Source organism: Mauremys mutica, chromosome 8, assembly GCF_020497125.1.
Source record: "Mauremys mutica isolate MM-2020 ecotype Southern chromosome 8, ASM2049712v1, whole genome shotgun sequence".
In the NCBI taxonomy this organism is placed as follows: domain Eukaryota; kingdom Metazoa; phylum Chordata; order Testudines; family Geoemydidae; genus Mauremys; species Mauremys mutica.
In genome coordinates this window covers 38,251,859-38,322,915 of record NC_059079.1, presented here as the reverse complement: position 1 = coordinate 38,322,915, position 71,057 = coordinate 38,251,859, and the positions used below count along the sequence as shown (strand labels likewise).

Sequence of the window (71,057 nt, the reverse complement as noted above, 5' to 3'; positions counted from 1 at the left end):
CTCTGACCTGGACACTGCTTTGCTGTTTGTTTGCTCACAAGCAGCCTCTAGCATATAAGTCACACCTAGCTATGTCTCTCTGTACTTGCAAACTACCAGTCAGATTTAGGGTTTCACTAGCCTGAATTATACTTCAGGGTGACTCCAGCACACACACAGTCCCAGATTTTCCCCCCAGAAATGTATGTCTTGTATTGCCCAGCCCTCTCCTGGACAATACAAGCTTATATAAAGTCTGTAATTTTATTAAAAGAAAATATTCACAAATCCTATTATCCCAACTGGAGTTAGTTTCCCAAACACTTCAAACACACTGGTTTAGATAAAACAATAAAACAAGTTTATTAACTACAAGGATGGAGATTTAAGTGAATATAAGTAATGGAATATAAAAATCAGAAATGGTTACAAGAGCAATAAAGATAAAATGCAACTGATGCCTAACTTAACAAACTATGTTAAAGTCAAACCAAAGTTTCTCATACCACATGCTCTTAGTTCCTTCTGGTGTAGTCAATCGATGGACAGAGTGAGAACAGAAGAGGAGGGGTCCCTGGCAGTGTTTGTCCCTCATTTTTATAGTATCAGTTCCCCTCTTAGAAAACATTTCCAGCCGAGTTTCAGGAGACAGAAAGTCTATTGGAGAGGATATACCCTGCTGGTTTTCCCACCTGTTGGATCTCCCTTTGTGCTTCATGACTGTTTACTGCTTAAATGCAAATTAAGCAGAGCACGCCTTCTTTTGTTTGTGACAGACTTGTTTGACAACTTCTGTTTGAGCCGAGCTGTGGTTTGGAACAGGTGTTAACACCATACAGCGGAATCTTATAACTTTATATACAATGTTCCACACACATTTTATCAGGACAATATTGACCAACAAATTATGAGTTTTAAAATGATACCTCACAAGGCATACTTTATACAGAGATTATTACAGTAGTGTGTAAGGAGTGAATACAGGGGTACAGATTGTTACAGAGGGACCCCAATCTTAAAATGGCTTTAAACTCAGCCCTAGTTTATTTCTTCAAATTATAAAGGGGAGAAAAGCTAAACATTTAACCTAATGCATCGTTGAGTGTTTTAGGGAATGTGGGGGAGGAGAATTGATATACACTGAAGCTTCTAAAGAAAAGCTTTTCCTTGGGTATCATTCTGAAGTAAACTTTTTGCTAAAGATGAGAAAAACTCTAACCAGGAGTGGTTTGGATCTGAGTCCATCCTATTTGAGTTGAACAAGCAAATTTCAGGGTATGCTGGGATGAGTTTCAGGCACATGGCTCTCCTTTGGGTCCCTCTACACTTACTCCAGGTTGTTTCGTTGTCCCAACAGCAATAATATCAGCCTTATCTCCATTCAAGACAGTATGTGAAGTCTCGCTCTACTACTAGCCTCACAGAATGACTTTTATGATTATTCTTGGCCAGTAGTTTCATTATCTCGCTACACTAGGCAGACCAGTGACTCAGAGCTGCAGCTCACGAAAGCTCATGCTAAAATAAATTTGTTAGTCTTTAAGGTGCCACAAATACTCCTGTTCTTTTTGCGGATACAGACTAACACGGCTGCTACTCTGAAACCTGTTAGCAACACAGTGATCTGGGGCTATGATCAGCATTTTGCACTTGCCCTGGTTGATCTTGTGCAGAACCTTGTGGAGGGCAGGAATTAGAGGGAATGCAGACAGAAACAGCTTGACATTGTGGCAAACAGGGCTACATGAAGAGTTCCCTACCTCAGGAACAATGTTGGCTGATGACTTTTTGAGAAACCATCACACTGGGTGCTGTGCTTCCTGCTAAACCTGTTACTAGGCTGTTCTTTTGCCATGTAAGTGTTGTGTGCTGGACACATCAGCTCCAAAATGTCACAGCCTCGTTGCACAGAAGCCTGGAGTGTAATTTTGCCAGTTAATATCTGGCATTGGCAGTTAAAATCTGAAGAGGTCTGCTTTGTAGGCCAGTAGGAATGACTTGTAGGCAGCTGAACTGCTCTCACTGCTGAGGTATTTAAGTATAGATGAGTCTATTCACACATGCAGAGGTCTTGGATTGTGAGCTGAGCTATGGGAACTACCTTTTCTAGTCCTGAAACCTCTGTCCCTGCTGTTCAGACTGTAAACAGGGCTATAAAGTCAAGGAACAAGCCTGGTTTAAGAGAATTTCCCAGGTGAGATAGAACTGCTGCAATGGTTCTACAGTGCTCCACTTTGTAGCTCCTGGCAAAGATGGTATAATGAGGGAAGGAGGAGGTGTAGCTGGAACATTCTGTGCTCTGTTCTTGGCTGTGAAATGTCCCTTAACAAGCCATACCAGCCAGGCCCTAAGGTTATTCTAATTTACACCAGCTGAAAGCTGGAGTAGCTCCATTGAAGTCAATGCAATTACTCTGCTTTACCATGGTATAAGCAAGAATAGAATCTGGCCCTATGAATTTAAATTACTGTGTACTGGGGTGTATCCTTCCATGTTGTGTGGCCTTCATATACAAAATCCTATGCTGAAATAGATGCTGTAAAAAGGAAATATGCTTCATTCTCCACATTTTCTTCATAAACTATAAAGACAATGTAAGAAAGAACACAACAATCAGAATGAGCCTCCCCCTGCCCAAAGTTATGATAAATACTAAGGGCTAGGAAGGCATAACTATACTCAGCTTGCTCACTTCCAGATTACTGGAAGTCACCTGGAGTTGTATAAACAATACAATGCAGAATGTGTATTAATCTTCCTCTGTAAAGAGTCTTTCACCCAGAAGAACCACAAAGTGCTTTACTGATTGTATAGGTATCATTCATAAGAACATAAGAACGGCTGTACCGGGTCAGACCAAAGGTCCATCTAGCCCAGTATCTGTCTACCGACAGTGGCCAATGCCAGGTGCCCCAGAGGGAGTGAACCTAACAGGCAATGATCAAGTGATCTCTGTCCTGCCATCCATCTCCATCCTCTGACAAACAGAGGCTAGGTACACCATTCCTTACCCATCCTGGCTAATAGCCATTTATGGACTTCACCACCATGAATTTATCCAGTTCGCTTTTAAACGCTGTTATAGTCCTAGCCTTCACAACCTCCTCAGGTAAGGAGTTCCACAAGTTGACAGTGCGCTGTGTGAAGAAGAACTTCCTTTTATTTGTTTTAAACCTGCTGCCTATTAATTTCATTTGGTGAACCCTAGTTCTTGTATTATGGGAATAAATAAATAACTTTTCCTTATCCACTTTCTCCACATCACTCATGATTTTATATACCTCTATCATATCCCCCTTAGTCTCCTCTTTTGCCGGCTAAAGAGTCCTAGCCTCTTTAATCTTTCCTCATATGGGACCCTCTCCAAAACCCTAATCATTTTAGTTGCCCTTCTCTGAACCTTTTCTAGTGCCAGTATATCTTTTTTGAGGTGAGGAGACCACATCTGTACACAATATTCGAGATGTGGGCGTACCATGGATTTATATAAGGGCAATAATATATTCTCAGTCTTATTCTCTATCCCCTTTTTAATGATTCCTAACATCCTGTTTGCTTTTTTGACCGCCTCAGCACACTGTGTGGATGTCTTCAGAGAACTATCTACGATGACTCCAAGATCTTTTTCCTGACTCATTGTAGCTAAATTAGCCCCCATCATATTGTATGTATAGTTGGGGTTATTTTTCCCAATGTGCATTACTTTACATTTATCCACATTAAATTTCATTTGCCATTTTGTTGCCCCATCACTTAGTTTTGTGAGATCTTTTTGAAGTTCTTCACAGTCTGCTTTGGTCTTAACTATCTTGAGCAGATTAGTATCATCTGCAAACTTTGCCACCTCACTGTTTATCCCTTTCTCCAGATCATTTATGAATAAATTGAATAGGATTGGTCCTAGGACTGACCCTTGGGGAACACCACTAGTTACCCCTCTCCATTCTGAGAATTTACCATTAATTCCTATCCTTTGTTCCCTGTCTTTTAACTAGTTCTCAATCCATGAAAGGACCTTCCCTTTTATCCCATGACAGCTTAATTTATGTAACAGCCTTTGGTGAGGGACCTTGTCAAAGGCTTTCTGGAAATCTAAGTACACTATGTCCACTGGATCCCCCTTGTCCACATGTTTGTTGACCCCTTCAAAGAACTCTAATAGATTAGTAAGACACGATTTCCCTTTACAGAAACCATGTTGACTATTGCTCAACAGTTTATGTTTTCCTATGTGTCTGACAATTTTATTCTTAACTATTGTTTCGACTAATTTGCCCAGTACTGACATTAGACTTATCGGTCTGTAATTGCCGGGATCACCTCTAGAGCCCTTTTTAAATATTGGCGTTACATTAGCTAACTTCCAGTCATTGGGTACTGAAGCTGATTTAAAGGATAGGTTACAAATCTTAGTTAATAGTTCTGCAACTTCACATTTGAGTTCTTTCAGAACTCTTGGGTGAATGCCATCTGGTCCCGGTGACTTGTTAATGTTGAGTTTATCATTAATTCCAAAACTTCCTCTAGTGACACTTCAATCTGTGACAGTTCCTCAGATTTATCACCTACAAAAGCCAGCTCAGGTTTGGGAATCTCCCTAACATCCTCAGCCGTGAAGACTGAAGCAAAGAATCCATTTAGTTTCTGTGCAATCACTTTATCGTCTTTAAGCGCTCCTTTTCATCTGGCACTGAAATGCATTAAGCTGCTCAATAAATTTATTTGGAAGGAGAGGAAGGGAAATATTCCTGGTTGTTTTCTGAGACAACAAAGTTTGCATTAATGGAATCTCCCTCTCTCTCTCTCTCTCTCTCTCTCTCTCTCTCTTTTTTTTTTTGATAAATTGAGCAGTTGTGAGAGGTGACAGACTGAATTTGTCTGAGATCGCCATCTGTTACATGTCTCAAGTACACATAGAGAGACATCAGGCAATTATTTAAAAGTGGTATTTTTAAAATCAGAGTTCCTTGTTCCAGTAAAATTCCTCTATCTTCTCTGGGCTCTGGTTTTGTGTCTGGAATGCACTGTGGACTCCTGGGCGGCTTACACAGCTTTTAGCTAGGATCACAACACAAAGGATGCACTAGCACTACAACTAAACTGGGTTACGTTCTTGAATATACACATAGCTCCTTAGCTTTTGAGTAGATTCACTGCTCTGCTTCCCAGGGACTGGTCTGGAGTCTGGAACATGTCCGGGTCTCCTGGCCTAAAGAAAGAGCTCTTACAGCTCTGTCTCCACTTGCACACAACTCAGCATTCAGCTGTGCCACTGCTGGTCTCAGCTGGAAACCACCTTATACGAAGGTTTTTTCAAACCTTTACAATGTGTTACAGAATGAAAAAGGGGAACAGGCCTTCTTTTTGACTGCTCTGAGCACCTTGCATGCTTTTCAAGTATTAGTTTTAGTTCTCAGTTTTCTAGACCGCATTCCTTTCAGTATCCAGTACATCAGTGGTTCTCAACTGCAGGTATGCAGCCCCCTCATGTTCTGCAAGCCCGTTCAGGGGGGCTGTGGATCCCCGCCACTGAAACCCAGTGCCTCAAGCTGAAGCTGGGAGTGGGGGCTGAAACCCCAATGTGAGCAGAAACCTTGAGCCCATGGGCAGAGTTGGGGGAGCACAAGGGTGTTGTTCCCACAAACTGCAGTGCCTTACCCAGAGTGGGACAGTCCTGGGGGCAACTCCACCCCCCTAGCTCCACATCCTGCTCTCCCCCAGCCCCCCTCAGGCCTCACCCTCTGGCCAGGTCTCGAGTGGGAAGCCGGAGCCAGGCAGTGTGTGACTCCGCTGGGTGGTGGTAGGGTTGCCAACCCTCCCAGATTGGCCTGGAGTCTCCAGGAATTAAAGGTTAATCTTTAATTAAAGATTAATGTCATGTGATGAAATATTCAGAAATACATCCAACACAAATTGGCTACCCTAGTTGGTGGTGCCATGGAGTGAGCATCCATGGCATCCCCCCATCTGCTGCTGGTGGCTGGCCAGAGTTGTGGCTGCTCCTCAGCTCCCAGTCCCCTTTGACTGCCCACACAGCTGGTCAGAGCTGCCTGGGCAGCTCCTGGCCCAGCGGAGCCCTGGGGAAGTAGCCTCTGGCACACAGCCCCAGACAGATGAGTGGCCTGCTGAAGTGAGTCGGGGGTGGAGGTGGCGTTCCCTCCCTGGAGCCCCGCCAGCCCTTCCCCTCCAAAAAACAGAAGTCAAACTACTCCTATGCCCAAGGGTTCCCAGCCCTAGCCCGGAGCCCTAAGTACCCCACCTCCACCCCCCGCTGGGCCCTGTAGTTTTTCTAGCAAGTTGAGGGGGCACCTCAGAACCCCTGCAGTAGATTATTCCTGTGCATTTACTTCCTAATTCATTTTTAGTCAGAGAGGTAGCTCTGATTCTAAAATGTAACTATGTTAGCTTTCCATGGTTAACCTTTCAAACCATTTGATTTTATCTGAGCATTTTTATAGACAGAGTGTTATCTCTCATAATGTTTTATTTAATATATAGGTCATGTTAATAACTAAAACAAGCAATAGTTTTCCAAAAAAGCATAACTTCTTTGCTGGAGCATTTCTTTGGAATTCTTTGGTGCTTAGGCATGACATTTATAAAGTGATCTTGTTAATTTAAACTATCCCTAATACATTGATAATCTCTAACATATACAATGATCAGTTCTGTTTTTGTAGAACCTGCATTCCAGTTTTATACTGCAATATGCAATAATAACATGAACATCTGTCTACTTGTTTTTCATAGTGTTGCCCCTCACGATGGTATCTGAGTGCCTAACGTGAACACTAGAATGAAATACCCAGAGTCAAGAGCGATACAAATTACAAATATACAGAAGGGGAAAATATTGTTTCATAAGGGCATTTTCCAATCTTAAAATCAAAGGGCCTGATTCATCCCTGCATTACCCCCATTTGGAGTTACACCATCATAAAACTGGAGTAACATAGCAGGGAATCATGCCCAGAAACAGGAGGGTGGGTTTTAGGCCTGGTCTACACACAAAGTTGAACTGGTTTAATTAAATGTCTGGTATTTAAATGGTGCAACTTTGTGGACATACTGATAACTATCCATACAAGGGTTTGCACTTGTTTAACTAAATCAGATTTTTAGGTGATTTACATTAAACCCAGACAATTCCTGTGTGTAGGTAATCTGCAAAATTTTAACCTCTGGCTCTGAGGCAGGGACTTGTAAGGTAACCTACTGAGGTTCAACAAGGACAACTGCAGAGTCCTGCACTTAGGACAAAAGAATCCCATGCACTGCTACAGGCTGGGGACTGACTGGTGTAAGCAGAGTCAGAATGAGCTCTCCTCTAACATCTGGTGGTGAGCTGTGGAAAGGACTTTAGGGGCTGATTTTGTTTGCACGGGCACACCCACCCTACCTAGTATGATGGACTGCTTGCCCAAATGGTTAGTGGCTGCTGGGGGATCCCCAGTTTCTTTGTTATTGGGGCAGGAGTAATAAATGGTTGTTATTCTGGTTATGTGAATAAAGGACAGAAGAACCATACTTGGCATTTTATGACGGAGGGACTCGCCCTCAACTAAGTAGCAGTCACTAGGCAAGGAACATGGGGCCCCTAAACACCACTTTTACCCCTTCTCTTTTCAGTGTGCAATAACAGAGCTAATTTTGACTCCATTAGGAGTCTTGTTACATGCTGCAGAGCTGAAATCACTGATACCTGGGTCTAGGCATTAAACCTACTTTGGGCTATTGGTGCACTAGCAAAGGCTCCCTACTACCAGCTAAAATTACTGAGAGCTGAAGTTACTAAAGAGCCGAGATCGCTGAGAGCTGTGTTAAGTGTGTGTGTGGGGTGGGGGGGGGGCGGCTGAAGACAAGTTGGTGAGCAGCTAGCAGGACGGCTAGCGGAGAGGAGCGGAGAGCAGAGAGGTGTGGCAAGTGGAGCGGATAGCAGGGCGACTGGCGGAGAGACACAGCTGGCGGTGAAGACTGCGGCAGAACTCCAGGGAGAGGCATGGCAATCGGCCATCAACCCAAGCAGCGGAGCATATGAGATCCCTCCCCTCACAGCTACCCCCACTTCCACCCAGGCTGGGAGGTAAACTCTGCAGAGGAACTTCTGAACTCTGGGGGCTGCACTGACCAACGTCAGAAACTGCGGGTGGGGTGGCTGTTGGGTTGCTGGACACAAAGATCCTGAGGGGAAAAGGACACTGCCAAACTTACTTGGGAATGGGTCTTTTTCTCATGTTTTATGTTATAAATCCCGTTTGTGGTGTTTCCACAAGATAATGCCGCACTGTTTCCCTCCTTTATTAAAAGGCTTTTGCTACACTCAGACTCCGTGCTTGTGAGAGGGGAAGTATTGCCTCTTAGAGGTGCCCAGAGGGGTGTTATGTAATTGTCTCACATCATTGGGTGGGGGCTCGAGCAGGTTTTGCATTGTGTTATTGAAACGGAACTCCTAAATACTGAACCTGGCCCTTGTTGCTGCCAACTCTGATAGGCAAGAGGGTTACACTGGCTAAGCAGCAGTTCTGCAGAAAAGGACCGGGGGATTACAGTGGATAAGAAGCTGGATATGAGTCAGCAGTGTGCCCTTGTTGCCAGGAAGGCTAACAGCATATTGGGCTGCATTAGTAGGAGCATTGCCAGTAGATCGAGGGAAGTGATTATTCCCCTCTATTTAGCACTGGTGAGGTCACATCTGGACTATTACATCCAGTTTTGGGCCCCTCACTACAGAAAGGATGTGGACAAATTAGAGAGAGTCCAGCAGAGGACAACAAAAATTATCAGGGGGCTGGGGCACATGACTTATGAGGAAAGACTGAGGGAACTGGGCTTGTTTAGTGTGCAGAAGAGAGAAGTGAGGGGGGATTTGATAGCAGCCTTCAACTACCTGAAGGGGGGTTCCAAAGAGGATGGTGCTTGGCTGTTCTCAGTGATGGCGGACGACAGAACAAGGAACAATGGTCTCAAATTGCAGTGCAGGAGGTTTAGGTTGGATATTAGGAAACGCAGTTTCACTAGGAGGGTGGTGAAGCATTGAAATGGGTTACCTAGGGAGTTGGTGGAATCTCCATCCTTAAAGGTTTTTAAGGCCCGGCTTGACAAAGCCCTGGCTGGGATGATTTAGTTGGTGTTGGTCCTGCTTTGAGCAGGGGGTTGGACTAGATGACCTTCTGAGGTCCCTTCCAACCCTGAGATTCTATGATTCTATGATTCTCTGATGACTCTATTCAGACAGCAAGATGAGAAAAGGTTTAAAGATTTACTTTTCTTCTTGGGAGGAATGAAATTTAATCAAAACTGAATTTCATTGTTTTCTAATCTGGGGAAATTTTTGTAAGAGAGAGGCTGTATGTAATGAATTTATTTGGCTGAGGACTTCAGTTTCCAGATCTTTTAATCTGATATCTTTTTCTGACCACGCATCTTCTTAGCATATGTACAATGTGACCAGGATTCATTACTGAATTTGGTCTGCTGGTTGGATCACTAGCTTCCCCGGCTTGGGCCAGGTACTGCTGGGGAATGCAATGTGAACGCTGATCTATGCCACCCCCCACCCTCCCGACCACTAAATTCACTTAAAAATTTAATTCTTATCCAGTGGAAACATACTAGATAGGGCACTTAAGACAATTTGAGATGACTAACCACATCTGATTCCATGGTACATATAGGAGCTTATTTGTGAATATAACCATCTTAGCCTTAACTAAACACTCACAGTAATGTTTTTATGTGAGACATTGATTTACCCTAAATAACATAGAAAACTCAGGGCATACTTATATAGCAGGTGCAAGTGATCTTTCATCTTGTACTAAACAAAATATTAATAAATTCCCTACAAATAATTTAGTCTAGCCTTATCACAATAAGTCAATTTACCTGATTTTCAGTTGGATATTCATGAAAGGTGAACACTCTAGCTAATGCACAATGGTTACAAGTTCTGATTCAGCTGCCAGAAAATTAGCTATATAACAACTAACTACTAACACCTAACTCACACCTGGAATTTTTTATGACTGTGCTGTGACATGTAAATCTAAATATGTACAGCATGTGCAATGTAGGAATGTTATTTACTAAGAGAATTGTAACCCATATTTTGACTTGTGAGTTTAAATTCATATACAAGCCCCATGGTCAGAGGATTTAGGGGATGGAGCCCTCTGTTGATGAGAAGGGAAAAACCAACTCTGGTCAGCTTAATTTGCATATTGTTATCACTAATTCTACCATGTTTGGTTTTGTTGTTTTGATTAAAGTTTGTTTTAAATGCATGTGATACGAAATTATCCTTATTGCCTAAAGAAAGGGTATAGGAGCTGTGCTAACTATGCCCTGGGTGAGGGGGTCACCATAAGGATACAAGATGTAAACTAAGGGTGGATAATGAAGCTAGGGTAGGGAAAAGGCTTTGCTCTAGAGGTGAAAACTTTAGTCTAAAGAGTAGGGGTTTTATCTAAGAATACAGTTTGCTGTAGATTTCTATCATCTGGAAAAACTTTTATACTGTGAGGAACAGTTTTCAGATAAGGTTTGATCAGACCAGCAATGGACTATGGAGTAGAGCTGATAGCTGATAAGTACTGCTTAGAACAGCAGCTGAGAGCGAGCTCACTTCTGGTGAGTACTGACTGGACCAGCAACAGGGGGAAGCAGATTCTGGACCAGTGGAGTAGATTCCACAGCAGTGCTGGCAGAGGGGAGCAGATTTTACTGCACCCTGACCCATTCAGTGCTGAAGCAAGTTGAATCAAGGGCTGGACCAGAGGGTTGTGTCTTGGGGTGGAACCAGGCTGAGCAGCTCTGATGGGACTAGAGCTGGGTCAGCAGAGGACTGGCCACACCATATGCCCTGACTCAAATTGTGAGTAGGGTTTCAGCTGTGTGGAACTGTGGGTAGTCAGGGTGTTGGACTTCCAGCCATGGACACTTATTGTGGCTGGTTGCAGTGGTGGTTATGGGCTTTGGATAAACTCCTAGCAGTTTTGGTGCTGTCTGAACTTTCTTTCCATGTTTTTTTCTAAAACAAAATTCCAGTGAAATTGACTTCATTTTGCAAACCATTTTTATTTTTTTGATGTCCTATATGATACCACCAAAGTTTCTTCACCCAGCTCTATTCTTTTGTCTGTGTTCCCTTTTCCCTTATTAAAATATTCCTGTTTTATATTCCAAATAAACTCAAGAGTCCTCCCAAGTCGGAAAGAACCACTGATCTGGAGAGTTTATTTTATTTTTCTCAGAACTGAAATCAAAGACTAAGTGGGCACGCAAGTTGTTGTGTTATTTTCCAAGAAGAACCCTTCTATGTTTTAGAACCCAGCCTTTGTAGCTACCATTGACACTGGCAGAAGGGGTACACATAAAATCAATGCCATGTTAATGTGAGTGTTTTGCATTGGAATGTCCTTATTTTGTTTTTATTAACAAAATGTCTGTACTTAACGTTAGTATTTAAATGTCCCATAATGACTCTAAACAAACCTCACAGCAATGAATGGAGTGAAGAAAAGGGGTGAGTTTCACATTTTGCTAAATTAATTTTTGTAAATGTTTTTGTGAAAACCATTAGAATTACCATACTACACAGAACATCTTGTACCCAAGGTCTCTTTGAATAGTAATACTTTTAAAGTTAACCATTTATTACTCTTCCATATGGGGCAGGTATATACCATTCCGTTTGTAGATGAAGAAACAGCGGCAGAGAGATGGAGTGATTTGCCAAAACTACAGAGGGGGCAAGTGAAAGGTCTAGGACTATCCAACTCTCAGTTCCAGGTTTAAACCAACAGACCATACCTTTCTCAGTAAAAATATTATTTTGTTCAATTTGCAAGTAGTACATATCGGGGCAGAAGGCAAAGAAGCTATAACAATTTACACATTCTGCACATCTGGCCAAAGGGTGTGGGTTGTTTTTTTTTTTAAATCATACCTGTGCTAATCCTAAATTTTACTACTACCTTTAAAGCAGTGTGTGTCATATACACACTCAAAATAATATAAAGGACTACATAAATCTAAAAGACGTAGATTAATGTACCAATGCTTTCATTCATGGACTTTTCTTAGTATTACAAGAGTTATTCATTTAATCTTCAAAATGTCTAAGAATTAACTTATCCTAAGTACAATTGTTGCTTAATGGATCCTTTGTGGTTGGAAAGTAAGACATTCCTCTTTGATTGTTAAAATGTAGCAGTGATTATAGGGTAAGAAAAACAGTATTTAAAAGAATTTCTATTGGTGGGTTTTTTAATCTGACGGGAAGGCATTAGTTGCCAAACTGCAGTATGTGGGGAGGTAGGCACTCCTGGTTCTTTTCAAGTAAATGTGGACATCTTGTAAAAAGAATGTTGATGTAAATATCCCTTGTGAAGTACATTACACAAAGGTTTAAAGTGCTTAGCACTGAACTCTAAATTGGATTATTTGCATACCAAGAGAGATCCAACTATGACTGATCAAGTCTTTGATAGGGTACTCTTATAAAACTATTAATCCATTTATAATCCAGAAATTATATTGCCCTAAAATCCTGCCTTTGAATACGTAGGTGACTGTGTTAGAGGAGGCTTTTCTGTTTTGTTTCAAGCTTTTGAAACCATAATATATGACAGGGTCTAGAATTAAAACATGTCATAATGATCATAATTCTTGTTCTGGATTTTAGAGCAACTTAAATCCTGGGCTCCAATATGGCTGCTTGGTGCCAGTCTTTCAGAGCAAAGCAGCCCCAAAAGCCAGCTACCTGAGGATTCTCCAGGCATAGACTTTCCTAGGTAATGTAGAAGTGGATAGCTGATTCTTTTCCACCTTCTCTTGGCTTCCCCAAGTTGAGCAGCTGTTAAAATGATGCCTTGGGGGTTACTATAGCTGAGCATAATTTATGGCAACTCAGACACTGCTCTGACTTGCCTTTGGGACCAAACTGGCCTTGATATCAGGAAAAACAGTCACTTTTGCCTCTTCTTATTTTCATGTCCTGCACTGGCACTGACTGGAACATGGCCACATTGGAGGAATTGACCCAACTTTGTTTTTTTAGTTTAAACTGAGGGCGAGTCTTCACAGCGCACCCTACTCCAAGATACACACCAGCTAGTATCTTCAGAGATGTCAAAATTAAAATTTCACAATCAGTTCCCTCTCTCTTTTCACTATCCTAGGTTTTTCTACAGCACCTACAACTCTGGAAAATAAGGAATGTATGCTAATCTCCTGTGTAATGCAAATAAAAAAAAAATCCCAGGGAAGACTTATTTAACATCTGTTTTAGAACAGTGTCTTTTGATGAAACTATATGTTAGCTGCATGTATGCTTCCCTTCAAGTTTCTCCACTTCTGGATAAGTATTTTCTGGGTCTTTCATCTCCCTGTACTAGCACTGAAAATCAAGAGCCTGGAATGGTGTTTGAGAAATGTGCTCCTGATATCAACTTTAAAACTAAATTTTAATTCATACAACACTGGTTTATTAGGTTGCCTGCTGCCACCACCAGGCCATTCCTAATATTAGAAATACAACCTTCTTAAGGGCTATTTCTATTGGTTACAAAATTAATTCTTCCCAATTTCTGTGCATGACAGATTTCTGAGAGGAAAGAAGTTGTAAGGAGAGGCTGATATTGTTAACCAGATACATATGGAGCAATTTCCTAGCTTCAGTGGGCATTCTTCAGTCCTAAATTCAATGATTTAATCCCAATTAAAATGCACAGTGAAGCAACTGCAGCCAATGATCTGAATGAACATAAAAGAAATGAGAGTACTGCACTTGAGCTGCAGCTCTGAAAATCAAATACCATGGACACAATCTAGAGTAGGAAGGAGGTCTTGTGGTTAAGGCTCTTATTTAAGATGCTGGAGATCTAGGTTCAGTTCCTGCTTCTGCTTAGGTTGACCAGACAGCAAGTGTGAAAAATTGGGACACGGGGGTGGGGGGGTTATAGGTGCCTATGTAAGAAAAAGCTCCAAAAATCAGGACTGTCCCTATAAAATCGGGACATCTGGTCACCCTACTTCTGCTGCAGTTAGTTTCTTGTGTGATCTTGTGTAAGTCACTTCAGGCTAGATCCACAAAGGGACTTAGGTGCTTAAGGGTCACTGTAGATGCCTAAATGCAACATTTAGGCCAGGGGTGGGCAAACTATGGGCGGCATCCAGCCCACCAGCTGTTTTAATCCAGTCCTCGAGTTCCTGCCGGGAAGCAGGGAGGGGGCCACTCCACGCAGCTCCTGGAAACAGCAGCATGGCCCTCCTGTGCGAGGGGCAGTCAGGGGGCTCTGCTCTGCACACTGCCCCTGCCCCAAGCGCAGCCCCCATTGGCCGGGAACTGCAGCCAATGGGAGCTGCAGGGGTGGCTCTTGCAGACGAGGCAGCATGTAGAGTCGCCTGGCCGCGCCTCTGCATAGGAGCCGGAAAGGGATATGCCACTGCTTCCGGGAGCCACTTGAGGTAAGCACCACCCAGAACCTGCACCCCTGAGCCTCTCCCCAGGCCCCAACCCCCTGCCCCAGCCCTGATCCCCCTCCTACCCTCCAAACTGCTCAGTCCCAGCCTAGAGCACCCTCCTACACCCAAAGCTCCTCATCTTCACTCCCACTCCAGCTGGAGCCCTCCCCGCTACCAGAGCCTTTCAATGCTGTGTGTAGCTACACCCCACAGAGAGTGTAGATGCAGCCTATCTTTCACTGTGGCATATAGTTACACACACCCTACACGTCGCTGCAAGTGTAGACAAAGTTATAAACAAAGACAGGTTACTGCACAGAAGACTTGTAGAGCTGACCCCTTAACGCAAGAAAGATGATGTACTTTAAAGCAGAGTGTCTACGGTCCTTCCTGGATAACTGAAAAGAAGTTCCAGATGGTGTTTGCAAAAAACTTAACTCACAGCTAATGAATCTACCTCACTTTAACAAACTGCTGGAGAGATCATAAGCAAAAAATATCCAATTAAAGTACACAGAAAATTGCTTTATTTTTTCCATATCATTTCAGCAAAATGACTACAGAAACGAATACTTTAGAGACAAAGGTTGATAGATGAATAGAAATGAACTATTTTGTAATATAAATATGTAAGGGATCCCACACGATAAACCTACATGCTTTAAGGGGAATGGTTGTGTCATTTAAGTAACTTTTAAAAGTTGTAATGATCGTTATCAACTCTGGTACACTCATATCCTTAAAGCTACTCAACTGTAGTTTCAGCTCTCCTGAACACTTGCATTTTATTCCATTTGCTATCTCATCAGTACTCATTTTGCTGTTAACAGCCAAAGGAAGGACAGGAAGTATTCTCAGCATACCACGAAATCACTACATCATCTCTGAATTTAAATCAAACCAATTATTTATGATAAAGTAACTCCTGTTCCCACTGTGTAGCATGTCAACTGAAATGTAGTGCAATACATCAGAGGTATGATTTTTCTTTAAAGAAAAACTACAAGTTTGAGTTTATCATCCCCATTCCTTGGCATTCAATAAAGTAAGCATCTTTAGTGGAATCTTCATCTTCTGATTTTGTCACAGTAAATTTAGCCTGCAACGATGAGGACAATGTATTAGAAAACTTATAATGTAGTTAAACCAGCCCCAGAATATTAGATGTCTAATAATATTATATTTAGTCAAACAGATGTACATGTATATATAATTAATTCCACTGAAAATATTTTTAATTAAAGGTTGTGAAAGCATCTAACCAATGCCAAGGAATTTAAAATTGAACTCTAAACACACAGTTCTTTATTTTCAGGAGTGTTTGCCAGTAATTAGTAAAAACTGCAGTGTTCTGACCACTTGTATCTCAACACCAAACTCATTTCACATACACCACAAAGATTCATGCTCTGGCTTGCTACACACTAAGCCTAAGCCACAAGATGAATGCCCATTGATAGTACTATTCTCCATGCTCTGGACTCACCTTTGTTAGCTGTTCTGCAAAATGTATAGCTGTTTGAGTATGAAGTGTAATTGGTCCACTTTTCACTCTAGATACCCCATTCGCTAATGCCATGAAAATGATCAGCTTAAGAAGAACAAAAATATAATTAGTTTTTAAATCATTACTACAGCTCCATAACACTGCTCCATGAAAGTGTCAAAGCAGCACACAAGTGAACTGAAAGTAAGTAGGTTTGCTTCTTCAATGTATATTATAGAGTGGTAACAGCCATTCTCAAGTTAAGTTTATAATGGTAACGCAGCTGCAATCTTGATTCTAGCCCCCTTGCTAAAATCCACACCAAAAAAAAAAAAAAAAAATCACATCTGACTTCAGATTGCTAGGTTGCACCTGGGGCTGAACAGGACATTGGGAATGAGGTTTCTGAATGATGACACACTCAAAGGAGGTATTCACACATATGTAGTAATTTGACTTGAGTTAGAAACACCAGTCTGGCATGTTGATTGTTGCACCCTGGCCTGGTGCTAAATGTAGTGTAGCTGGAGAAAGCTGAAGGGTTCTTCATTCCCCAGGTCTCCTGCATGGAGCCAGGTAACAAGATGGAGAAGAATGTTCCCTCAGTGTGTTCTCCCTTGCTCTCACCTAATCACCTCCTGAGGCACTTGGGAAGACAGCCCTGCTCTTGCAGACCTTAGATCTGTTGTGTAGGGGGGGATCTAGAGAGAGTGGATGTGGGGAGGTGGGGGAAGGGAATTCCCACAGTCTTCCTCTAGATTTATTGAGGTCTGCAGGAAGAGGAAACGTCAAGTGAGTCGTAGGAGACTAGTTGACACTCCTCCTTGAGCCTCAGGAGCCTTTCCAGGTGTCATAAGTGTTTCCCCATGGGCTTAAGTGGCTTGTTTAAACTTCCTAAAAAGTCCATTTTGGCTTATCGTGCTGGGTTGCTATTTCTACTCATGCTGCGAGGTCCCCTCCATGGAGCCTTCTAACACTTAAGGGGTGGGAACCGGAAAAGGGTATTTACTAGCCCCTCCCCTCTGACTTCAGGATGACTGGGATTTGGGAGACCCCTGAACACCTCCTAAAGTTATGGCTGTAGTGGCTATTTGAATGTAAATCTGTGGCTTGCTGTGGAAATGCAATTTTGACTCTGAAATTCACGACTTTTTTTTTTCCTCTCTTGATGTACATTCAATACACAGTCAAACCCGCTTGCTGTGTACTTGCTGCCTTAACTTCATCTTAAAGTCAGTGTATGGGATTCTTACCTGGTCTTGCAGATAGTCATCCACTGCTCCCCCATGCCTAAGATTTCCAAGCAGCATCTCTGCAGCTTCAATTCCAACCCTGTCAGAATTCTTACCTAGGGAGAGAGTTCAGGAGGATTAAGAAGCTCCAGAACATTTATAATATTCATTCACTGTAGAATGTGAAAACACAGGAAACAGAAGGCAGTTAAGTACACCTTTATTGCCACACTCTCGTCTCAAATGTTCACTTGTCACTTTTGAGTACTGTGATCTATCATCCCACTGGTGCAGCTGTATAAATATGGTACCTGCTTCCTCAGCATTGGGAAGAGTCTAGGCCTCCTTACACTTTGAGAAGCATTAGCCAAACAAGATACCAATTAAATCAAATTCATTCCTACACCTTTAACATATATATTCTGCTTTATATAGTACAGGACAAATCCTACATCAGATGAATTGGGGTGCAGTGTGTATGTTTTAATAATCCAGAAGTCTTCCCAAATCAGTGATCTCTAACAATCCATTAAAATAAGTGGATAAGTTCACAACTTTGTTGATTGATTCACCATGCTGCAGAAAAAACATGGATGTAAAGACATTGTATTTTTTTAAAATGAAAGTTTAAGATTCTATAAAGCAAAACTAAAATCCGTGAATGTCTGTTGCCCCTGGTTACTAACAATATGGATTTAATATCCAGTAGGAAACTAAATGCACAAAACATGATATACTTTACACAACTCTCACCTCTTTTGCCAAGTGATGATCCAGCAAACAGACAACCTGTTGAAGTTTCTGCAACAATACTAAACAGAACAATTAAGTAAATTACCAGATAGCAATTAGGCATTTATCTGCAACCACAGCACACTGGGTTATGATATCAAGATAAGAATAGTTGGTATGATCAGTACTTGAGTCCCAAATCAATTCCTGTTAAAGTCAATGGAAACATACACTTTGACTTCTAGGGCTGACCTCACGAACTGGATGGGAAATGTCCAAGAAAAAATACACAGGTGGGGAAGAGGTTCATTGCTCACTCAGCAGATGGTACTCCTCTGAGTAAGCACCAACTGACAACCCTGATGTAACGCTAGAGGATACCAGGCTGGAAGAGATGTCATGTCGGAAAAGCAGTCACGTGGATAGAAAATACAGAAATTCAGCATGGAAGGTTATATATATTTTATATATATTAAAAAGCTAGAGAAGCCAGATGTAATATCCTCATAGTAAAAAATTACCCACACTGCACATACTGTATATATTTAGGCATAGTTAGTGACCTAACTCGTAACTATATTATAAATGTGTTGTCTTTAAATATGTATGTTAAATGTGGCTTCAATATAGTTTTTCGTATTTCAATACCTTTAAAAAAAAAAGTGATCTGCAAAGGAGATAACATTTGTTCCCTTTTTTGCATCTCTGTGATAGGAAACACGCATGCATTTATGCCAAACACACAAAATGTCTCCTGCTTTTAAATGAGAAATACCAGGTCCTGAGTACTCTGTTTTTGCTAGAGAACTCCATGAATGGCTAGAGAACGACTGAGATTATAACATTAAAAAACTAAAAATCCCTCCCTCTCTCAACTGCTCAAGCTTCAGTCAGATGCTTAAAAACAAAGTTTTAGTTTGTTTTTGTTAACATGTATTTAATTCAAACTCCTGACAAATTCTTAGCAAAAGATTTACACACACCAACCTCTCCTGCCAAAGATGAAATAAAAACATAAATTTCTTGGCTTATTATAAAGTGCCCTAATTACTATTCTTAATACGAAGGAAAGGGGTATTGCTTTCTTTTGTTTACTACCTCTCTCAGTTACAGAAGGACATTACCATATTCTCAACTAATAACACAGTAAAATAAGTAAATAGGAGGTTTGTGTCTTGTCTCACATTATTCCACTTCCAGTTCCAAAGGCTTGATTATCAGGTTCTCGAACAGGCTGAATATTAACGTAAAGATCCCTGATTTCTTTTCTGATGCATCTCACTGCTGCTGATGCCATGTCTTTTGCTAGCTAGCATGGTAAAACAAAAAAGAACCGGGTACAGTAGTTAAAATAAATGTTTGATCTAACATTTTCCCTATATACTTAATCATATATTTGAATAATGTTATTCCAAGCTATAAGGAGACTAGCTTTTAAAATGAATGTATCTCATGTATTATTGTACACTACTACAAACTGTACGATGACATCTAACTTATCCTCCTTCCCCTCAGTGTGCAGTTTTCCTTCAAAGTTTAGATAATATTCAGTCCTGGACCAATGACAGATTTTAAAGCTGTACATAGGAGCTTAAATACCAATAGAAATACAGGATTTCCCCCCATTCTACAAGATAAGGATTTTATATCTAGCCCTGATAAAGCCTGAGATATCCGATCTTAAAAAAATCACAACATTTTATGTACCGGAGAGCTATTTTAGGTCACAGTCACAAGCTCTTTGGGATAGAGATTCTAAATACCTCAGTATTTGGAAAGTTCATAGCACATTTTCATAGGGTCTTAAGATTTCAAGGCCAGAAAGGCCATTAGGTTCATTTAGCCTGACCTCCTGTATAATACAGGACAGACAATTTCAACCAGAGATTTCTGCATCAAAGCCATCACTTCTGGTTGAGAGAAAGCCTATCTTGAATCTCTGCCAAGGGCTTCCGAATGGTTACAACAAGGACAATGTTCTCTCCTACCATTTTGGGTGCTACCATAATCTATATAATAATACTTCATTCTGGAATTCTCTAAATTTGTATTTGTTACAATTTTCCTCTCCTTGGAAGGTCTGTACAGTTGGATTCATTGTACTATGGTTGCCTGGGTTTACAGGTGGAGAACTACAGAAAAAAAATACCAATAAATTTATAGAACTACTTATAAAGATTGCTTAATAGACGAATAATTGTATAATATTTATTTACACTATATAAAATTACATCCCCTTACTTCTAGGAATATTACAGGCACTCACTTTAATGGGCAAGGCTCCAGCAACAAATGCTCTTCCATGTATCTTTGTCACAGTGCCACGTTCAGTTAAGTTTATTGGGCTTAACTGTTTGACTGGTGACATTCGGACTATCACTTCACCACCACCTTGGGGGTAGTAGCCCCTATTAAAAAAGGGTATCAGATATGGTTAAAATGGAAAGAAAAGGGGTGCATGACATTACAAATTAAGTTATTCCTATAAGCAAGAAAACTAAAAATGGATTTAGCATATTTGTTTGCTAGTATGTGTCTTATCCTTAACATGCTATTTTAGACAGATCAAGTGGCTTAGAAATTTGTGATGTGTACCATAGAAATGAACACAAAAAATAAAAACATAGTGTTACACTCAACATGCATAGAATGAACCTAATTAATTGCACAATCTTATTAACAGGGTAGACCAGGGGTCGGCAACCTCTGGCATGTGGCTCGCCAGGGTAAGCACCCTGGCGGGCCGGGCCAGTTTGTTTACCTGCTGCGTTGGCAGGTTCGGCCATCCCAGGACAATAGGGGTAGTGGGAAGCCGCGGCCAGCACATCCCTTGCCCGCGCCACTTCCTGCTGCCCCCATTGGCCTGGGATGGCGAACCGCGGCCAGTGGGAGCCACGATTCACCGAACCTGCCGATGCGGCAGGTAAACATACTGGCCTGGCCCGCCAGGGTGCTTACCCTGGCGAGCCACGTGCCAGAGGTTGCCGACCCCTGGGGTAGATTGATTAAAAACACTGATTTTCATAATTATTTAAATCAGCAAGCAGGAAACCTTGATTTAAATCATCAATTTTAATTTTCCTAAAGAAAGGATGATTCTTATTAGTTGGTATTCATTAAAACAAATTTGGTGCTTCTTTTTGCTAACCAGGAGGACATTTTATCTATTTAAGCATTATACAGCTTAACTTACATTTGTTCAGGTTCTTAATTTTTATATTTTTATTGTGTTAGAAAATGATGAATCATGCAATTCTTATTTACCAGATGAGGACTTATTTTTTTTTTTTACTTGTGATTATTTTGTGTCAAGCTCTATTTGGGTGGAAATTCAAATTCAATTAAAAATGCACAACACACCTTTATTTTTTATTCAATAAAACTACCTTAAACATGGTGAATACATAAACTTCTGATAAACTTTTTTTCTAATAAAACAGGCTTTGCTTTAAAAGTAACTGATTTTATTAAACAAATGAAGCATTATATATTGCTAGTGAGTTGAACTGATTGTTTCTTGTCACCATCTCCTGCAAGATTTTAGAACTAGCAGATCTCATCCTCTTACAGCTAGTTTTTTATTCATAGACTGGAAGAAGAAAATAATCTTTCCTGCTTTTTCAGCTCCCAATTGGTTTCTTAATTTTGAATGAAATAGTAATTGAACTAAACTAGCTGAATAAACTGAAGTGAAGAAAACATTCTCTCTGCACCTGCCGAAGAGGCGCCACAGTTGTCAAAGGCTAATTTAGCACTTTAATGGACTATGATTCCACGTACTTAGCCAGTGCCTTCCACTAGGTCAGTGGTTTGCCTTTAAAACTTGGTAGCGAGCAAATACTACTTAAAATTATGTTTTTGTAGTTAATGTAAATAATCTTAATAAGATTATAATAAATTTGGGCCTTATAGGTTGAATTATTTTTAATTTTAAATAGTTTTTAAAAATAAACCTGCATTTAATTTAAATAAAATCTAATTTAAATTAAAAATCCAATTTTTGATCATCAATTTTTATCCACCCTGCTTATTAGCGTAGTCCATGTTTTATTCCTCTTTTCTCACACCCTACTGTTTCTTGTTCTCATCTGTTGAGCCATGTCTAAGAACAGGCCGTAAGCTCTTTGGGGTAGAGACTATAAGCAGCTAGCACGGTAAGCACTATATAAGAAATTAAAATAATACTTTGCATTTAAAAAACATTGTCATTTAATGTTCTCAAAGCAATTTACAAACATTAATTAAGCCACTCAACAACCATGAGTAGATATATCTTATCCTCTTTTCGAAGGTGGGTAAACTGAAGGCCTTTAGCTAGTCTGATACAACTTCCACTGAAGTCAGAAGAAAAATTTCCTTTGTCTTCAGTGGACAAAATGGGGCTGGAAAGCACTCAAACATAAAGGACTCACATTCCACTTAGAGACCAGCTCTCAGCACAAAGTATTTCAAAAGCCATGACAGTATAACTTACCTCCTTTTTATGTCACAGTCAAAGGTGAAATTGAACTTTTCAATTATTGGTTTAAAGACCTGAGGAGTTTAAAACATACTTTAAAAATGCAGAACTATTTTGCATTTAACACATCCCACCCTACCATTCAATCCCCAGAAAGAAATATATATATACACTGGTCTACAGTGAAGATCTCAAAATACACTATAGAAAATATTCAGTGTCATGAAAAATGAATTAGATCGGGATCTCCACATTTTATTCTGCAGACCATTTTGTAAGAGAGATTCTCTTAAGGACCTGTTCCCCTCCTTCCCTATTAATGCTTAGCATTTCTAGAACAGAGACTTTTAATTCAAATTATCTTTAGCAACTAAAAATAAAAAGAGAAATAGACAAGACAGACTTATTTGTGTTTCAAGGAATTCTGTGAGGCATTTGATGCCCTTTAAACATACAGTATGGAAATATTGTACTATTAATATATCAAACACATTTTTCACTTGTATATTTTAGCATTTAAATAGAAAGGAGGTTATAATATTTTATTTCACATTTGAAACAGCAAAAAAAGAAAAAAATTGCTTTGATTACTCTACAGCAGGGGTCGGCAACCTTTGAGAAGCAGTGTGCCGAGTCTTCATTTGTTCACTCTAATTTAAGGTTTTGCATGCCAATAATACATTTTAACGTTTTTAGAAGATCTCTTTCTATAAGTCTATAATATATAACTAAACTATTGTTGTATCTAAAGTAAATAAGGTTTTTAAAATGTTTAAGAAGCTTCATTTAAAATTAAATTAAAATGCAGAGCCCCCAGGACCGGTGGCCAGGACTCGGGCAGTCTGAGTGGCACTGAAAATCAGCTTGCATGCCGCCTTCGGCACGCGTGCCATAGGTTGCCTACCCCCGCTCTACAATTACTACTGATGATATAAAGCAGCAATAGGAACATACAGAAGTACACAAGTTACTTTTGCACCTGAAAGATTTAATAAGTCAAAGAAGCTGATCCCTACCAACACTGTGTAGTCTATCTGTGGAGCCATCTCAGCATTAGTCCCACCTTTTAAACGAAGTTCTGAAGGGGAAGCAGCGAACAGCACACACGGCATTGCTACCTGCAACAGGAGGCACACGCTCCTAAAATGGAATTGGAAAACACTCACAGGTAATGCAGGCATAATACACTTAAACCAGTAAATATCAGTCAGCAAGTGAAGTTTCAAGAGTATTTTACATACGATATAAATTGGAATATTTCAATTTGAAGGTAATCATTAGTGAAATGACATTAGACATTCCTCTAACATATTTCCCTGCCAAAATCCTAACAAGTAACTTTTTGTCATTGATGTTTCTTTACAAGCCTGAAAATAAAGATTTTTCCCTAAGATTTTTGTTTTATCTTTGATCAATCAAGTTTTGCATACACTCTCATTTGAGGGGGAAGTTAACATGGGTTTCTTGTTTATTTCCCTTGTACATCTACATTACTAGTAGCATGGATTAAGGAGATAGTATCAGTCCTCAGCATGAATTTCCTTGTTTTTTCTAATGTTTGCCATCACCTAAAAACTACTGAAGAACAGTTAGAACTAGTTATTACATCAGTTAATAGTAGGTATTACAACACACATACCCTGCTGTTTTGGTATCCGCTATGTGGGTTCCACCTTTGATCTTCCCAGGAGTGAAGGTTATTTCTGTTGAACCAATTTCTCCACCATCCAGCTGCCCATCACATAAATCTCGAATCATCTCTAGTCCAGATAGATGTTGAGGCCTTCAAGTCATAATACTATATTAAGACATACATCAGACTGCCAACTCACCCACATTACATTACAGAACTATTACATATTTAGTAATAGTGCAACAATTCCAAGCTTCAGCCCAAACCAAAACAGTAGAAATTCAAACCGATTCCCACAGAGTTTCATGGCTACCTGTAAACCACAGGAACCAGAATAGCGTATTGGAATTAGTGGGGATCTTGTTTCTCTTCCATTGGAGCAGGACAGGGTAGAGAGATGGGACTAAGGTGGGGTGCAGCAGGAATCCCCTGCCTTCCCTACAAGAACTTGTTAAAGCTTGAGCCAAAATGCAGTGGGAAAGGTGATGACTCCCCATTCCAGTCCCTATATGGAGCCAGAGAGGAGGATTGGAACAGAATCAGGGGCAGTCACTTGACTCAAGCACATCTTAGAGTCAGGTGCACAGCAGGGTGATCAGAGCTCTCCTGCAATATTTGTCTTGATAGCTCCTGCTGTGCAGACATTCACTCTCCTATTTGTGTGGGTCTTCCACAAAACAAGAGGAGAGAAAAACATTGGGGAAATAAAATAGGAAAACATGGTCAAAACTTTTTTTTTTAAGTGCGCAAGGGTACTCAAAGGCAGGGCAAGTCAACTTCACCAAAATGATTTTGGTGAAGCTGACTAGTTTCAAATTGACACTGTCAACTTAAATATATAAACAATGTGCGGTGTATACAACTGCTAGGGGACCAGTTTCCGTTCACTGTGATTCAAATTAAAATAATGTAATAAGTATAATTAGCTCTGTTGGCTTTTATATGCCATAGCCTTGTAACTGTGACATTGTGATTAGAGTAGTACGTCACAAATCAAAGACAGACAGTAGTTTTTGAAGGGAGCAGAAGAGGCCTACAGACAAGAATGTCAATTACACCTCTACCCCGATATAACATGATCCGCTATAACACAAATTCGGATATAATGCAGTAAAGCAGTGCTCTGGGGGGGCTGGGGGGTGGGGCTGCACACTCCGGCGGATCAAAGCAAGTTTGATATAACATGGTTTCACCTATAATACGGTAAGATTTTTTGGCTCCCGAGGACAGCGTTATATCGGGGTAGAGGTGTACTAAATTGAGTTTCTACAGTGAAAAGAAAGCACATAGCCTCAGACAATCTTTTAAAACCAAATATGGCCTCTTTTTGTTGTTTCAGGTTCTGTTTCTAAAATTATTGCCAAGTGTCCTAAGCAAAACTACATGGTACTGACACCAGCCACATAAAAAGTAATTAACCATCAGCTCCTTAAACAGTCTAGGTAAAAACATTCTGATCTTTGTGCCTTGGTATGGGGAGACTCATTATTTGGGGACGTTGTTTATAGACATGTTTGCAGTCTCCCTTGCTAGGGATGGAATATTTTGCAGTGTTTCAGCAAGACATTTTACAATTTTGATCATATTTGAAATCTCATATTGTCATATTATGTTTTTATAACAAGGTGTAACTGATGGGATCTCTTATGGGAAGGGGAATCAGGCAGCCAGACCCAAGTGGAGGGTCATGGGGACAGAAGCCCTCCTAGGTGAAACAAATTCAAATATTCTTTTGCCATGACAAACTATATAGATGATGCCAAAAGTGTACACCAGAAGCTAATATATTTACATGAAGCACATGAACAGGTTAGGACTTCAGAGTTTCTGGAGTTCAATCTTGGATCCTTTCCTGACACAATAGCCTTTTGCTAAAAATCTCTTACTATTGCAGCAGCCTTAGTGTAGCTGCAGTGAAGAAGAATACTATTATCTGGTGGCATTTTTATTATTATTGTGCCCTCAAAAGCTTGATATAGGTAGGGTTAGGCAATGTGGTGGTAAAAAAATACCCATGCCCCAACTTACACTAGCACTGCCACCACTGCTACCTCTGCTGGAGTTGCATTAGTGTCACAACAACACAGAAGGACTTTGAGCAAAGGATCAGTGTAGTCACAGCCAATGCCAGGTGTGTTGAGTGGGATGCTCGCCTGAAACCCCTCACAACTTTAGGCATGTTTTTCCCTCAACACATTTTAATGGAAAGTCTCCCAGTTCTGGGTCACTGGGGGAAGCTTACCTGAGGCCAGGCTGGCTCCTCCCAGCTCGGATCCTCCGCACTCGCAGGGGAAGCCCCAGCAGGCAGCTCAAGGCTGTGGAGACTCGCAAAATCTGGCCACCCTGCAAGGGGGAGTCAGGTGGTCAGCTGCCCCACGGAGCACTGGGCAGGGATGGCTAGGCTAGGGCCCGGGGTCTACCTCCACCCCGCTCCTCCAAGCCCCTAAAACGGGCTAACCACACCCCTTTCCCATCAAGGCCCTAAAGCCAATCCCCTTCTCCACCTCCATCCCCAGCCAGGGACGGGAGCCGGGACGGGAGCCAAGCCAGGATCCACCCCCCCAGCACACACTGAATCCCCAAGGCGCAGCCCGGCTGTTTCGGGAGCCCGCTAGGACCACCCCCCACAGCCCGGGGCCCAGCCGGCCACCCATGCGCTCTCCCCTCCTTCCGCGGGAGCCCGGCCCGCCCCGGAGCCGCCGGCAGCCCAGCTCTGTGCTGTCCCACCAGGAAGGCCGGGCCGATCCATAGGGCCCGCTCCTTGTACTCACCCCCTCCATGACCCCGCCATCTATCTCCACCCTGTCCCCGTCCATGGGCAACAGGCAGCCGCGGCGCCTCCCCGGGGAAGAGCGGCCGAGACGATGGGGAGTCGGCTGGGCTCCGCAGACAGCGAGGCCCCGGCGGAACAGGCTCCCTAGGCCGGGCACAGTGCAGGGAGGGAGCTGGAGCCGGTAACACGTGGCTGGGGAGAGTCAGGGCGCAGCAGCCGGGCTCTGAGCTAGCGGCGGAGGCTGCAGCCAGCGCTGAAATGCCACTGGCTGCCTGGCAGCTGCAGAGTAAGCGGGGCCCCCTCCCGACTGCGCACCAGCAGTGTCTGGTACCTTACAAAGCCCGGCCACCAGGAGCTGCCCCACGGCTCTTTTCCTTGTTTTTCCTGCTTCCTTCCTACCAGCCCCCCACTGCTCCAGCCCCTTCCTGGCTCCTTCAAGCCCAACCCAGGCTGCAGCTGCCGCACTCACCGGGCCAGGGACTGTCTGAGGTGGGAACTAGCCCCATCTCTGCTCCTCCTCCTGCCCCTGTGTGTCCCAGAGCCGCTGCAGGGACTGACCCGCACCCAGGCTCTCGCTCCTATTAGCGCTCACAGGGGCCAATCCAGCTACGGGAGAGTGAGCGCCCCTGGGAGCAGGGAAGTGACCACATCTCCCTGCCAGAGGGTGGAGGAGGAGGAGGAAGAAAGGGAAAGAGGAGAGACTGAAAGGGGATAAGGAGAAATAAGTGGGGAAAGCAGCACGTCACTAAGGCTAAATGACTATAGACACCACTCAGCTAAGGGTTAAACAACACAGTGATAAAGTTCAGGTCAAATCAGGAAATCAATGAGTTAACAAGGATATTGCGCTGGAATCAAGTCGTCAATTTAGTCCAACCATCAGATTAATACAGTAGAAAAACCAACCCCTATAAATCCTAAAAGAGCAACCCAAGAAGGCAGGTGCACATTTAGTGATGCCAAAACCCCAATCAGAGATTTTGACCCAGGCAGTGCAACCCAGATTTACCCAGCTGAATATTTCAATGCTGAAACCAAATCATTGCTGACATTTAGCCCACAACCTCAAAGCTAATTACAGTTTTCTCCTTAGATTTCACTATTCTGTAGCTAATACTTCTCCTCGCCCTCTCGGCCCAGAACACATACAGACCTTAGAGAGACATTAGTAAAAAGTTCAAACAGCTCTCGCTGAACAATACGTATCTGACCGCTCAAGTCCTTCCACTGCTTGCGCAGGTGAGGAGCATTCGTTCAGTGATTCTATAGGGCAGGGTTTTAAGGCTATTAAGATTTGGGGAACTATTCTTCCTAACATCTTCCCGTTGTAGATTTCAGAGGTGTTCACACACTGACACCCACTGAGCGACATCGTTACACTCCAATCTAATAGAAAGGCTGGGAGGTCTCCAAGTTCATAAAAAGAAAGACAAAAAATAGAAAAGGGAACAAAGAGTTTCTAAGATAATAAGGGGTTGGATCTCTGCACCTCTCGGGCTTTGGATTCACCCAGAGTAGGAACTGTAGCTGCAGTTTAGGAACCAGGTAATGGCATAGATTTCCTCTCTCTCAGGAGCAGGGAGTGACCTATGTCTCATTCTCTCTGTCTCCCATCAGGTGATGGGACCGTGAGTGAGAATGAGGAGGGGAAACCCCAGCAGGAAGATGCTGAGGAATTAGAACCACCTGTGCTCTATTTTCACACTTTCTAACCTTTCAAAGAAGCAGGAGGCAGAGAGGTGAAGGAATCAGCTGTTTTTCTCTCTGTGCTTCATCTAACTTTGGATCCAAATGGTAAAAGACAGTTGTTCCCAATTTAATCATGGCGTCCTTCAGGAGGGTGACCAATGTCACTTAACTAGGGAGCCGGGTTCTAAAAATAGTTTACCTGGGCCACAGGTCACCATAGCTTCCATCTCAGGGGTGAAAATCAACCACTAGTACCTGCAATTTCTACCTGAGCTCTTGTCAAATCTTTGACCTTCCTTGGAGTAATTTGACACTTCTCTGGTGTAGAATTCTTCACCAACCACACAACAGATCAGTAGCGACAGTGAGGCACAACTCCCTCAACTATGCCCTTTTATTTCTTTAATCTGGTGGCACAGATTTAAATTAGGGACTAAATTCAGGTGCGGCTTAGAGTCCCTGTAAGACACCAAATGTCAGGTCTCTATTAAACATAGGTATCTTTTTGCAGCTATATCACATTCAACACGGATTTCATTTTCTACACATTTGCAGCATCTCCCATGGGTGAGCTGAACAGAAGTGTCACTTCCATTTTTCCCATCTCTACCTAGCTAGGGATTGCATTTCCCAAACAATAGGCAACATGCAGCTGATTAGGAAGGAGATATCTTCAGGAGCGACCACCTGCAGCGCCTGGGCCACAACGGCTTTGGGAGCCCAATGCATGGGTACTTTTCTTATGTACAATTCATTTACTAGGGTATAAATCTTCCTAGCCCCTTAGAAAAAATACTGACCTAACCAATTGAACAACAGGGGGGATTGGGATGGTGATGGGGAATAAGGGAATCCCTCTGACTTACACTGTCTTCTTCTGTTGTTACAGAGGGTGAAATGATGTTTTCCCCTATCCCTGCCCTGTTCCTGCTCTTTGTTATAGTTCAATATATTTTAAGTGAGGAAAATGGTAGGAAAAATATCTGCTCTTCAGCACAACGTGAAGCAACATCAGAGCAACTGAGAATGAAACAATTTGTTCCCCAAAGGAGAACTCGATGACTAACAATTGCTGTGTACTGGGGGAACAGTATAACCGTGATGCTCAGGGTTTGTTTAGACTAGGGAAAGTGATGGAGTTTAGGTCAGGTCAAGGGGGAAGCTAATGCCAACCCCTGCACCTGGGCTGCATCTGCTCTACAACTGTAATTGTCTTTTTACCCCAAGATCACTAACTCGAGCAGCCAACGCCATGTGCAGCCCTAGTGGATGTCAGGCACAGGTAGTTTTTGCCTCAGTGTAGCTTGTTGGGAATCAAACCTCTCTCCCACCTGGAGCTGATGGAGTTTGGCTGTTCTCAGTGGGAGCAGATGACAGAACAAGGAGCAATGGTCTCAAGTTGCAGTGGGAGCCATCTAGGTTGGATATTAGGAAACTAATTTTGCTAAGGTGGTGATAAAGCACTGGAATGGGTTACTTAGGGAGGTGGTGGAATCTCCATCCTGAGGGGAGGGCAATATATGCTAAAAAATTTATCCAAAACACAGGGCGCAGCCTGTAAAATAAATCCCAAAATCCAATTAACATCACATTTCTCAGCAGGAGTCCCAAATTTCTTCCTGCCAGTGTACAATTCTTTGTTTCTTCACCAGGGTCAGTTCTCAATGTCTTTTTAGTCAGGAATTTCTGGACTTTGGCAATATCAACAACATAAGTGTTTTTTCTTCTTTTCCACCACCGTCATGGTTCAACTTTTACGGGGGAAATTATCAAAACACACACAAAAAAAATTCCAATAACACAATGGAGCTAAAAAAAAAATTAAATAAGCCAATCATCAGTAGGAAAATTCTCCTGATGTGAAGGGGTCTTTTGCAGTAAGAATCATGGGTCCAGGCAAAGCAAAATTTTATCTCAATTAATAAATCATTCAGGGAGGATCAAACAGAAAAAATCCTAGCATAGCAAACAAGCAACTATCCTCCAGGGGCCCAGGTTGTGTACATCTTGTTGCTCTTTCAGTCATTCCATCCACCATTGCAGCAGACATCTCTGATACTGACACAATTGCAGGTTCTTCACTCCTACTATGTGCAGCCTCAAATCCCAAATGAGCAGTGGTAATATCTTGGACTAGTTCAGGAAATAATTTTTCAGGCACTGCTTCTAAAGGCTTCAAAGTGTCAGCTGAGGTTCCCATAGGCGTTACAGTTCCTGCAATAATTCAATCGCTGCAGCTGTGACAGGCACAAATGCTTTTTGAGCCTCAGAGCTTTCAATACTAAAAATGGGTGAGCCAGTATCTGCCAGCTGCACAGCTAAAATCTCTTGCTGATTGTCATTTGAACTTGTCGCAGTCAGTAGAAATGTTTGTTTTGCTTCCATAGGCTCCTCTTCGTCTCCCTTTCCACACACAGGCAGTTCTTGAGGACATATGTCGCTCTGTAGAGGGGCCCCATTTACAACTGCCCCTGGGCATTCTGATACTAGGTTAGATGGCTCATCTCCTACATCATTCTGCATGGGGGCCTCAGCTGCAACCACTTCAGTGTGCTCTGATTCCAAGGTAAACACAGTATCTTCTACCTCTGTCTTCACAGGTGTCTCAGTTACCCCACTCTGCATTGCATCCATAGGGAAGGGGTCTCCAACCGGCAACACAGAAGGCATTCCGGGCGTTGGGCGGCAGAGCTCAGAAAGGGCCGCCTGCACTTCTGCCTCGGCCGCGAGAGTTTCTACTATCTCCTTCGCCTTATGCCATACTGGACTCAGGGAGAAGGCCTCCTTATCGCCCTGAGCCACCGACTTCCAAAGCTCAGAGCCTAGTCGCTCCCAAACAGTTTTATCAAATATTGTACTTGATTGAACAGAAAGTCCCCTTCTCCATCCCCACCGCAGCAGACGGGATAACGTATCAGAGGGGAGCTTCTCTCCCTGCCGCTCCGCGATGCGTATCAGATATCCATGCACCGTCCTTTCTTCCGCTGATACAGCGGTTCCCATGGTAGCTGCTCACCTCTGGGCTGGGGTGTGCCTCCCTTTTCAGACGCCCTGCGGCTTGCCGCTCGACACTGAGCTCAGGTGCGCCCCTCTTTTCGGGCGTCCTGCGGCTCCTAGCCGCTCAACACTGAACTCAGGTGCGCCCTTCCTTTCGGACGCCCTGCGGCCGCCGCTCGACACTGAGCTCAGGTGCGCCCTTCTTTTCAGACGCCCTGCGGCCGCCGCTCGACACTGAGCTCAGGTGCGCCCTTCTTTTCGGACGCCCTGCGGCCGCCGCTCGACACTGAGCTCAGGTGCGCCCTTCCTTTCGGACGCCCTGCGGCCGCCGCTCGACACTGAGCTCAGGTGCGCCCTTCTTTTCGGACGCCCTGCGGCTCCTAGCCGCTCAACACTGAGACTCAGGTGCGCCTCCTTTTCTTCTTTTCAGTTCAGGCCACCAACACTATCCTCATTCAATCACGTCGGGGTCACCATTTGTTGCGTCGCAGGAGAGCATGGACAGAGTCTGACAACCCATGTGATCATAAGCAGAGAGTACTTTATTCATTTCCAGCATGCTCTTATATACAATTATATCAAGCAATCAAGCAGTTGCTAATTGGTTAATAAAATACACACAAGCACAGCTGAAACTTCCTTGGATAATTGCCATTCCATGCAACCTTTTGATTTATTATTCTGTTTACTGCCTACTGGCGGATGAGAGCTAATCAAGGTCAGCTTCTCATCACAGCTCACAGCAAACTAGCCCGTCCTTGAATCCCACAGAGATCCTCCCATGGACAGGTGATAATCATTCCCTTGTCTCTGTTGGGTATTCCATTGATGTAGGTTGGTCCCAGCCTGTCCTTAATGACCCATTCATATCACTCCATAACAGCTACGTGACAAAACACCTCATGTCTCCTGCTTTTTAGAATCATGGCAATACCAACCACAGAGGGAAACTATGATGTGTATTGGCATCATACAAGTATCACCAAAATTCCCACCTCTCTCTCACACACACTGCTCACAGCCCTTGGAGAGAAAGCAACGCACAGGAGCTGGACGTTAGTCCAGTGAACACAGTGGAGGACAAGCTGCAATCCTCAAACCCTGGTGAAAAAGGAGAGGCAAGCGCGTGCCCGGGATGGCAAGCCGTGGGGGCCGCCCGGATGGTCTCTGTGAGGGGGGCAGTCAGGCAGCCTTCGGCGACTTGCCTGCGGGAGGGCCGCCGGTCCAGCGGATTCAGCAGCGGGTACGTTATGTGGATTGATCCCTGCCTATGATTTCAGTTATAACTGCCTCTATGAAATCAAGTGTCTGTGTGTTTCACCAGATTTCATCTTCTCCATTAACTTTGCGTAGCCATGTACAAGGGGGAGCTGTACCCCCAACACGTCATCTTATCGGTGTAAAAACTGTACAGGCTACGTCACCACCCTGTGACATCCTCAACAAAGTGCCCATTTGTGCCTGGGTAGGGGCCCTGCTCTGGGAGGGAGGATGCAGCAAGGACTCAGGGTCGGTGGCCGGGGTCTCTGTGCTCAGAGATGGGGAGGTTATGTGGGGAGGGGGGTAATGAGCGGGAGAGGGAGGTCAAGAGTTAAAATAATAATATTTGGGGAAAACATGTATATAAGTGAAACAGAACAGAAATAAAACTGGAGTGTGGGTTCTAAAGCAACAAGGCTTGGGTAGGGATTCGAGGTTAAAGCTCTGGGATCCCCCAGCGCTCTAGATCCCCAAACCTCTCCTCCCTCCCACTGACCCACCCAGCCCACTTCCTGGGTGCCCTTCCTCCACACTCCCCTCCCCTTCTTCCCATTACTCTCAGCCGGCATCACCTCCCGGCACCTTGGGAGCTTCTTGTGTTCCCTCCTCGTCTCTCACAACCTCCTCCGTCCCTGCTGCTTCTTAGCTCTAACCCTGCACATGCCCTCCCCATGTCCTGGCACCCCAGAATTAGCTACTCCTCCCCTCCCATGGCTCTCTTATCCCTTCACCCATGGGGTCATGAATGGCAACATTATACACTCTTCTGTCAAACCAGGAGCTCATCTGACTGTCACACAAGCCACGCATCGGTCACACACCTCTTTACTCAATTTAGAATTCTACAGGAGGTATATTTTCCTCTTAAAATGAGGAAAAGGCATGAAAGCGACAGTTATTAATGTAGCCAATAAGGACACATTAAATGCAATTTCAAAATGACTGATGACAAATGTCTAAAAATTATTCTAGTGGGTGGGAGATGAGGCAAAAAAGTGGGGGCAAGGAAACTTGTCAAAACTTGTATGAATAAAGGTATAAAGTTATTACTGCTCAGGTTCTTTAGAGACCCCACAGCTTGTAATGACCAAGGTAACAGAACTCCTTACCCAGGGAGGTCACGTTCTCATAGTTCTCCTGCATGACATCCCAGTAGAGGGCTCTCTGAGTGGGGTCCAGCAGAGCCCCCTCTCCCCTGGTGAAATGCACAGCCACCTCCTCGAAGGTCACCGGCCCCTGAAAGAGCAAGAGTCCAACACTCAGGACCTGCTGCCCCACTCACAGCCCCACACTCATGGGGGAGAGGAGCCAATCAAATGGGAGCTCTGGGTGGCTCACAGTCAGAGTCCCACCTCCACACCACTCAGAGCAGCCAGGAAACACCAGGGGGAGGGGACGAAGCGAGAGCCCCTTGTCTCTCCCAGCAGATCCATCCCCCCCTACTAGCCACAGACGGGCACAGGAGATGGAGGCCCTGGCAGGTGCAGGGAGAGCTCGCTGGCAGGGAGCCCAGCGCTGTTCCCATTGTGAAGAGCTGGACGGGGCCAGACTCAGTGGGGGGCAGACGACATGACGGTCCAGGGGGGCCTTGCTGAGGGGGTTCCTCCAGCAGGGGTGTCCTGTCCCTCCTCCCCCCACTTCTCTTCAGCTGTCTGCCCCTGCAGCTCTTCCTGCAGCCCTGCCCCCCCCACTTGGAGCTGCCCCCGGCCAAGCTGCTCCCAGGAGCCTCCTGTGCTGTGCAGGGGGGAGGGCGGGTTGCTGATGTCGGGGAGGCCCCACCCTCCTGCCTCTGTGCCCAGTCTCTGCTGAGCTCCCCCAGCCAGCACCTACTAACCCCCACCCACGCTGAGGGGAGTGACACAGGACAGCAAATTCCCACCTATCCAAGGACAAATTGGTGCAGATAAACAGGCTGGGTTCACATCCCAAAGCTGAGGAGAATTTAAGAATTACAGAGAAAATAGGGCAAAATAAGAGACTAGAGAGTCAATAATTTTAGGGAAAACGAGGGAATCTCCTTGGATTTTCTAGCCATATGTGGGGAGGGGAGAGAGAAGGGGAAGAACCAGAGAGAATTCTTCTCAGGTTATGAGACGGAAAGAAATGGCACAAACAGGGAAAGGATGCAAGTGGCTCCCCCCCCGTGGCCATAGGCCTGTGCAGCACATTTCATTAGGGTGTGCACCCAGGGAGCCCCCCCTAGCCCCACCCCATCCACTGCCTCCCACTTCCTGCCCCCCTCAGAACCCCCAACCCCCCCTGCTCCTTGTCCCCTGACTGCCCCCTCCTGAACCCCCCCCCACTGTAACTGCCTCCCTAGGACCCTACCTGTCGTCCTGACCCTTATCCACACCCCCACCCCCAGACAGACCCCCGGGACTCCCACGCCCCATCCAACTGCTCCTCGCCCCTTACAGGACCCCCAGAACTCCCGACCCATCCAACTCCCTCTGCTGCCTGCCTGCCCCGACCCTGCTCCACCCCCCGAACCCTCAACCCATCCAACCCCCCTGCTCCTTGTTCCCTGACCGCCCCCTCCACAGGCCTCCCCAACCGCTAATCACCCCCCCCAACTATCCAACCCCCCTCCCCACCTCCTGGCAGCTCTGTCTAGTGGCTGCTCCCACCCACACACTCAAAGTGGCAGAGGAGGTTCCCTCTCCTTCAGGGGGAAGGTTGCCTAGTGGTTAGGCCACAGGACTCAGGCTCAGGTGTTCTGGGTTTGAGTCTCTGCTCTGCCACAGACTCCCTGTTTAGCCTTGGGAAAGTCACTTCACCTCATTGTGCCCTAGATCCCATCTGCCCAATGGGGCCAACACTGACCTGCCTCCTGGGCTAAATCCATCCATGGCTGGGTGATGGGGGGGAATGGAGATACCAACATGGGGAAATTTGGGCTGAATTTCTGCACAGCCGGAGAGCGGGAGCCAGCTCCACAGGGGGGATGGGAGCGAGAGGGGCTCAGGCCAGCTCCACACAGAGGGGGGTCAGGGCTTGGGCCCTGCAACTTTTGCCACTAAGGTGGCTGGGGCTCCCGAGCCGGGGACTTCAGCCCCACATCTTCTGCCAGGGTCCGGGGTTCTCCTCCCTGCCCCAGGGTGGCTCCTCTCCCACTCCATCCCCCGCCCAGGGCAGCTCCTGCTGGGGTCTGGGCTTCTCCTCCCCCCACCCTCCCCCTGCCCCAGCCCAACTGGGCTCCCCGGGGCACCCGCTGCTGTTGTGGCCGGAGCCGAGCCTGGCGGGCAGGGAGCAGCGATTCACACGGGGGCCCTGGCAGAGACACCAGCCCGAGCGGGGCGGGGCAGCCCCAGGGGAGCGGGCGGGGGGGTCTGCTGCTGCTGGGCCCCCCCACCGACCCCTGGGGCTGTTTCGGGGGGTCTCACTCACTCCCCCAGGAGCGGGGGGGAGCAGCAGAGTGGAGCCTGCCCAGCAAACAGCTGATCGCAGCTGCGCCCAGGCCGCCCCTGGGGAAAAGCTCAGCGGAGGAGGCTCCACAAGCTGCCGGCAGCGGGTCATTCCCGGGGGGGCCGAGCACCCGCCTGCAGCCGCCGCAGCCACCCCCCTCCCCCCGGAGCCCCCACGGGGGGGGAGCAGCCTCCCCAGCCGGGGCTCAGGGCATTGGGGTGCCGGGCTCCCCCTCTGCGCACGCCTGGGCCCGGGACACTCACACACACACTCTGCCCCGGGGCTCCCCTGGTGCCCAGAGACCGATCAACCCCCCGCCTGCCCCCCGCCCTTCCCCGCCTGCAGCTCCGGCCTCTCCCCTCCCGCCCCGCCAGCCGCACCCCGGGGAGCACCGGGCCCCAGGCTCTGTCCCCACCTGGAGCCCAGCGGGGCCGGGGGCAGCTCCTGCTGCAGCTGAGAACAGCGGCTCCGCTCCGGCCCGGGCGGCTCCAGCGCTGCTGGCAGCACGTGGCCACCAGGGAGCAGCTGCTGAGCCCGGGCTCCTGCGTCACAATGTGCCAGAGCCCCGCCCCCAGGAGCTGCCCCGCCCCCGGACTGTGTCAGAGCCCCGCCCCCAGGAGCTGCCCCGCCCCCGGGCTGTGCCAGAGCCCCGCCCCCAGGAGCTGCCCCGCCCCCGGGCTGTGCCAGAACCCCGCCCCCAGGAGCTGCCCCGCCCCCGGGCTGTGCCAGAGCCCCCCCCCCAGGAGCTGCCCCGCCCCCGGGCTGTGCCAGAGCCCCCCCCCCAGGAGCTGCCCCGCCCCTGGGCTGTGCCAGAGCCCCGCCCCCAGGAGCTGCCCCGCCCCCGGACTGTGCCAGAGCCCCGCCCCTAGGAGCTGCCCCGCCCCCGGCCTGAGCTAAAGCCCCGCCCCCAGGAGCTGCCCCATCCCCTGGCTGTGCCAGAGCCCCGCCCCCAGGAGCTGCCCCGCCCCCGGGCTGTGCCAGAGTCCCGCCCCCAGGAGCTGCCCCGCCCCCAGGCTGTGCCAGAGCCCCGCCCCCAGGAGCTGCCCCGCCCCCGGGCTGTGCCAGAGCCCCGCCTCCAGGAGCTGCCCCGCCCCCGGACTGTGCCAGAGCCCCGCCCCTAGGAGATGCCCCGCCCCCGGGCTGTGCCAGAGCCCCACCCCCAGGAGCTGCCCCGCCCCTGGGCTGTACCAGAGCTCCGCCCCCAGGAGCTGCCCCGCCCCCGGGCTGTGCCAGAGCCCCGCCCCCAGGAGCTGCCCCGCCCCCGGGCTGTGCCAGAGCCCCGCCCCCAGGAGCTGCCCCGCCCCCGGGCTGTGCCAGAGCCCCGCCCCCAGGAGCTGCCCCGCCCCCGGGCTGTGCCAGAGCCCCGCCCCCAGGAGCTGCCCCGCCCCTGGGCTGTGCCACAGCCCCGCCCCCAGGAGCTACCCCGCCCCCGGGCTGTGCCAGAGCCCCGCCCCCAGGAGCTGCCCCCCCCTGGGATTTGTTCTCCTGTTTCCTTCTTCCCAGCACCTGCCGCTCCCTTCCTGTGTCTGCAAACACCCCCCCGGGAGGGCTGCAGCGCTCGCTGGGTCTGTCTCCAGTGGCTGAAGTTGCCTCCATCTCTAATCACCTGGGGTGGAGGGAACGAAGGGAGGAGATGGGCCCAGGGTGTGAAAGCAGAATTAGGGGGCAGGGAAAGAAGGACTGTTTGGAAAGGTGGAAAGGAAAGGCTCCTGGGTGATCCAGATGGAGTCAGAAGCCGTTGGGCAGCAGAGGCTCAGATAAATGGAGGGGAACCCCCGGGGTGTCCCAGTGTTGGCCAGGGTGTGTACAGCACCTAGCACAATATGGGGTCCCGATCTCATTCATGGTCTGTGCAGCACCTGGGAGCCCTGATGTCTCTTTCCTCATCACAGGCACTGGGAATGGAGTGAGGGAAACCTCAGCACCTGAAGGGTTAATGCAGCCCTGTGTGCAACCCCTGCTAGGGTGACCAGACAGCAAATGTGAAAAATCGGGACAGGGAGTGGGGGTAATAGGAGCCTATATAAAAAGGCCCAAAAATTGGGACATCCGGTCACGCTAGTCCCTGCTGCGCTCACGAGGGGTTGGCTTAGAGAGTTGTAGTAATAACAGCAGCAAAGAGTCCTGTGGCACCTTATAGACTAACAGACGTATTGGAGCAGGAGCTTTCGTGGGTGAATCCCCACTTCGTCAGCTGCACCAATAGTCCCATATGGTCTAGTGGTCAGGATTCCTGGTTTTCATCCATGGGACCTGGGTTCAACTTCTGGTGTGGGAACAGTGCAGAGCTTTTGCCCAGAGGGGAGACAGGAAATGAAAGAAACAGGAAGGGATCCTGCCAGCAGGGGAGTTAGACAGCGTGGGGAGGGGATCCCAGAAGTGGGGGTGGGGGGCAGAGGTCTGAGCGGAGACCAGGGAAGGATCCCAGCAGTGTGGGAAGTTGAGAGCACAGGCCTGGCATGGGGACCTGGAAGAGTGAATGTGTCCCTCTAAACCCATCAACTGCAGACTAGGCAGGACTGGAAGAATTACATATTTGTTGGTAATTGTCAATTTCTGTGTAAACGCACAACCCAATGGCAAAATATTTCCATCCATAATTATCAAAATTGGCAGATGGGCAAAGTAAGAAACATGCTGCTTGAGAACTTACCCTGTTGTAGGAGCAGCAGTGATCTGTGTGCTCCATATAACCTGTATGCCCAAAAGGTCTGTTACACTCCCCCCACCCCCCGCCCCATCTCCTCTCCCTCTCTGAATGCCTGTGAAGTGGCTTTCCCCCTCCCCTCCCCTCCTGCAATGCTTGTGGGATGAATGAGCTGGTTGAACAGCTGGTTGAAGATCAGAAGAGCTCCTAGATAGACAAGGTGTCTGGGACTCTCATTAGGCAGCATTGTGAAAGCACAGCTGAGCACAGGGCCCCTTCCCCTTTTAAAGACCTGAACCTCATGGCCTGCGACTAGAGATGACTTGGCTGCATCCGGTGGGTCACACTCCACCTCAGCCAGTGTCCATGGAGGGTCCATGCTCTGGGTGTGTGAGTGCTGCCTAATGAGAGTCCAGACATCTTGGTACCTGGAAGCTCTTCTGATCTTCAGCCAGCCCCTTCATCCCACAAGCATTGCAGGAGGGAGGGGGAGGGGGAGGGGGAAAGCCACTTCACAGGCATTCAGAGAGGGAGAGGAGACAAAAGCGAGGGGGAGGGGAAGTATAACAGACCTTTTGAGCATAGAAATCACTGCTGTTCCTACAACAGCAGGGACAGGCCACTAGGAGCTGAGAAAAGGAAGCAAGCCTGTTTCTGCCTGGCTTTGAACCAGGGACCTTTTGCGTGTTAGGCAAACGTGATAACCACTACACTACAGAAACTCTGTCACAGGGCTGTGCCCTTCCCTTCATAAGAACATAAGAATGGCCATACTGGGTCAGACCAAAGGTCCATCCAACCCCATATCCTATCTGCCAACAATAACCAATGCCAGGTGCCCAAGAGGGAGTGAACCTAACCGGAAATGATCAAGTGATCTCTCTCCTGCCATCCATCTCCACTCTCTGACAAACAGAGGCTAGGGACACCATTCCTTACCCATCCTGGCTAATATCCATTGATGGACTTAACCTCCATTAATTTATCTGCAAAAAGAACAAAGAGAACATGTGGCACCTTAGAGACTAACAAATGTATTTGAGCATAAGCTTTTGTGGGCTAAAACTCACTTCATCGGATGCATGCAGTTAAAAATTCAGTAGGAAGAGATATATACACACAGAGAACGTGAAAAAAATGGGTGTTGCCATACACACTATAACGAGAGTGATCAGTTAACGTGAGCTGTTATCAGCGGGAGAAAAAAACCTGATTTTGGGAGGGGAACAGGAGAAAGGACAAAGGAAGCAAGAGACGAAGAGAAAAGAGGGATCAGACAGTGGATGGAGCAAGAGGTGAATCAAAAAGGACAAACCCTTATGTCCCCAGTGATTCTAAGAGACAAAATCCCAGGTGCAAAATAAAATTCTGCCTCCTTAAGCTCGTGTTTTCCATGCCTAGAATTCAACTGTCACCAGATGGATCAGACTGAACAGGTTTCACACCTCCAGGAGGCTCTTACCTTCTAAACGGCTGTTTTCTAGTAAAATCACTAAAAAGGAAGGAAGAAACTCGAAAGAGGTTCCTCCTGGCGCACGTCCGTGAACCCGAATACTCTCTCAGTCCTCAAAGGGAGACCTGGAGAAGGAGACTTGCTGGAGCAAAGCCACAGGGGTCTCTGAGGTTTCCCTGGCCCCTCGCCCCTGTCCTGCCTGGCTGATGTCAGCATCTCTCTGTGAGGTCACCACCTCCCCACCGCCTTGGACCAATAGTCTGAGGTCCTGCAAAAAGGCCTTTGTGATGTCACTGCCACACCCCCTCCCTTGCTGGGCTAATGTCCTGCCCCTGGCCAGGCACTTTGCAGGTTTGAGCTACTCCCTGTGGATCACCCAACTCAAGGAGCGTTCGTTCTAGGCAGCAAGCCGGCTAGACAGGGAAACAGCAGACGCTGCTCCCAATGCTACACTCAGTTTTTCAGAAATTAGTCGACTTTATGGCCAGAAGAGACCATTAGAGCATCTAATCTGACCCCCTGCATATCACAGGCCTCCTGTATAGCACAATAGCTACTTTGGGGGCAAATACATTATAGAAAGGCATCTTGTCTTCATGAAATGACATCAGGAGATGGAGAATCCACCACTTTCCTTGGTAGCTTGTTCCTGTGGTGAATCATCCTCGCTGTTGAATATTTGTGCCTTTGTTGTAATATGAATTTGTCTCTTTTCACCTTCCAGCCATTGGGTCTTGTTAGGCCTTTCTCTGCTCGATTCAAGAGCCCTTTAATACCCAATCTTTTCTCTCCATTAAGGCACTTCAACACTTTAATGAAGTCACCTTTCAATCTTCTTTTGATAAGCTAAACAGGTTGAGCTCTTTCAATAGCTCACTAGAAGGCAGTTTTCTCCAGCCCTCAGAACCTTTGGTGGCTCTTTGCTGCCCCAGTTCCAATTTCACATCTTTTTCAAAGGAGGACACCAAAACTGGAGGCTATTCCAGTATCAGTCTCACTGATGCCGTGTCACCTCCTGTGACATTATTGACATAATCTGTAACCGTATAGATTACCGTTGCGACCGCTGTCCTATTTGTAGCCAATATTGTAGAAAGGTTGTAGCGTAAGGGGTCTATGGAGAGGTTCTGATTGGCTGATTATAATTCTGCTATTTCTAGATGTGTATCATTTTTATAGTTGACATTATGAATTCCTGCTCATTTCCCCGCTGGCTGGAGCATGGCTAGAGTGTGTCTGTGGTTAATGATGTTGCTATAGATTGTTCAGTGTGATCATTTAGAGTTTAAATCCCAGGTTCCATCTATTGTAAAGCCACTTCTGGCAAGAGGGCTGTTTTTCCCTCATTATGGGGATGCTACGATACTAAAAAATTTGTAAATAACATAACTGACTATGGAGACAGGGATGAGTGAAGCAGGTTTGAATGGATCAGAGGAGAATGTAATGGGAGACTCTCTTGTCCCGATTCTGAATAATCAGATGTAACCTGCTCTGGAATTTCACTTGACACTTTCTTTGTCATGTATTGTCTCTCTGTGATGTGGGTTTCTATCTTTCCTGAAGGCTGTTTGGTCACCCAATTGGATATTAGTTCAGTTTGATAGGATGTAGCTCAGATTTATTGAAGAATTTAAGACAATGACCCTTTGCTAAAGTTACCAATTAAAATGAAATTATAGGTGAAGTTATTGGTTAAAGAGTAAGAGACTGTGTGATAATCTGAATTATTTTGGAAAACTGAAAGTTGTCTTGGTTTTGTGTTTTGTTAGTCATACAGGAAATGATGGCTAATCTTGAAAAGTTAATTTGATTTAATTTACCCTGATTCCTCAACTGTTGCTACAGCTCTAGTACCCATCAATCCAAAGACTGAGAGAAATGGAGAGTTCCAACCATTGTCCTTTTAGTATCTTATTGTTCCTCTCTCTGTTTTTTTTGTGCTGGCCTTTCTATTCTATCACTTTCTGCCTTTGTTTAGTTGGTAACAGTTGGTTTCCATCACTCACGTTTGTTTGTTTAAATCTCTATCCGTTGTTAAATAAATTTTTTGCTTGTTTGATAACTGTACTCAGGTGCTGTGTGAGATACAGTAGCAATGGTCCACAGTAAAACTAGTAACCTGGGATACTTGGGGAAGAGAGGATCTGGGATTTCACCGGGTATCTGGTGATCCAGGCTGGACCCCAGAGGGGGACACATTGAAGGAACTCAAGGGTTAAGGTGGGTGCTGTAGCTCAGAGGAGGGTCCTTGAGTTCCAGCAGGCTGGTGAGTTTGGTCACTAACATCCAGCTGCCAAATGCAAAACTCCCTCTTCCTTGTGGCAGGTGGCAACAAGGAGACTCACAGTCCTCAGCACCCTGAGAAGGGTCACAATGTGTCTCTATGTTGAGCCACCTGTCAAGTTCACACAGGGAAAGCTCCCGATAGCACAAAACTCTGCCCTATGAAATCATGGAACATGTGCTCTTTGCTCTGTGAAAGCATGTAAAGAATCCAAGCGCTGGAGGACGGGGTTTGGGTCCAGAGTGACCTAGACAAATTGGAGGGTTGGGCCAAAAGAAATCTGAGGAGGTTCAACAAGGAGAATTGCAGAGTCCTGCACTTAGGACGGAAGGATCCTATGCACTGCCACAGACTGGGGACTCACTGAGTGAGGGGGGTTTGATAGCAGCCTTCAACTACCTGAAAGAGCAGCAGTGTGGGCTTTCTCCTGGCCACTTTTGCTGGGCTGGGCAGGCAGCCTGGAGGCCTTTCTAGAAGAGCATTGGGAACGGAGTTAGAAAAACCAATGTGAAAACCAGAACCTCAGGTTTAGACTCATTCATTTATAATATTAAATCTTCAATTCTAGTGTCACAGTCAATACAATTGCTTCAGCCTGATAGTTGCCCAAAGGGAAACTTAACGTCTCTCCAAGGAGAGTGGGGAGAAAGCACTTTTCAGAGTCCAAGAGAGACAAGGCGGGTGAGGGTAAGAGCTTGCAGAGGACCAACCTCTGTTGGTGAAAGAGACAAGCTGTGCAGCTAACCCAGCACCCTTCTTCAGGTCTGTGTAGCCTGGAAGGTCGTCTCTTCCATAACCAGCAGTTAGAACATAAGAACAGCCACATTGAGTCAGACCAGTTCATCTAGCCCACTCTCCCGAAAGTGGCCAATGCCTGGCGCCCCAGAGGACCCCTGGGACCAACATGGATACACCACCACAAACAAGGTTAAAAGTCAATGCACAGGGGAGAAGGATCTTGTGTTTCATTCCTTATGTCCTAGTCCCATCATGTGGCCATTTCCTTTTCTTCCTTTCTGTTAAAAGCTTTGGTATTTTGCACAGAAACATTATTTCCCCAGGAGAGACCCAGGAGTGGCAGCTGCATTCCAGTACCAAACAGTCACTGGAAGGGGGCAGACAAAGGCCTTTAGGACGAGGCGTCCGTCACTGTCAAAAGATCATCTCCCTCCTGCAGGTCACTGGCAGCCTGAATTTGTTCCTTATCCTCCCAGAGTCTGGGGGCTGGAATCAGCACTACCCAGCCCCGCAGTATGTAGCAGGAACAAACACAAACCTGGTCTTTAACACAAGCTTCCTTCTCAGGGAAGATTTTTCTGTGATTGAAGTTGAGCTTCAGTTCCCCTCTCCTGGGGCGGGGCTGGTGTGGGGCCAGCTCCCAGTGAGATCTGTTTTCACCTTTGCCCCCTTTCAGTCACTCTGGGATCCTAACTCTGCTCCCAGCTGTCAGGCAGCTTCCAGCCCATCCACCCTGCTCATTAACTCTGTGGTCATATGTCACTCCCTCTGCCAGCACTCACAGCTTGCAGGAAAGCTACTCCTGCCAGATGAATTGGTATAGTGGTGTGCAGGGATGCTTTCTAAGCACTTCATCTGGGTTTGATTCCCAGTCAATGCAATAATGGCTTTTCTCTTTTGTTGTTTCCTCATCTGGAAGTGGTACCATTTCAGTCACATTGTGTTACAATCACATTATCTATAGAATGAAACAATAAATGTGTCAAAGTCCAGCAGGTCATACAGGATGGAGGCATACAAGGGGCTGGAATGTGTCATCTGAGAAAGACAGAACACTTGGAAACCTGCATCTCCCGTCCCCTGGCCTTGCGTGTTATGATTCCAGCTGTGTGAGCTGTTTGTAGGATGTTCCAGCATGATGGGGAAATGAAGTTTTGAGTCAGTTTTTGCTCCTGCAGATTCCTTTGCTGTTACAATTATAATGACATGAACAAAAGGGAGGAAAAATAAACAAATGCCAAGTTGCAATACAGGTGGGGAAAAGGACGATCAGGTTAAGCCAAACACGTCAAAATAAAAATTAATACAAAAAAGGGGAGGGGGGAAGAGATCAGGTATGTGGAGATCCCCTTGATATTTCAACGCACATTGTTAGAATCAAAGTTCAGACTTGACACTGGAAAACCTGCAACTACCTGTCTCTCTCAACACCTGTGATGAGCAAGATGGAGTTGGGACACCTGTTCTGCTTCAATCATTTATTGTCTCTCTGTTCTCTCCTTCTTCTCCCCCCAATTCCTCATCTCCAATGTCTCTGCCTCTCTCCTCTTGCTCCCTCTCCCCTGCCCTTTCCAGGAACTCACAGTCTACAGCATTTAGGACAAGCCAGAGCTCCCATGTTCTGCACATGAGCCTGTGTCAGAGGACATGTGACCCCGTCAGAACCAGTCACCGGATCAATATGTCCCTTTATGGGCAACTTCTCTGCCTACTCTGCAATTTACACACACCCCCACTGAAGGGGGTGTGGTACAGCTCTGACTGAGAGGCCTCACAGGAGAAACTTCAGCCCAAAGACAAATTTGTGTGAAATGCTGAGAAGTGAAGAGCCCCCTTCCCCTCCCCCCAAATCCCCAGAACTCTAGAGTCACCCCCATGGCACCAGCACAGGGAACCCAGTGAGATGGGGTTACAGAATACAAGGGGGAGGGAGCAGGGGAGAGAGGTGACAGGGAGTCTCTCTCTTTCCTTCTCTCTTCACTTTCTGTTCTTCTCTTTCCTTCCAGGAACTGCAGTCACAGCAGGGAGGGGTTTGTCTCTTTATTAGGGATCCCTCTGTGTCACGGATGCTGCAAAAGTCATAGATTCTGTGGCTTCTGCAGTGGCCTCTGCGGCTGACTCCGTGGCTGCCCCAGCAGCTGGCCTGGGGGCAGCTTGAGCAGTGGTTCCAAGTGTGGCAGCAGCAGCCACAGCTCAGTGGCTCCTGGCACCTGTCCCGAGGTGGCCGGAGCAGGGCTGGCCTCTGGGGCTCCCCTCACCTGGCAGCATCTGGAGTGGCCATGGGTCCCCAGGGCTTCTCCCCCCGTACATGGTGCCACGGGCCCCCTGGACTCCCTGCGCCCACAGCTGGTGCCACGGACCCCCTGGGCCTCCCTCCCCAAGATTCAATGAGGGGTATTTATGGTATAAGTCATGGCCGGGTCATGGGCAATGAGCTTTTGGGTTTTGCCCGTGATCTGTCCATGACATTTACTAAAAATACCTGCGATTAAATCTTCACCTTCCTCATTATCGATCAAATAAATCGAAACGCCTCCACCTGCAAGTGGATTTAGCCCAGGACCCTCAGAGTCAGCAGCTGTTACACCCCCACTGAGCTCTCTGGTCAGGTGTCCTAGCGCTGGAAGCCTCCTGTTTAGATCCTAAAATAGCATTTTTGCACCAATGGGGCTGAAATTTTGGACTGGACATTGTAGCTCCACCGTTCTTTTACTGAATTGCTTCAAAACAGCAAGTCAAGAAAGTCTCCTAAGTGCCAGGCTCTCTGCCTTGGAAACAGCTGCCCCTGCTCTGCAGGAGTCTGTGCGTTCCACACAGCAACGTACACACCTGCCCCACACTGAATGGGGGTCAGACAGTGACAGGGTTGGTAACACAAATACTTCAGACTATTAACTCCAGGTCCCTTCCTTTCTTTAACCCAGGATGTGCCAGTCAACTGGTAACCATGGTGTTATCTTCACCTTAAAATACCGACAGGACATTTTCAGTGAGCCCTGCACCCCATGCCCTGCCTGCAGCCAGCCCCTGTCTGCAGCCAGCCCTGCACCCTCTGCCCTGCCCCCACCAGCTGCATCCTCCCTGCCTTGCCTGCAGCCAGCCCCACATCCCCTGCCCTGCCCGCAGCCAGCCCCACACCCCCTGCCCACAGCCAGCCCCTGCCACAACCCCTGCCCTGTCTCCAGCTAACTCCTGCCGCACCCCCTGTGGCCCTGCCCAAAGCCAGCCAGCCCCCACACACCCCCAGCCGTGGACACCCTGCCCTGTCTCCAGCCAACTCCTGCCACACACCCCTGCCTGAAGCCAGACAGCCTGCCCCACACACCCCTGTCTCCAGCCAGCCCCGCACCCCTTGCCCTGCCTGCAACCAGACCCTACCTCCAATCAGCCTCTGCCCTGCCTCCAGCCAGCCCCATGGCCACTGGTGCCATGCAGTTCCCAGGGCAGTAACCCTGCACACCTGCTTCAATGAGGGGGGCAGGGAGCAGCTGGGACCCACACATGTGCACACCCAAGGGTGACCAGACAGCAAGTGTGAAAAATCAGGACAGAGGGTGGGGGGTAATAGGATCCTAGGTAAGAAAAAGACCCCAAAATTGGGACTGTCCCTATAAAATTGGGACAGCTGGTCACCCTAGCACACCCCCAGGACTCCAGAGTTCCATTGCTGGGTTTCCTATTGGTTCCACTGCTGGTTGGTTTCCTTTTCCTGGGGGACTCTGGGCAAGTTGCTCCCTGCTCTAGGGCTCCGTCCCCAGCAGGCAAATGGGGATTTTGTACCTTCCCGCTATTGGAAAGTGCTGGGAGAATCCCCCAGCCAAAGCTGCTCTGACAGTGCTAAGCAGCATCTGACCATTCAAGGTCAGAGCGCACTGCCCAGGAGGAGGAGTGTAGAGAGAGGGGCCCAGCCATGGGGTTTGGCTCAAGAAGACCAAGTCTCCAATTTGTTAAGGGCGTTTTGAATTCCAGTCCTGTGCTCCAAAGTGCTTGGTGTCAGTTGCACATTTTAGAACGATACTCTCCACTCCACTTTCCAAATCATCATTCATACTGTTTACCCACCTCCACTAGGCCTGGAACCTTGCCAAAGAAGGAAAGAGGATTGGTTTGGAATGATTTGTTCTTGACAAATCCATGATCCCTCGTGCTAAGAACCAAATTATCCTGTAGGTGCTGCTGACAAACTGAGTGTTTAAGAATCTATTCCAGTATCTCTCCAGCTATGGAAGTGAGGCTGGCTAGTCTGTAAGGCCCAGGGGTCTCTTTGTTCCCCTTTGAAAGATAGATCCTGTCTTGTTCATGGATGGGAAGATGTTCTTTTTCAGGGCTCTCAGACGAGAACTGGGGCACAATACTTGGTTTGTTAAGGCCACAAAAATGGAGGCAGGAACCTCTTCTCTCCTGCTGGCAAAGAACCCCAGGTACCGAAAAGACAGGGACTCACACCCCTGAACGGGATTTAGAAAAGGCAGTGGTTAAAAAGTTTGGCCCCGACCATTTCTTGTTTCCACAGACTAGACATTTTAGCAAACTTTAGAATTCCTTGGTGCTAAACACCGTGAAACTCTCCTTTCTCCTTCACAGAGGGCTTTAACGCCCCTTCTCTCACTCAGGCTCACGACTGCCCAGAGTTCAAGAACTGTCCCTGTTCCCATTGGACAGATGGGGAGGAGCCTGAGCTATAGAGAAGGGAAGTGACCTGTCACCAGATGGATCAGACTGAACAGGTTTCAGACCTCGAGGAGGCTCTTACCTTCTAAACAGGGATGGCAGTTTTCTAGTAAAATCACTAAAAGGGAAGGAGAAAACTCAAAAGAGGTTCCTCCTGGCGCTCACGTCCATGAACCCGAATACTCTCTCAGTCCTCAAAGAGAGACCTGGAGAAGGAGAAGGAGACCTGGAGAAGGAGACTTGCTGCAGCAAAGCCACAGGGGTCTCTGAGGTTTCCCTGGCCCCTCGCCCCTGTCCTGCCTGGCTGATGTCAGCATCTCTCTGTGAGGTCACCACCTCCCCACCAATAGGCTCAGGTCCTGCAAAAGGCCTTTGTGATGTCAGTGCCACACCCCCTCCCTTGCTGGGCTAATGTCCTGCCCCTGGCCAGGCACTTTGCAGGTTTGAGCTACTCCCTGTGGATCACCCCACTTAAGGAGCGTTTGTTTTAGGCAGCAAGCCAGCTAGACAGGAAAACATCAGACGCTGCTCCCAATGCTACACTCAGTTTTTCAGAAATTAGTCGACTTTATGGCCAGAAGAGACCATTAGAGCATCTAATCTGACCCCCTGCATATCACAGGCTTCCTGTAGGACACAAGATCTATTTTTGGGGGAAAACACATTCTAGAAAGGCATCTTGTCTTCATGAAATGACATCAGGAGATGGAGAATCCACCACTTTCCTTGGTAGCTTGTTCCTGTGGTGAATTATCCTGACTGTTAAATATTTGTGCCTTAGTTATAATATGAATTTGTCTCTTTTCACCTTCCAGCCATTGGGTCTTGTTAGGCCTTTCTCTGCTCGATTCAAGAGCCCTTTAATACCCAATCTTTTCTCTCCATTAAGGCACTTCAACACTTTAATGAAGTCACCTTTCAATCTTCTTTTGATAAGCTAAACAGGTTGAGCTCTTTCAATAGCTCACTAGAAGGCATTTTTCTCCAGCCCTCAGAACATTTGGTGGCTCTTTGCTGCCCCAGTTCCAATTTCACATCTTTTTCAAAGGAGGACACCAAAACTGGAGGCTATTCCAGTATCAGTCTCACTGATGCCGTGTCACCTCCTGTGACATTATTGACATAATCTGTAACCGTATAGATTACCGTTGCGACCGCTGTCCTATTTGTAGCCAATATTGTAGAAAGGTTGTAGCGTAAGGGGTCTATGGAGAGGTTCTGATTGGCTGATTATAATTCTGCTATTTCTAGATGTGTATCATTTTTATAGTTGACATTATGAATTCCTGCTCATTTCCCCACTGGCTGGAGCATGGCTAGAGTGTGTCTGTGGTTAATGATGTTGCTATAGATTGTTCAATTCCTGCCTTGGCAATTCAGACAGTCCCTTTTCCCAACATAGCTCCAGCACATCATTAGTTCCAATAACAGGGGCAGCTTTTCTCTGGGGCACTGAGATTTTTTGGGGAGTTGGTGGCTCCTTTCTTTCCTCACCCTGGAGTAAACTCATAAGAACATAAGAACATAAGAAAGGCCGTACCGGGTCAGACCAAAGGTCCATCTAGCCCAGTATCTGTCTACCGACAGTGGCCAATGCCAGGTGCTCCAGAGGGAGTGAACCTAACAGGCAATGATCAAGTGATCTCTCTCCTGCCATCCATCTCCATCCTCTGACGAACAGAGGCTAGGGACACCATTCTTACCCATCCTGCTAATAGCCATCTATGGACTTAGCCACCATGAATTTATCCAGTCCCTTTTTAAACATTGTTATAGTCCTAGCCTTCACAACCTCCTCAGGTAAGGAGTTCCACAATTGACTGTGCGCTGCGTGAAGAAGAACTTCCTTTTATTTGTTTTAAACCTGCTGCCTATTAATTTCATTTGGTGACCCCTAGTTCTTGTATTATGGGAATAAGTAAATAACTTTTCCTTATCCACTTTCTCAACATCACTCATGATTTTATATACCTCTATCATATCCCACCTTAGTCTTCTCTTTGCCAACCTTAGTCTTCTCTTTTCCAACTCAGCTTTTTATTCCATGGTTCATGTTTTATGGAATAACAACATCAGCATGAAGAAAGAGGAGAGTGAATATCTCACTGCCAGGGCTGAAGGTGGCCACGTCCCCTCTGTCTGACCTTTGCCATTGCAGGAGAGAAGGTTTCAATGGAATCGAATGCCCTGGCTCAGACAAGAGACACAGGGAGGTTTTGCTGTTCATGGATCCATGCAAAGGAAATTGTGTCTCTGTGTGAAACTGAGGAGGGACATGAAATGCCCACAGGGTAGCGCAATGCCCTAAGCTAAGGCAGGAGGGTGAAGGAATCGGGCTGAGGAATGACTGACGTGGACTCACCTGGGATTGAAATGACATTTGTTTCTGACAGGCAGTGAGAAACTGACATTAATTCAGATGCGGGGTTGAGGCTTCTTTAGCTCCTTGTAGAACTTGAACTTGATTTCCCAGAAGGGAGAAAGGGAAAGTCTGGGCTGCCTTGAGTCCCTGGCTGGGTCTCCTGGGCAGTGGAAAACATCCCTTGTTTGGCCCTGCCAAGGGGATCGTGGAGGCTGAGACGCCCCTCGGCTTGGATCAAAGCAGGAGTTGGATGGAATTTATCACACAACCCTCCCTGCTCCCCAGAGCCCCACGGGGAGAAGCTAGAGAAGGGGGAGTCATTCCTCCCCTGCGCTCCCAGAAGAGCTGCTAGCAGGGCCGCCCAGAGGCGGGGTCAAGTGGGGCAATTTGCCCCAGGCCCTGGGTCTTGCAGGGGCCCCCACAAGCAGGAGCGTAGCTAGGGAGGAGCAGGGGGGGGCTGCTGCTCCCCCACTGAGCACATTCCCCCAAAGTGGCCCCTTAGTAGGAATTTGGAATAAGGTGGAAAGATCTGGAATTTCCCCACACACACACACACACACCTCCTGGGGTGGCAGGGGGTGCAGGTGGAGGGGCAGAGCCCAGGGCTGGGGTGGTGGTGGGGGGTGTCGGTGGGAGAGCAGTAGGGGGGAAAGGGCGGAGCCAAGAGCTGGGGCAGCATAGGGTATGTGGGGGGCAGAGCCCAGGGCTGGGGTGGCAGGGAGGTGCAGTGGGGAGCCCAGAGCTTGGGTGGGGGCAGCCAAAATTTTTTTTTGCTTGGGACGGCAAAAAACCTAGAGCTGGCCCTGCCTCCACGCACTGTGAGGTAGGTAGGAGCAGATCATTATTATCCCTACTTGAAAGAGGGAGAAGCTAAGGCTGAGAAAGGAGAACTGACTTGTCTGAGGTCACACAACCAGTCAGTGGCAGAGTTGGGAATAGGACCCAAGAGCCCTGATTTTCAAACTAACAATCGGATCTTGAATTTCAGACATTGAATGACCTGAATAAAATGCTCTCAGATGAGCTCCAGACCAACAACAGTGCACAGGAATTATTCAGCAAGTATTTGAGGAGAATCATGTTAGAGAGAATCATGAACTGCTCAGAGACCATTAATGCAGAGAAGCAGCAAAATTTGTCAAACATAGAACTGGTTCTGACTTATTTCCTTGGTCTTGAAAGAGAACAAGGACCTGAGTCTCCTCCCTGTCAATAACCCCCTGCTCAGCCAATCAGGGTAGAGACTGAGGACGGGAGGCTGAGGGTTCTCACCAGAGAGCCCAAAGGATGGCCCAGGTCATTGGTGGGGATCAAATAAAATTCAGAATAAAATTCTGCCTCCTTAAGCTCGTGTTTTCCATGCCTAGAATTCAACTCTCACCAGATGGATCAGACTGAACAGGTTTCAAACCTCAAGGAGGCTCTTACCTTCTAAACAGGGACTGCTGTTTCCTAGTAAAATCACTAAAAGGGAAGGAGAAAACTCAAAAGAGGTTCCTCCTGGCGCTCACGTCCGAGAACCCAAATACTCCCTCAGTCCTCAAAGAGAGACCTGGAGAAGGAGACTTGCTGACGCAAAGCCACAGGGGTCTCTGTGGTTGTGAAATTGGAGCTGGGGCAGCAAAGAGCCACCAAAGGTTCTGAGGGCTGGAGAAAACTGCCTTCTAGTGAGCTATTGAAAGAGCTCAACCTGTTTAGCTTATCAAAAGAAGATTGAAAGGTGACTTCATTAAAGTGTTGAAGTGCCTTAATGGAGAGAAAAGATTGGGTATTAAAGGGCTCTTGAATCGAGCAGAGAAAGGCCTAACAAGACCCAATGGCTGGAAGGTGAAAAGAGACAAATTCATATTACAACAAAGGCACAAATATTCAACAGCGAGGATGATTCACCACAGGAACAAGCTACCAAGGAAAGTGGTGGATTCTCCATCTCCTGATGTCATTTCATGAAGACAAGATGCCTTTCTATAATGTATTTGCCCCCAAAGTAGCTATTGTGCTATACAGGAGGCCTGTGATATGCAGGGGGTCAGATTAGATGCTCTAATGGTCTCTTCTGGCCATAAAGTCGACTAATTTCTGAAAAACTGAGTGTAGCATTGGGAGCAGCGTCTGCTGTTTCCCTGTCTAGCCGGCTTGCTGCCTAGAACGAACGCTCCTTGAGTTGGGTGATCCACAGGGAGTAGCTCAAACCTGCAAAGTGCCTGGCCAGGGGCAGGACATTAGCCCAGCAAGGGAGGGGGTGTGGCAGTGACATCACAAAGGCCTTTTTGCAGGACCTCAGACTATTGGTCCAAGGCGGTGGGGAGGTGGTGACCTCACAGAGAGATGCTGACATCAGCCAGGCAGGACAGGGGCGAGGGGCCAGGGAAACCTCAGAGACCCCTGTGGCTTTGCTCCAGCAAGTCTCCTTCTCCAGGTCTCCCTTTGAGGACTGAGAGAGTATTCGGGTTCACGGACGTGCGCCAGGAGGAACCTCTTTCGAGTTTCTTCCTTCCTTTTTAGTGATTTTACTAGAAAACAGCCGTTTAGAAGGTAAGAGCCTCCTGGAGGTGTGAAACCTGTTCAGTCTGATCCATCTGGTGACAGTTGAATTCTAGGCATGGAAAACACGAGCTTAAGGAGGCAGAATTTTATTTTGCACCTGGGATTTTGTCTCTTAGAATCACTGGGGACATAAGGGTTTGTCCTTTTTGATTCACCTCTTGCTCCATCCACTGTCTGATCCCTCTTTTCTCTTCGTCTCTTGCTTCCTTTGTCCTTTCTCCTGTTCCCCTCCCAAAATCAGGTTTTTTTCTCCCGCTGATAACAGCTCACGTTAACTGATCACTCTCGTTATAGTGTGTATGGCAACACCCATTTTTTTCACGTTCTCTGTGTGTATATATCTCTTCCTACTGAATTTTTAACTGCATGCATCCGATGAAGTGAGTTTTAGCCCACAAAAGCTTATGCTCAAATACATTTGTTAGTCTCTAAGGTGCCACATGTTCTCTTTGTTCTTTTTGCAGATAAATTAATGGAGGTTAAGTCCATCAATGGATATTAGCCAGGATGGGTAAGGAATGGTGTCCCTAGCCTCTGTTTGTCAGAGAGTGGAGATGGATGGCAGGAGAGAGATCACTTGATCATTTCCGGTTAGGTTCACTCCCTCTTGGGCACCTGGCATTGGTTATTGTTGGCAGATAGGATATGGGGTTGGATGGACCTTTGGTCTGACCCAGTATGGCCATTCTTATGTTCTTATGAAGGGAAGGGCACAGCCCTGTGACAGAGTTTCTGTAGTGTAGTGGTTATCACGTTTGCCTAACACGCAAAAGGTCCCTGGTTCAAAGCCAGGCAGAAACAGGCTTGCTTCCTTTTCTCAGCTCCTAGTGGCCTGTCCCTGCTGTTGTAGGAACAGCAGTGATTTCTATGCTCAAAAGGTCTGTTATACTTCCCCTCCCCCTCACTTTTGTCTCCTCTCCCTCTCTGAATGCCTGTGAAGTGGCTTTCCCCCTCCCCCTCCCCCTCCCTCCTGCAATGCTTGTGGGATGAAGGGGCTGGCTGAAGATCAGAAGAGCTTCCAGGTACCAAGATGTCTGGACTCTCATTAGGCAGCACTCACACACCCAGAGCATGGACCCTGCATGGACACTGGCTGAGGTGGAGTGTGACCCACCGGATGCAGCCAAGTCATCTCTAGTCGCAGGCCATGAGGTTCAGGTCTTTAAAAGGGGAAGGGGCCCTGTGCTCAGCTGTGCTTTCACAATGCTGCCTAATGAGAGTCCCAGACACCTTGTCTATCTAGGAGCTCTTCTGATCTTCAACCAGCTGTTCAACCAGCTCATTCATCCCACAAGCATTGCAGGAGGGGAGGGGAGGGGAGGGGAGGGGAGGGGGAAAGCCACTTCACAGGCATTCAGAGAGGGAGAGGAGATGGGGCGGGGGGTGGGGGGAGTGTAACAGACCTTTTGGGCATACAGGTTATATGGAGCACACAGATCACTGCTGCTCCTACAACAGGGTAAGTTCTCAAGCAGCATGTTTCTTACTTTGCCCATCTGCCAATTTTGATAATTATGGATGGAAATATTTTGCCATTGGGTTGTGCGTTTACACAGAAATTGACAATTACCAACAAATATGTAATTCTTCCAGTCCTGCCTAGTCTGCAGTTGATGGGTTTAGAGGGACACATTCACTCTTCCAGGTCCCCATGCCAGGCCTGTGCTCTCAACTTCCCACACTGCTGGGATCCTTCCCTGGTCTCCGCTCAGACCTCTGCCCCCCACCCCCACTTCTGGGATCCCCTCCCCACGCTGTCTAACTCCCCTGCTGGCAGGATCCCTTCCTGTTTCTTTCATTTCCTGTCTCCACTCTGGGCAAAAGCTCTGCACTGTTCCCACACCAGAAGTTGAACCCAGGTCCCATGGATGAAAACCAGGAATCCTGACTACTAGACCATATGGGACTATTGGTGCAGCTGACGAAGTGGGGATTCACCCACAAAAGCTCCTGCTCCAATACGTCTGTTAGTCTATAAGGTGCCACAGGACTCTTTGCTGCTGTTATTACTACAACTCTCTAAGCCAACCCCTCGTGAGCGCAGCAGGGACTAGCGTGACCGGATGTCCCAATTTTTGGGCCTTTTTATATAGGCTCCTATTACCCCCACTCCCTGTCCCGATTTTTCACATTTGCTGTCTGGTCACCCTAGCAGGGGTTGCACACAGGGCTGCATTAACCCTTCAGGTGCTGAGGTTTCCCTCACTCCATTCCCAGTGCCTGTGATGAGGAAAGAGACATCAGGGCTCCCAGGTGCTGCACAGACCATGAATGAGATCGGGACCCCATATTGTGCTAGGTGCTGTACACACCCTGGCCAACACTGGGACACCCCGGGGGTTCCCCTCCATTTATCTGAGCCTCTGCTGCCCAACTGCTTCTGACTCCATCTGGATCACCCAGGAGCCTTTCCTTTCCACCTTTCCAAACAGTCCTTCTTTCCCTGCCCCCTAATTCTGCTTTCACACCCTGGGCCCATCTCCTCCCTTCGTTCCCTCCACCCCAGGTGATTAGAGATGGAGGCAACTTCAGCCACTGGAGACAGACCCAGCGAGCGCTGCAGCCCTCCCGGGGGGGTGTTTGCAGACACAGGAAGGGAGCGGCAGGTGCTGGGAAGAAGGAAACAGGAGAACAAATCCCAGGGGGGGGCAGCTCCTGGGGGCGGGGCTCTGGCACAGCCCGGGGGCGGGGTAGCTCCTGGGGGCGGGGCTGTGGCACAGCCCAGGGGCGGGGCAGCTCCTGGGGGCGGGGCTCTGGCACAGCCCGGGGGCGGGGCAGCTCCTGGGGGCGGGGCTCTGGCACAGCCCGGGGGCGGGGCAGCTCCTGGGGGCGGGGCTCTGGCACAGCCCGGGGGCGGGGCAGCTCCTGGGGGCGGGGCTCTGGCACAGCCCAGGGGCGGGGCAGCTCCTGGGGGTGGGGCTCTGGCACAGCCCGGGGGCGGGGCATCTCCTAGGGGCGGGGCTCTGGCACAGTCCGGGGGCGGGGCAGCTCCTGGAGGCGGGGCTCTGGCACAGCCCGGGGGCGGGGCAGCTCCTGGGGGCGGGGCTCTGGCACAGCCGGGGGGCGGGGCAGCTCCTGGGGGCGGGACTCTGGCACAGCCCGGGGGCGGGGCAGCTCCTGGGGGCGGGGCTCTGGCACAGCCAGGGGATGGGGCAGCTCCTGGGGGCGGGGCTTTAGCTCAGGCCGGGGGCGGGGCAGCTCCTAGGGGCGGGGCTCTGGCACAGTCCGGGGGCGGGGCAGCTCCTGGGGGCGGGGCTCTGGCACAGCCCAGGGGCGGGGCAGCTCCTGGGGGGGGGCTCTGGCACAGCCCGGGGGCGGGGCAGCTCCTGGGGGGGGGGGCTCTGGCACAGCCCGGGGGCGGGGCAGCTCCTGGGGGCGGGGTTCTGGCACAGCCCGGGGGCGGGGCAGCTCCTGGGGGCGGGGCTCTGGCACAGCCCGGGGGCGGGGCAGCTCCTGGGGGCGGGGCTCTGACACAGTCCGGGGGCGGGGCAGCTCCTGGGGGCGGGGCTCTGGCACATTGTGACGCAGGAGCCCGGGCTCAGCAGCTGCTCCCTGGTGGCCACGTGCTGCCAGCAGCGCTGGAGCCGCCCGGGCCGGAGCGGAGCCGCTGTTCTCAGCTGCAGCAGGAGCTGCCCCCGGCCCCGCTGGGCTCCAGGTGGGGACAGAGCCTGGGGCCCGGTGCTCCCCGGGGTGCGGCTGGCGGGGCGGGAGGGGAGAGGCCAGAGCTGCAGGCGGGGAAGGGCGGGGGGCAGGCGGGGGGTTGATCGGTCTCTGGGCACCAGGGGAGCCCCGGGGCAGAGTGTGTGTGTGAGTGTCCCGGGCCCAGGCGTGCGCAGGGGGGGAGCCCGGCACCCCAATGCCCTGAGCCCCGGCTGGGGAGGCTGCTCCCCCCCCGTGGGGGCTCCGGGGGGAGAGGGGTGGCTGCGGCGGCTGCAGGCGGGTGCTCGGCCCCCCCGGGAATGACCCGCTGCCGGCAGCTTGTGGAGCCTCCTCCGCTGAGCTTTTCCCCAGGGGCGGCCTGGGCGCAGCTGCGATCAGCTGTTTGCTGGGCAGGCTCCACTCTGCTGCTCCCCCCCCGCTCCTGGGGGAGTGAGTGAGACCCCCCGAAACAGCCCCAGGGGTCGGTGGGGGGGCCCAGCAGCAGCAGACCCCCCCGCCCGCTCCCCTGGGGCTGCCCCGCCCCGCTCGGGCTGGTGTCTCTGCCAGGGCCCCCGTGTGAATCGCTGCTCCCTGCCCGCCAGGCTCGGCTCCGGCCACAACAGCAGCGGGTGCCCCGGGGAGCCCAGTTGGGCTGGGGCAGGGGGAGGGTGGGGGGAGGAGAAGCCCAGACCCCAGCAGGAGCTGCCCTGGGCGGGGGATGGAGTGGGAGAGGAGCCACCCTGGGGCAGGGAGGAGAACCCCGGACCCTGGCAGAAGATGTGGGGCTGAAGTCCCCGGCTCGGGAGCCCCAGCCACCTTAGTGGCAAAAGTTGCAGGGCCCAAGCCCTGACCCCCCTCTGTGTGGAGCTGGCCTGAGCCCCTCTCGCTCCCATCCCCCCTGTGGAGCTGGCTCCCGCTCTCCGGCTGTGCAGAAATTCAGCCCAAATTTCCCCATGTTGGTATCTCCATTCCCCCCCATCACCCAGCCATGGATGGATTTAGCCCAGGAGGCAGGTCAGTGTTGGCCCCATTGGGCAGATGGGATCTAGGGCACAACGAGGTGAAGTGACTTTCCCAAGGCTAAACAGGGAGTCTGTGGCAGAGCAGAGACTCAAACCCAGAACACCTGAGCCTGAGTCCTGTGGCCTAACCACTAGGCAACCTTCCCCCTGAAGGAGAGGGAACCTCCTCTGCCACTTTGAGTGTGTGGGTGGGAGCAGCCACTAGACAGAGCTGCCAGGAGGTGGGGAGGGGGGTTGGATAGTTGGGGGGGGTGATTAGCGGTTGGGGAGGCCTGTGGAGGGGGCGGTCAGGGAACAAGGAGCAGGGGGGTTGGATGGGTTGAGGGTTCGGGGGGTGGGGGTGGAGCGGGGTCAGGGCAGGCAGGCAGCAGAGGGAGTTGGATGGGTCGGGAGTTCTGGGGGTCCTGTAAGGGGCGAGGAGCAGTTGGATGGGGCGTGGGAGTCCCGGGGGTCTGTCTGGGGGTGGGGGTGTGGATAAGGGTCAGGACGACAGGTAGGGTCCTAGGGAGGCAGTTACAGTGGGGGGGGGTTCAGGAGGGGGCAGTCAGGGGACAAGGAGCAGGGGGGGTTGGGGGTTCTGAGGGGGGCAGGAAGTGGGAGGCAGTGGATGGGGTGGGGCTAGGGGGGGCTCCCTGGGTGCACACCCTAATGAAATGTGCTGCACAGGCCTATGGCCACGGGGGGGGAGCCACTTGCATCCTTTCCCTGTTTGTGCCATTTCTTTCCGTCTCATAACCTGAGAAGAATTCTCTCTGGTTCTTCCCCTTCTCTCTCCCCTCCCCACATATGGCTAGAAAATCCAAGGAGATTCCCTCGTTTTCCCTAAAATTATTGACTCTCTAGTCTCTTATTTTGCCCTATTTTCTCTGTAATTCTTAAATTCTCCTCAGCTTTGGGATGTGAACCCAGCCTGTTTATCTGCACCAATTTGTCCTTGGATAGGTGGGAATTTGCTGTCCTGTGTCACTCCCCTCAGCGTGGGTGGGGGTTAGTAGGTGCTGGCTGGGGGAGCTCAGCAGAGACTGGGCACAGAGGCAGGAGGGTGGGGCCTCCCCGACATCAGCAACCCCCCCTCCCCCCTGCACAGCACAGGAGGCTCCTGGGAGCAGCTTGGCCGGGGCAGCTCCAAGTGGGGGGGGCAGGGCTGCAGGAAGAGCTGCAGGGGCAGACAGCTGAAGAGAAGTGGGGGGAGGAGGGACAGGACACCCCTGCTGGAGGAACCCCCTCAGCAAGGCCCCCCTGGACCGTCATGTCGTCTGCCCCCCACTGAGTCTGGCCCCGTCCAGCTCTTCACAATGGGAACAGCGCTGGGCTCCCTGCCAGCGAGCTCTCCCTGCACCTGCCAGGGCCTCCATCTCCTGTGCCCGTCTGTGGCTAGTAGGGGGGGATGGATCTGCTGGGAGAGACAAGGGGCTCTCGCTTCGTCCCCTCCCCCTGGTGTTTCCTGGCTGCTCTGAGTGGTGTGGAGGTGGGACTCTGACTGTGAGCCACCCAGAGCTCCCATTTGATTGGCTCCTCTCCCCCATGAGTGTGGGGCTGTGAGTGGGGCAGCAGGTCCTGAGTGTTGGACTCTTGCTCTTTCAGGGGCCGGTGACCTTCGAGGAGGTGGCTGTGCATTTCACCAGGGGAGAGGGGGCTCTGCTGGACCCCACTCAGAGAGCCCTCTACTGGGATGTCATGCAGGAGAACTATGAGAACGTGACCTCCCTGGGTAAGGAGTTCTGTTACCTTGGTCATTACAAGCTGTGGGGTCTCTAAAGAACCTGAGCAGTAATAACTTTATACCTTTATTCATACAAGTTTTGACAAGTTTCCTTGCCCCCACTTTTTTGCCTCATCTCCCACCCACTAGAATAATTTTTAGACATTTGTCATCAGTCATTTTGAAATTGCATTTAATGTGTCCTTATTGGCTACATTAATAACTGTCGCTTTCATGCCTTTTCCTCATTTTAAGAGGAAAATATACCTCCTGTAGAATTCTAAATTGAGTAAAGAGGTGTGTGACCGATGCGTGGCTTGTGTGACAGTCAGATGAGCTCCTGGTTTGACAGAAGAGTGTATAATGTTGCCATTCATGACCCCATGGGTGAAGGGATAAGAGAGCCATGGGAGGGGAGGAGTAGCTAATTCTGGGGTGCCAGGACATGGGGAGGGCATGTGCAGGGTTAGAGCTAAGAAGCAGCAGGGACGGAGGAGGTTGTGAGAGACGAGGAGGGAACACAAGAAGCTCCCAAGGTGCCGGGAGGTGATGCCGGCTGAGAGTAATGGGAAGAAGGGGAGGGGAGTGTGGAGGAAGGGCACCCAGGAAGTGGGCTGGGTGGGTCAGTGGGAGGGAGGAGAGGTTTGGGGATCTAGAGCGCTGGGGGATCCCAGAGCTTTAACCTCGAATCCCTACCCAAGCCTTGTTGCTTTAGAACCCACACTCCAGTTTTATTTCTGTTCTGTTTCACTTATATACATGTTTTCCCCAAATATTATTATTTTAACTCTTGACCTCCCTCTCCCGCTCATTACCCCCCTCCCCACATAACCTCCCCATCTCTGAGCACAGAGACCCCGGCCACCGACCCTGAGTCCTTGCTGCATCCTCCCTCCCAGAGCAGGGCCCCTACCCAGGCACAAATGGGCACTTTGTTGAGGATGTCACAGGGTGGTGACGTAGCCTGTACAGTTTTTACACCGATAAGATGACGTGTTGGGGGTACAGCTCCCCCTTGTACATGGCTACGCAAAGTTAATGGAGAAGATGAAATCTGGTGAAACACACAGACACTTGATTTCATAGAGGCAGTTATAACTGAAATCATAGGCAGGGATCAATCCACATAACGTACCCGCTGCTGAATCCGCTGGACCGGCGGCCCTCCCGCAGGCAAGTCGCCGAAGGCTGCCTGACTGCCCCCCTCACAGAGACCATCCGGGCGGCCCCCACGGCTTGCCATCCCGGGCACGCGCTTGCCTTTCCTTTTTCACCAGGGTTTGAGGATTGCAGCTTGTCCTCCACTGTGTTCACTGGACTAACGTCCAGCTCCTGTGCGTTGCTTTCTCTCCAAGGGCTGTGAGCAGTGTGTGTGAGAGAGAGGTGGGAATTTTGGTGATACTTGTATGATGCCAATACACATCATAGTTTCCCTCTGTGGTTGGTATTGCCATGATTCTAAAAAGCAGGAGACATGAGGTGTTTTGTCACGTAGCTGTTATGGAGTGATATGAATGGGTCATTAAGGACAGGCTGGGACCAACCTACATCAATGGAATACCCAACAGAGACAAGGGAATGATTATCACCTGTCCATGGGAGGATCTCTGTGGGATTCAAGGACGGGCTAGTTTGCTGTGAGCTGTGATGAGAAGCTGACCTTGATTAGCTCTCATCCGCCAGTAGGCAGTAAACAGAATAATAAATCAAAAGGTTGCATGGAATGGCAATTATCCAAGGAAGTTTCAGCTGTGCTTGTGTGTATTTTATTAACCAATTAGCAACTGCTTGATTGCTTGATATAATTGTATATAAGAGCATGCTGGAAATGAATAAAGTACTCTCTGCTTATGATCACATGGGTTGTCAGACTCTGTCCATGCTCTCCTGCGACGCAACAAATGGTGACCCCGACGTGATTGAATGAGGATAGTGTTGGTGGCCTGAACTGAAAAGAAGAAAAGGAGGCGCACCTGAGTCTCAGTGTTGAGCGGCTAGGAGCCGCAGGGCATCCGAAAAGAAGGGCGCACCTGAGCTCAGTGTCGAGCGGCGGCCGCAGGGCGTCCGAAAGGAAGGGCGCACCTGAGCTCAGTGTCGAGCGGTGGCCGCAGGGCGTCCGAAAGGAAGGGCGCACCTGAGTTCAGTGTTGAGCGGCTAGGAGCCGCAGGACGCCCGAAAAGAGGGGCGCACCTGAGCTCAGTGTCGAGCGGCAAGCCGCAGGGCGTCTGAAAAGGGAGGCACACCCCAGCCCAGAGGTGAGCAGCTACCATGGGAACCGCTGTATCAGCGGAAGAAAGGACGGTGCATGGATATCTGATACGCATCGCGGAGCGGCAGGGAGAGAAGCTCCCCTCTGATACGTTATCCCGTCTGCTGCGGTGGGGATGGAGAAGGGGACTTTCTGTTCAATCAAGTACAATATTTGATAAAACTGTTTGGGAGCGACTAGGCTCTGAGCTTTGGAAGTTGGTGGCTCAGGGCGATAAGGAGGCCTTCTCCCTGAGTCCAGTATGGCATAAGGCGAAGGAGATAGTAGAAACTCTCGCGGCCGAGGCAGAAGTGCAGGCGGCCCTTTCTGAGCTCTGCCGCCCAACGCCCGGAATGCCTTCTGTGTTGCCGGTTGGAGACCCCTTCCCTATGGATGCAATGCAGAGTGGGGTAACTGAGACACCTGTGAAGACAGAGGTAGAAGATATTGTGTTTACCTTGGAATCAGAGCACACTGAAGCGGTTGCAGCTGAGGCCCCCATGCAGAATGATGTAGGAGATGAGCCATCTAACCTAGTATCAGAATGCCCAGGGGCAGTTGTAAATGGGGCCCCTCTACAGAGCGACATATGTCCTCAAGAACTGCCTGTGTGTGGAAAGGGAGACGAAGAGGAGCCTATGGAAGCAAAACAAACATTTCTACTGACTGCGACAAGTTCAAATGACAATCAGCAAGAGATTTTAGCTGTGCAGCTGGCAGATACTGGCTCACCCATTTTTAGTATTGAAAGCTCTGAGGCTCAAAAAGCATTTGTGCCTGTCACAGCTGCAGCGATTGAATTATTGCAGGAACTGTAACGCCTATGGGAACCTCAGCTGACACTTTGAAGCCTTTAGAAGCAGTGCCTGAAAAATTATTTCCTGAACTAGTCCAAGATATTACCACTGCTCATTTGGGATTTGAGGCTGCACATAGTAGGAGTGAAGAACCTGCAATTGTGTCAGTATCAGAGATGTCTGCTGCAATGGTGGATGGAATGACTGAAAGAGCAACAAGATGTACACAACCTGGGCCCCTGGAGGATAGTTGCTTGTTTGCTATGCTAGGATTTTTTCTGTTTGATCCTCCCTGAATGATTTATTAATTGAGATAAAATTTTGCTTTGCCTGGACCCATGATTCTTACTGCAAAAGACCCCTTCACATCAGGAGAATTTTCCTACTGATGATTGGCTTATTTAATTTTTTTTTTAGCTCCATTGTGTTATTGGAATTTTTTTTGTGTGTGTTTTGATAATTTCCCCCGTAAAAGTTGAACCATGACGGTGGTGGAAAAGAAGAAAAAACACTTATGTTGTTGATATTGCCAAAGTCCAGAAATTCCTGACTAAAAAGACATTGAGAACTGACCCTGGTGAAGAAACAAAGAATTGTACACTGGCAGGAAGAAATTTGGGACTCCTGCTGAGAAATGTGATGTTAATTGGATTTTGGGATTTATTTTACAGGCTGCGCCCTGTGTTTTGGATAAATTTTTTAGCATATATTGCCCTCCCTAATTGGATTGTACTGATATTACCCCCCCCATTACTAACCCCAGTTTTTTAGAGTTTAATTGTTTTTTGTTTTTAAAGTTTGAGAAAACTCAGCCAAAAGGTTTGTTGAGTATTCTCAAGGGGGGAGTTGTGGGTTATTTAGGCATAAATTTAGGTAATTTGGGAGGATGGCTTTGAATTTATGTGATCCAAAGCATCTTTATATAAAGTGCTTTTGTTAGCCTTATTAGATTTTTGTAGATTTTGTGTTATGTGCTGATTATTGGTTGTTGTAGACTGCTTGATACTAGATGTAGCCTATATTTAAAATAGGCTGAATGCAGATGTTGTAATTAAAGTTATATGCATGAGAATGTAGCCCCCATGGTGGGAAAGTACAGATAATTGCTCGCAGTAGAGACTAGAAGGGTGGGGGCTAGTTAAGAAGTACACCCTCCTAGCTAAATTGATAGTGGAATAAGTTGGTGTTCATGTAAGGAACGGTTTAGTTAGAGGAAAAAAGGATCGGGCCCAAGCAGGCAGGCAACAGATAGGGACCTTGGAGAGGAAAAAAGGATCGGGCCCAAGCGGGCAGGCTACAGATAAAGGCTTGGAATGCAGCTTGGGATTTTTTGAGGGTGTAGTGGATAGGAAAGGGATTTAAGTTTAAGCTTGGGATTTCAATTTCAGGAGGATGTTTGGAATGGTGTTTTGAGTTAATTAGTGGCTGTTGGAAAATAAGCTAGTGATTTTTTAGAGAAGTGAGAAGTTAATTTTGTGGTTGCTAGAGGGAATAGCAGCTGAATTTTGTAAAGATGCTAGAGAAAAGTTTTTGATGTTTTTGTAAATGAATTTAGGCAAAGAAATTAGTTTACAATTGTTTGGCTATGAATAATTTTGTTGCATTAGCGGCAGAATGTATATAGTGCTATGTATTTGAGCTTGTAGTAGGTTTTATAGGCATGTATGTGGTAAGCAATTTTGAGCTGTGCCTAGCTTTGTATTTAGAAGCACGCTGGGAAGCCATTGCATATGTAAATGCTTTTATTGATGTATGCTTGATTTATAGAGGTATTTGTATGCTTTTAGTAATAATTGATTGCCCAGTAGGAGTAGACCTGTTTTTTGTTTTTTAGATATTAAAGAAAATTGATGTTAGCTGCATAGCATTTGATATACCATGCATTTATTTATAGAGTCAAATTTATGTTATGTGTTTTATGTTTCGTTTTGTGGTGTTTGTTTGTTTGTTTTCTGGCCAGAATTGTTTTTTGCGTTTTATGTGGTTTATGTTGTGTTTTTTTTTTTTTTTAGGACCCCCCGCTCCCTCAGTGTCAGTTTGATCGCCTGACATCTGAGGGATGATTTGGTAATAGAAGTTTGCCACAAGTTGGTGTGCTATAGAGAAGGGGGGAATCCTGCAGAATTTATACCATTTATTTGTTTTACCCTTGTTGGTTTATGTTTGTTTTGTTTGGTGTTGGTGGTGTTATATGTTGAGAATTGCATGGTTATAGGTGAGTTTTGTAGCATGAGATATATTTTTTGTTTTGTTTTGTTTTGCATGTCTTTTGCTATAAAGTTTGGAGTAGTTTTTTGGACGTTTTTAATTTTTTTGTGTGTGTTTAAGAATAGGGGGGAGATGTTCGGTTGCATCTTCCCTATGCTGCCTTGGTGGAAAATTACAGCAGCGTGGTTACAAGAATAGAGGGATGAGATAAAGTTGTTATGAGAAAGTAGGGGAATGCCAGGTGGCCTAGCTGAGATTGTTTTCAAGGTCCCAGGTGGATTCCGGCGAAGTGGGTCCGGCCTTGGCTGATTTTGGCGCAGAGTGCCATAAATACAACGGCCTTCTGCCTGCTGCCCCATGTTGCTGCAGTGGAAGCCCTTATTTGGAAACCTGTTTTGTGGGTGTTTGCACCTTGGTGGAACCCTCCTGGTCCCTTGGGCCACTTGCATTACCTGGAGGAGGGATGTAATAGGTGAGAGCAGGGCACTGCGGAAGATATTGTTACGGTTTAGTTAGGCAGCTGGTGTTCAGATTTGTTTTTTAGTTTTGCTTTGTAATAGATTGAAGTAATGTGATGCTATGAACTGGGAATGTTTTGCTATGCCTTCCTTTTTTTTTTATTTTGAGGAAAGGGGGGAAGTGTGGGATTCAAGGACGGGCTAGTTTGCTGTGAGCTGTGATGAGAAGCTGACCTTGATTAGCTCTCATCCGCCAGTAGGCAGTAAACAGAATAATAAATCAAAAGGTTGCATGGAATGGCAATTATCCAAGGAAGTTTCAGCTGTGCTTGTGTGTATCTTATTAACCAATTAGCAACTGCTTGATTGCTTGATATAATTGTATATAAGAGCATGCTGGAAATGAATAAAGTACTCTCTGCTTATGATCACATGGGTTGTCAGACTCTGTCCATGCTCTCCTGCGACGCAACAGATCTCCGCTTGGCTGAGTGAAGCATACATGGACTCGTTACATTTTTGGGAGCAGGAATAACTGGGCTCATAGAAGTCACACTGGGAGCTCTACTGGAGCAAAGACAAATGGACAGGTGCAGTTAAAGGAAACCAAAGCGTTTTCTACAGCAGCTTGGCTCAAGGGCATTGGCCAATATGGACTGTATTGTCGTCTTCGCTTCCCTGTGCTAATCTAAGGACTTTCCAGTGCTGTGTTTCGGTTCATTAATGAATCCTGCTATGTTTTAACAGTCTGCCCAGTGCCACAGCAAAAACTTGCTCTGTGCATTGACTGAGGAACAATCTCTGAAGAGGAGTGTCGTTCAGCTGGACCTGCTGGCAGAGCTCACAGGTTGAAGTAAGAGTGTTGAAGCCAGAGGCTTCCCAAGCACTGTTTAAAAGCCCAGGCATTGCACAGATCCCATGGATCCATGACAGTGCCAGTGTGCCTAACGGGGAAAGGATATAAAACAAGACAAGGATCTAAATGCATATTTTGCATGGTCCCCTCATCAGTGCTCATGGGAATCCCTGATCATTTCCAAAGTGTATTAAAATCTTCCTTAAAAGCTTACCTCTTAGTTATCAGGTCATGTCAGTTATGTTAGAGGCCTCCCGCTTCCCTGGTTCTTGTCACGCAGACAGCAAGCAGCAAAAGACCAGAAGTCTGAAGCGCAGACAATGCCACGTTTATTGGGGTTAGTTTCTAAGCAAGCATATTACACCAATAAGGGGGGGAGGGATAGCTCAGTGGTTTGAGCATTGGCCTGCTAAACCCAGGGTTGTGAGTTCAATCCTTAAGGAGGCCACTTAGGGATCTGGGGCAAAAATTGGTCCTGCTAGTGAAGGCAGGGGGCTGGACTCAAGGACCTTTCAAGGTCCCTTCCAGTTCTAGGAGATTGGTATATCTCCTATTATTACCTATATTCCGAAGTCCTTCACACCAGTCGGGCTTATCTCTGTACGCCCATAGAGTCTGTTCCCCAGTGTTTCCTTCCCAGCTCTGATGCCACAGAGCCTTGCCTGTGTTCCTGTTCCACGTTCCCCCCGTTAACAAACATGATTCCAATTTCCCTTCCCCCTCCTGTTTATAGAGTAATATTCTCAGCTATACCTTAACCAATCATTGTACTGAAATTTAATGAACCAATTCTAACAGATTGTAACATAATTCTCTAACCAATTATATCCCACTACCCTAATTAACTTACGCCTAGCAAAACTCATTATACAGCAGAGAGAAGCAATTAGAGAACCAGCCAGATTAACAATAGAAAATTGTGGGACATAAAGAAAAAGCAATACAGAAAAGAGTTTCACAACCGCAACCATTGAGAAGTGATTTCTTGCCAGACAGAATGCTGTCAAACTAAGTTTTCTTTAACCATCTTAAGATCTGTTTCTTTATATGGTGGTGATGGGCACTATCAGGACAGGATCGACTTCCTAACAGCCCAATAGCACCTTATTTCAGTGTGACTGGTTTGTGATGTGAGGATGTGACCCTTCGCTTCCCAAGACCCTTATGGCTGCCCTTGCTGCTTAGCCAAAGGCCTTAGCCTAAGAACAAGACCTCAGACTATCCTAGTGAGAGACGGCCCATACACAGGCAGACAGTGATTTTGATTCTTTGTTTTTATACCCCTGTAACTAGCTAAGTGATAAAAATACACCTAAGTTCTTAAAGTCTAGGCTTTACAGACAGACCTGAATATCTCTATTCTAACAGTGGGTTCTACCCTTTCCCCCATTCTGTCTGTCTTGTCTATTCAGATTGTAAATTCTTCAGGGCATGGGCCATCTACTATTCTGTGTTTGTACTTGGCCGAGCACAATGGGGACTCACTGTTAGTTCGTTCTTAGGCACTAAGGTAATGAATATGATTAACAACTCTCCTGCCACTTTGAGCCAAGGAAGCTGGCCTTGGGATGTTACTGCTTAAAAATGAGCTGGGGGTAAAACCATGGACTATTCCTTGTGACAAGTATCCCACAAATTCCACTCACCTCCCTTGTTTTCTTTGCCTGGAGTAGGGCTTCCAGATTCCACACCTGATGTGATCTCGCAGCTGGAACGAGAGGAAAAGCTGTGGATCCCAGATCTCCAGGGCTCTGAGAAAGAAGTCCTCCTGAGAGCTGCCTGCACGGGTAAGGAATTGGTTAAATCAGCTCAAAAACTGTCTGTGATTTCAGGAAACATTTGGGATGCCCTACAAAGACCCTATGAGCTCTCCAAATTCAGGATTGTTCCCTGCAGGTGTGGAATCATTAGGCAGATGTGACTCATGGCTTCCCACCTATGCTCTGACAAGTGGCAGCAGGTCCCTGCCCAATGTAGCTTTCCCCAGAGTGTTCTGGTGAAAATCAGCACCTGATAGGTTTGATCTCTCCCACACATATTTTGGTTTGTTCATCCCTTTTACCATTCCTCTCTCTGAGATTTCCTTTCTCTCCGGTGCAGGGAGTGACCTATATCTGGATTCGCTCAGTCTCCCATCAGGTGATGGGATGGTGAGTGAAAATAAGGACCAGAAACCCCAGCAGGAAGATGCTGAGCAAGTAGAAACACATGGAACGTTATCAGGAAGACCCAAAGGGAACGTTTCCGGGAGTTGTGCACTCCCAGAAAAAGAAACAGCCTGTGAGACTCAGCAGAGGTCAGAAGAAAACTTAAGTAGCCTCTCAGACCTTATTCCACACGAGAGAATCAACTTGGAACAGACACGCTACACATGCCATGATTGTGGGAAAAGCTTCAATGGGAGCTCAAACCTTGTCACTCATCAGAGAATGCACAGAGGAGAGAGACCCTACATGTGCTCCGAGTGCGGGAAAAGCTTTAGTCGGCAGTCACCCCTTATCACACATCTTAGAATCCCCACAGGAGAGATACCCTACACATGCTTTGAGTGCGGGAAACACTTCACTGATAGTTCAGCCCTCATCTCACATCAGAGAATCCACACACAGGAGATGCCCTACATGTGCTCTGAGTGTGGGAAACGCTTCAATTGGAGCTCACACCTTATCACACATAGGAGAATCCACACAGGACAGAAACCCTACACGTGCTCTGAGTGCGGGAAAAGCGTCAGTTGGAGCTCACACCTTATCAGGCATCAGAAAATCCACGTAAGAGAGAACTGTAATAAATGCCTTGCTGAGCAAAGATTTTGTTTTTGTTTTTTAAATCACATTTGCTAATTCCCACATAGTGATCTGTGCACCATCTTCACCGTAGTAGCTCAGCTCTCCCCCAGATGAGTTGCCTGCTTCTGCCTTTTCCAGCTCACCCGTCTTTGGGGTCAGTCCTGTGATCTTTTCTATTGAGCCGTAGGAGTGTATGTCATAGAACCATAGAATATCAGGGTTGGAAGGGACCTCAGGAGGTATCTAGTCCATTCCCCTGCTCAAAGCAGCACCAACCCCAACTAAATCATCCCAGCCAGGGCTTTGTCAAGCCAGGCCTTAAAAATCTCTCAGGATGGAGATTCCACCACCTCCCTAAGTAACCCATTCCAGTGCTTCATCACCACCTTAGCAAAATTAGTTTCCTAATATCCAACCTAGATGGCTCCCACTGCAACTTGAGACCATTGCTCCTTGTTCTGTCATCTGCTCCCACTGAGAACAGCCAAACTCCATCAGCTCCAGGTGGGAGAGAGGTTTGATTCCCAACAAGCTACACTGAGGCAAAAACTACCTGTGCCTGACATCCACTAGGGCTGCACATGGCGTTGGCTGCTCGAGTTAGTGATCTTGGGGTAAAAAGACAATTACAGTTGTAGAGCAGATGCAGCCCAGGTGCAGGGGTTGGCATTAGCTTTCGCCTTGACCTGACCTAAACTCCATCACTTTCCCTAGTCTAAACAAACCCTGAGCATCACGGTTATACTGTTCCCCCAGTACACAGCAATTGTTAGTCATCGAGTTCTCCTTTGGGGAACAAATTGTTTCATTCTCAGTTGCTCTGATGTTGCTTCACGTTGTGCTGAAGAGCAGATATTTTTCCTACCATTTTCCTCACTTAAAATATATTGAACTATAACAAAGAGCAGGAACAGGGCAGGGATAGGGGAAAACATCATTTCACCCTCTGTAACAACAGAAGAAGACAGTGTAAGTCAGAGGGATTCCCTTATTCCCCATCACCATCCCAATCCCCCCTGTTGTTCAATTGGTTAGGTCAGTATTTTTTCTAAGGGGCTAGGAAGATTTATACCCTAGTAAATGAATTGTACATAAGAAAAGTACCCATGCATTGGGCTCCCAAAGCCGTTGTGGCCCAGGCGCTGCAGGTGGTCGCTCCTGAAGATATCTCCTTCCTAATCAGCTGCATGTTGCCTATTGTTTGGGAAATGCAATCCCTAGCTAGGTAGAGATGGGAAAAATGGAAGTGACACTTCTGTTCAGCTCACCCATGGGAGATGCTGCAAATGTGTAGAAAATGAAATCCGTGTTGAATGTGATATAGCTGCAAAAAGATACCTATGTTTAATAGAGACCTGACATTTGGTGTCTTACAGGGACTCTAAGCCGCACCTGAATTTAGTCCCTAATTTAAATCTGTGCCACCAGATTAAAGAAATAAAAGGGCATAGTTGAGGGAGTTGTGCCTCACTGTCGCTACTGATCTGTTGTGTGGTTGGTGAAGAATTCTACACCAGAGAAGTGTCAAATTACTCCAAGGAAGGTCAAAGATTTGACAAGAGCTCAGGTAGAAATTGCAGGTACTAGTGGTTGATTTTCACCCCTGAGATGGAAGCTATGGTGACCTGTGGCCCAGGTAAACTATTTTTAGAACCCGGCTCCCTAGTTAAGTGACATTGGTCACCCTCCTGAAGGACGCCATGATTAAATTGGGAACAACTGTCTTTTACCATTTGGATCCAAAGTTAGATGAAGCACAGAGAGAAAAACAGCTGATTCCTTCACCTCTCTGCCTCCTGCTTCTTTGAAAGGTTAGAAAGTGTGAAAATAGAGCACAGGTGGTTCTAATTCCTCAGCATCTTCCTGCTGGGGTTTCCCCTCCTCATTCTCACTCACGGTCCCATCACCTGATGGGAGACAGAGAGAATGAGACATAGGTCACTCCCTGCTCCTGAGAGAGAGGAAATCTATGCCATTACCTGGTTCCTAAACTGCAGCTACAGTTCCTACTCTGGGTGAATCCAAAGCCCGAGAGGTGCAGAGATCCAACCCCTTATTATCTTAGAAACTCTTTGTTCCCTTTTCTATTTTTTGTCTTTCTTTTTATGAACTTGGAGACCTCCCAGCCTTTCTATTAGATTGGAGTGTAACGATGTCGCTCAGTGGGTGTCAGTGTGTGAACACCTCTGAAATCTACAACGGGAAGATGTTAGGAAGAATAGTTCCCCAAATCTTAATAGCCTTAAAACCCTGCCCTATAGAATCACTGAACGAATGCTCCTCACCTGCGCAAGCAGTGGAAGGACTTGAGCGGTCAGATACGTATTGTTCAGCGAGAGCTGTTTGAACTTTTTACTAATGTCTCTCTAAGGTCTGTATGTGTTCTGGGCCGAGAGGGCGAGGAGAAGTATTAGCTACAGAATAGTGAAATCTAAGGAGAAAACTGTAATTAGCTTTGAGGTTGTGGGCTAAATGTCAGCAATGATTTGGTTTCAGCATTGAAATATTCAGCTGGGTAAATC

General features: G+C 47.7%; 1 protein-coding gene and 2 non-coding genes across 5 annotated transcripts; 1 reads left to right on the top strand and 2 right to left on the bottom strand.

The window, feature by feature from the left end:
* Positions 1–14,949: 14,949 nt before the first annotated feature.
* RTCA (RNA 3'-terminal phosphate cyclase) lies at positions 14,950–27,248 on the bottom strand. 3 transcript variants are annotated; one of them, XM_045028760.1, is made up of 11 exons: positions 27,230–27,248; positions 26,230–26,330; positions 23,994–24,137; positions 23,371–23,494; positions 22,370–22,428; positions 20,162–20,303; positions 19,080–19,204; positions 17,917–17,975; positions 17,185–17,279; positions 15,932–16,036; positions 14,950–15,544 (listed from the first exon to the last, which is right to left on the bottom strand). In XM_045028760.1, exons 3-11 carry the CDS (start codon positions 24,110–24,112, stop codon positions 15,446–15,448), a joined length of 927 nt encoding a protein of 308 aa, XP_044884695.1. In that variant the 5' UTR covers positions 24,113–24,137; positions 26,230–26,330; positions 27,230–27,248; the 3' UTR covers positions 14,950–15,445. The 3 variants fall into 3 exon arrangements, with proteins under 3 accessions (XP_044884695.1, XP_044884694.1, XP_044884693.1); XM_045028759.1 differs by lacking the exon at positions 27,230–27,248 and adding an exon at positions 26,759–27,144; XM_045028758.1 differs by lacking the exon at positions 27,230–27,248 and adding an exon at positions 26,492–26,512.
* Positions 27,249–39,407: 12,159 nt separating this feature from the next.
* TRNAV-AAC lies at positions 39,408–39,480 on the bottom strand. Its single transcript has one exon. It is a non-coding gene; the product is annotated as a tRNA-Val (tRNA).
* A 14,064-nt stretch (positions 39,481–53,544) lies between these two features.
* On the top strand, positions 53,545–53,617 carry TRNAV-AAC. The gene has a single exon. It is a non-coding gene; the product is annotated as a tRNA-Val (tRNA).
* Positions 53,618–71,057: the final 17,440 nt, after the last annotated feature.

What these genes read in the sequence shown, in the direction of transcription:
- RTCA (XM_045028759.1), bottom strand. Translation starts at nt 26,803, where the DNA reads ATGGACGGGGACAGGGTGGAGATAGATGGCGGGGTCATGGAGGGG. An exon ending in CTGGAGCCTTGCCCATTAAA is followed by an intron (nt 19,205 to 20,161) that starts GTGAGTGCCTGT and finishes TTACCATGCTAG; the next exon opens with CTAGCAAAAGACATGGCATC. An exon ending in GGAACTGGAAGTGGAATAAT is followed by an intron (nt 17,976 to 19,079) that starts GTGAGACAAGAC and finishes TGTTCTGTTTAG; the next exon opens with TATTGTTGCAGAAACTTCAA.